At 36.7% G+C, this 72,089-nt stretch overlaps 3 protein-coding genes and 1 non-coding gene across 5 annotated transcripts; all 4 read left to right on the top strand.

The window, feature by feature from the left end:
• The first annotated feature begins 12,320 nt into the window (after positions 1-12,320).
• On the top strand, positions 12,321-12,428 carry LOC148580511 (small nucleolar RNA R71). Its single transcript, XR_015897279.1, has one exon. It is a non-coding gene; the product is annotated as a small nucleolar RNA R71 (small nucleolar RNA).
• A 16,216-nt stretch (positions 12,429-28,644) lies between these two features.
• Positions 28,645-32,820, top strand: LOC148580510 (uncharacterized). Its single transcript, XM_088492255.1, has 5 exons — positions 28,645-29,232; positions 30,781-31,029; positions 31,090-31,191; positions 32,409-32,466; positions 32,567-32,820. The coding sequence occupies exons 1-5, from the start codon at positions 28,645-28,647 to the stop codon at positions 32,818-32,820; spliced, it is 1,251 nt and encodes a 416-aa protein (XP_088348381.1).
• A 20,025-nt stretch (positions 32,821-52,845) lies between these two features.
• On the top strand, positions 52,846-56,284 carry LOC107623610 (WD repeat-containing protein GTS1-like). Of its 2 annotated transcripts, XM_016325941.3 has the most exons (7): positions 52,846-53,273; positions 53,705-53,777; positions 53,974-54,065; positions 54,316-54,400; positions 54,824-55,086; positions 55,738-55,894; positions 55,981-56,284. In XM_016325941.3, the coding sequence occupies exons 2-5, from the start codon at positions 53,736-53,738 to the stop codon at positions 55,031-55,033; spliced, it is 429 nt and encodes a 142-aa protein (XP_016181427.1). In that variant the 5' UTR covers positions 52,846-53,273; positions 53,705-53,735; the 3' UTR covers positions 55,034-55,086; positions 55,738-55,894; positions 55,981-56,284. The 2 variants fall into 2 exon arrangements, with proteins under 2 accessions (XP_016181427.1, XP_088364698.1); XM_088508572.1 differs by lacking the exon at positions 55,981-56,284 and having other exon boundaries at positions 52,847-53,273; positions 55,690-55,827.
• A 7,596-nt stretch (positions 56,285-63,880) lies between these two features.
• Positions 63,881-65,494, top strand: LOC148580509 (uncharacterized). The gene is made up of 3 exons (XM_088492254.1): positions 63,881-64,777; positions 65,019-65,088; positions 65,400-65,494. The coding sequence occupies exons 1-3, from the start codon at positions 63,881-63,883 to the stop codon at positions 65,492-65,494; spliced, it is 1,062 nt and encodes a 353-aa protein (XP_088348380.1).
• Positions 65,495-72,089: the final 6,595 nt, after the last annotated feature.

Raw genomic sequence — 72,089 nt, 5'->3', positions numbered from 1 at the left:
CTGTTCTTAGAATTTAAATAGAGATTGAAGAGCTTCACTGATTCTAAGTTTGAGAATCCTCTTTTACCTCTCTTCTCAATTGTTCTATGAATTGGATCCAAGTTTTATTTACTGTTCCATTTACTTTTCATCTGCAAATTGTTTTCTGTTGGATCAAGAAAGAAATTGAGGTCTAGACTTGTTTTCTAGTCTCATTGATTTCCTGAGATCTTGAATTTCTCCTTTAGATTTCACAATTGAGCTAAATTTAAATTCTGTTTTAGTTCTTCTGCAATTTTCTTCATCTTACATTTCTCTGGTTCACTGCAATTTATATTTTCTTGCTCAGTTTTATTTTGAATTCCAGTCCTCAAATCCTTTATTCTTCAAGCAATTTAAGATTTCCAGCAATTTAAATTCAGCAATTTAAATTTCTTGCACTTTAAGTTTCAGTCATTTACTTTTCTTGCAATTTAGGTTTCAGCTATTTTACTTTCTTGCACTTTAAGTTTCAAGCAATTTAATCTTCTGCACTTTGGTTTTCTGTCTTCTCCCTCTCTCTTTTAGTTTCATGCAATTTAGCTTATGTTGGTTACAAATCACTCAAATCATCAACTGTTTGCTTAACTAAATCAACCACCTAACTAAAATTGCTCAATCCTTCAATCCCTGTGGGATCAACCTCACTCATGTGAGTAATTACTACTTGATGCGACTCGGTACACTTACCGGTAAGTTTTTGGTGTTGGAATTCCGGTTCTAACCCATCATTCTCTTTTGAAATTGGTTTTCCAACAAGAAGGTGCTAAGCCTTTCATACCAAGCTCTTGGAGCTTACCTTAGGCCATAAAGAGCCTTTGAAAGCTTAAAAACATGATTTGGAAATTCTTTTCTTTCAAAACCAGGGGGTTGGGCCACAAATACTTCTCTATCTATAAATCCATTAAGGAAAGCACATTTGACATTCATTTGGAACATTTTAAACCCCTTGTGGGCAGCATAGGCAAGAAGCAACCTAATTGCTTCCATTCTTACTACCGGGACAAAAGACTCATCAAAATCTATACCCTCCTCTTGATCATAACCTTGGGCCACTAATCTAGCCTTGTTACGAACAACACTACCATCATCTCCCAATTAATTTTTAAAAATTTACTTAGTACCCGTTACCTTCTTACCATTCGGATTAGTTACAAGTGTCCAAACCTCATTCTCTTCAAATTGGACAAGCTCCTCTTCCATGGCTTTGACCCAAAAGGGGTCTTCAAGAGCTTGCTTCACATTGTGAGGCTCTATTTGGGACAAAAAAGGAACGTTGCTTGGCTCGGCTTGCTTCTTGGATGAGGATCTTGTGGTTACTCCATGGGAAGGATCACCTATGATAAAATCATGAGGATAACCTCTCATGGACTTCCATTCTCTTGGTTTTCGGAGTAAGGTTGAGCTTTGATGAGCTTCAGTAGATTGTTCTGTTCTAGATTCCTTACTGGCTCAGGAGACAAAACACAAATGTCTCCTCCATCCTGATGAGACAAATTTGATCGGACAGATTCTTCATTTGGGATAGCAGTTGGGATTTCTTGACTTGATTGATGGTTCATATCAGCTTCACTTCATGTATCATCATCTAAAAGAGCACTGGGAATTGAATTAGTATCACAAAAAAATGTGCATGGATTCCTCTATGGTCCTATGATCTTTGAGGTAAATTCTATACACTTTACTAGTGGTGGAGTATCCAACAAACATTCCCTCATAGGCTTTTGGATCAAATTTACCAAGATTTTCTTTATTATTAAGTACAAAACATTTGCAACCAAAAATGTGGAAATACTTAAGATTAGGAGGGGTTCCTTTCCATAGCTCATAAGGAGTTTTCTTTAACCCTTTTCTAATGATAGTTCTATTCAAAATATAACAAGCTGTATTCACAGCTTCAGCCCATAGAAATTTTGGAACCTCATTTTCACATAACATAGTCCTAGCCATTTTTTGAAGGCTTCTATTCCTTCTTTCAACTACACCATTTTGTTGAGGTGTTCTAGGGCATGAAAAATTATGAGCAATTCCAAAATCATCACAGAATTTTTCAAAATCTTGATTTTTAAATTCCTTTCCGTGATCACTTCTTAAGTGGGCAATTTTCAAATCTTTTTCATTTTGATTTCTTTTGCAAAGGGTTGAGAAAGCATGGAAAGCATCATTCTTATGAGTAAGAAAAAGTACCCAACCGAATCTAGAGTAATCATCCACCACTACCAATCCATAATGTTTACCTCCTAAACTTTGTGTTCTTGTTGGACTAAAATGATCAATATGTAACATTTCCAATGGCCTCTTGGTAGAAATTCTATCTTTTGGTTTAAAATAGGATTTTACTTGTTTGACTAATTGACAAGCATCACAAGTAATATCCTTATCAAATTTAATGTTTGGAATTCCTCTCACCAAGTTTTTCTTAACAAACTTAGAAATTTGGTACATGCTTGCATGACCCAATTTCTTATGCCAAAGCCATTTTTCAGATTCAAGAGAAGTAAAACATATTACTTTTTGATCTTTTAAATCCTCAAGAGTCAATCCATACACATTGTTACACCTTTTAGCTTCAAACAAAATATCCCCAGTCTTTTCACAAATAACTAAACAAACCAATTTCCTAAAAATGACTTCATATCCAAGATCACATAATTGGCTTACACTTAACAAATTGTGTTTCAAACCATCAACAAGAAGATCATCATTTATAAAAGAAGAAAAACTTTTACTAACTTTTCCAATGGCCACTATCTTTCCTTTGCCATTATCACCGAAAGTGACAAACCCTCCATCATATTCATCAAGCTTAATAAAGAAGGTTGCCTTTCCGGTCATAGGCCTAGAACATCCACTATCCATGTACCACATATTGTCCTTTCGCTTGGATGCTAGGCAAACCTACAAAACGAGCTCAAGTGACCTTAGGTATCCAAATCTTTTTGGATCCTTTTACATTAAACCATCTTCTTTGTCCCAATCCATTGTAATCAAAAACAATTTTACAAACTTTGTCTCCAATCATTCTTTCACCAAAGAAACAATGAATGGGAAAGTGACCATTCCGGTTGCATAATCTACAAAATCTATGAGAGGCAGTTTTCGCAAAGCTTGTTGGGTTTTGAAACCTTACATCATTTGAAGATGATGCTATGTTTGCAAAACAAGGTGTTTCAACCGATTTTGATGCTTTAAGGAATCCCAACCCAGCTTTGTCATAAAGAGGTTTTTGACTTGCCAATAGTTAATTTAAATTTTCTGAACTTTGTGCAAATTTGGCTAAGTCTTCTTTAAGCCTTTTTATCTCTTTATGCAGCCACTCATTTTCTTCAAAATAATTCAGATTAGCAGTTACGGAATGGTGGTATTCCCAGCTTTTAAGTTGAGCTTTCAACTGCTTGTTTTCTTCAACAAGTTCAACAGCAGTTTTAGCATATCTCAACTTATCTTTTAGAAAACCATTTTCAGCTTTAAGAATTTCAATTTGAGACTCAAGATTTTGGTTATCAAGCAAGAAGCGTCTAATTTTTTCAGAAAGGTGATCGATCATGAGATGAAGATCTTCAGTGTCAGGGTTATGAAATAATACCTGCTCAACATGATCATCCATAAGGCGGGTTTGAGACTTGGTTTCTGATTCTTCATCTTCATCAGAATCGTTCTCCAAGTCTTCCCAAGACGCCATGAGTCCCTTCCTCTTTCCCTTTTTCAGCTTCTCTTCTTTCTTTAGCTTATGGCAATCAGATTTGAAGTGCCCAGTTTCTTTGCAGTTGTAGCATATCACCTTGCTGGAATCTTTCCTTGTTTTTCTTGAACCGCTTTCTGATAGCACGGAAACTTGTCTCTCAACAAATTTCCCTTCGGCAAGTATACCGAATTGTCGTCAAGTAATAACTCACAAAAGAGTGAGGTCGAATCCCACAGAGATTAACGGATTAAGCAATCAATAGTTGATTGATTATCCTAGTTAGACGATTCAGATTTGGATGATGAGTAACAAGGAACTGTAAATGGCATAAAAGTAAAGAAAGCAATAAAGTGCAGAAAAGTAAAATGGCAAGAAAAGTAAATGTAAGAACTAAAAATAAAATGAACATTGGGATCAAGAGATATTGCAATCCTCCGGATCAAGTTCATTCTCATCTCTCCCTCAATCAATGCATTTATTGATCTCCTTGGCAATCTTATGTGATTGAATTGGTAATTCAATCTCTCAAATCTTGATCAATAGCCAATTCCTTGGTCAATTGCTCATGAGAAGAGATGAAGTATGGTCACTGATTATACCACATGCATTCCCAAATCAAGTGTTGGTAGAATTATAGTCACCATATCCATCCAACCCCAATTTGGTCCAACATGAGAAAGTATTTCTAGCATGATCTCTTCATTCCTCTTCCAAGGTTCAGAAGAGATCCAAGTATGAATAGCTTCTTTTCCAAGATAACTACCCAATTGGATGAAGATTGAAAGCTTTCTAGTAAAATCAAGAGAAAAGAAAGAAGAGAAATGAAAACTATTATTGATCCATCAAATTACAATAGAGCTCCCTAACCCAATGAAAGGGGTTAGTTGATCATTGCTCTAACAAAATAGAAAAGAAAAAAAGTGCAGAAAAGTAAAGATCAAGATTAAAACTAAAATTGAAACTTCAAAATTCATAAATGAAAAGTACAAAGAAAAGAAAGAAAAGGAAAAGTGTGTAAGGGGAGGGAGTCCAAAGACCCCTCTCTAATCCCCCCTTCCAGAATGTCAGTCCCCTGGTTCTTGATACTAGCTCGCACCTCCTCTTTGAATACCTTATTATCTTAAAACTCTTTGAATATGCCTTCAAGCAGAGTCTCAATTTTGGAGAGTCTTTCTTCAGATGATGGTGAGTTGAGAGTGGATGGGTAAGTTGGGTCATTTTGGTTTTGGTATGGATGTGGAGAGGTGTTGTTATGGTGGTGCTGATATGATCTTTGTGTGGAATGTTGGTGAGCTACATTGTTGTTGTGGTTGTTACGTCTCTGATCTTGGCTTTGATCTTGTTGATTTCCCCACCCAAAGTTTGGGTGATTCCTCCAACCAGGGTTGTAGGTTTTGGAGTATGGATCATGGGTCTGCCTGGGTGAGTTTCCAATGTAGTTGGCTTGTTCTTGCTCCTCCTCTGCCTCAGCATTCACCCCCCTCTTAAGTTGTTGATGAGGTGGTGATTGCTGCTACTTGGTTCATCTCCATCTTCTTGGTAAGGTCAGCTAGTTGCTTGGTAATAAGCTTGTTTTGGGCCAGCAGTACATCCACATTGTTTAGTTCCATCACTCCTCTAGTGTTGCCTCTTTCAGAAGCATAGAAATAGTCATTCTCTGCTACAGTTTCAATGACATCTATGGCCTCCTCAATGGTCTTCTTCTTGTTCAGAGATCCCCCGGATGAATGGTTTACTGCCTTCTTTGATTTATAAGAAAGGCCTTCATAGAAAATGTGTAGCTGCACCCATTCATTGAATATATCTGGTGGGCACCTTCTTGTCAGGTCCTTGAACCTCTCCCATGCTTCATATAGAGGTCTCACCATCCTGCTGCCTGAATGTTTGCACCTCAGCTCTCAGCTTGTTGATCTGTTGAGGAGGATAGAATCTTGCCAGGAATTTGTTCACCACATCTTCCCAGGTTGCTAAACTCTCCTTTGAGAAGGTGGTATGCGAAATTGTTACTCAGGTTGTGAATTATTTATTATTCGAAATTGATTCCCTGGCAATGGCACCAAAAACGGATGCACAGAACCATGGTCTAAACATATCTTCACAACTTCGCATAACTAACCAGCAAGTGCACTGGGTCGTCCAAGTAATACCTTACGTGAGTAAGGGTCGAATCCCACGGAGATTGTTGGTATGAAGCAAGCTATGGTCACTTTGTAAATCTCAGTCAGGCGGATATAAAATAGTTATGTAGTTTTCGAAATGTAGTAATAAAAGAAGGATAGAAATACTTATATAAATCATTGGTGAGAATTTCAGATAAGCGTATGGAGATGCATTCGTTCCTCTGAACCTCTGCTTTCCTGCTGTCTTCATCCAATCAGTCTTACTCCTTTCCATGGCTGGCTTTATGCAAGGGCATCACCGTTGTCAGTGGCTACATCCCCTCCTCTTGTGAAAATGGTCTAAGATGCCCTGTCACGGCACAGCTAATCATCTGAGGTTCCCGACATGCTGGAATAGGATTCACCCTCCTTTTGCGTCTGTCACTACGCCCAGCACTCGCGAGTTTGAAGCTCGTCACAGTCATTCAATCATTGAATCCTACTCAGAATACCACAGACAAGGTTTAGACTTTCCGAATTCTCTTGAATGCCGCCATCATTCTAGCTTACACCACGAAGATTCCGATTAAGAGATCTAAGAGATACTCATTCAATCTAAGGTAGAACGGAAGTGGTTGTCAGGCACGCGTTCATAGGGAATGATGATGATTGTCACATTCATCACATTCAGGTTGAAGTGCGAATGAATATCTTAGAAGCGAAATAAGATGAATTGAATGGAAAACAGTAGTACTTTGCATTAATCTTTGAGGAATAGTAGAGCTCCACACCTTAATCTATGGAGTGTAGAAACTCTACCGTTAAAATTACATAAGTGAAAGGTCCAGGCATGGCCGAGATGGCCAGCCCCCAAAACGTGATCTAAGATAGCATACAACTGATCAAAGATGTCTAATACAATAGTAAAAGGTCCTATTTATAATAAACTAGCTACTAGGGTTTACAGAAGTAAGTAATTGATGCATAAATCCACTTCCGGGGCCCACTTGGTGTGTGCTTGGGCTGAGCTTGAAGTCTACACGTGGAGAGGTCATTCTTGGAGTTGAACGCCAGCTTTTGTGCCATTTTGGGCGTTGAACTCCACTTTGCAACTTGTTTCTGGCGCTGGACGCCAGAATTGGGCAGAGAGCTGGCGTTGAACGCCAGTTTGTGTCCTCTAAACTTAGGAAAAGTATAGACTATTATATATTGCTGGAAATCCCTAGATGTATACTTTCCAACGCAATTGGAAGCGCGCTATTTTGAGTTCTGTAGCTCCAGAAAATCCACTTAGAGTGCAAGGAGGTCAGAATCCAACAGCATCAGCAGTCCTTCTTCAACCTCTAAATCTGATTTTTGCTCAAGTCCCTCAATTTCAGCCAGAAAATACCTGAAATCACAGAAAAACACACAAACTCATAGTAAAGTCCAGAAATGTAAATTTAACATAAAAACTAATGAAAACATCCCTAAAAGTAACTAGATTCTACTAAAAACATACTAAAAACAATGCCAAAAAGCGTATAAATTATCCACTCATCACAACACCAAACTTAAATTGTTGCTTGTCCCCAAGCAACTGAAAATCAAATAGGATAAAAAGAAGAGAATATACTATAAATTCCAAACTATCAATGAAACATAGCTCCAATTAAATGAGCGGGACTTATAGCTTTTTGCCTCTTGAATAGTTCTGGCATCTCACTTTATCCATTGAGGTTCAGAATGATTGGCATCTATAGGAACTCAGAGTTCAGATAGTGTTATTGATTCTCCTAGTGCAGTATGATGATTCTTGAACACAGCTATTTTATGAGTCTTGGCTGTGGCCCTAAGCACTTTGTTTTCCAGTATTACCACCGGATACATAAATGCCACAGACAAATAATTGGGTGAACCTTTTGAGATTGTGACTCAGCTTTGCTAAAGTCCCCAATTAGAGGTGTCCAGGGTTCTTAAGCACACTCTTTTTTTGCTTTGGATCTTGACTTTAACCGCTCAGTCTCAAGTTTTCACTTGACACCTTCACGCCACAAGCACATGGTTAGGGACAGCTTGGTTTAGCCGCTTAGGCCAGGATTTTATTCCTTTAGACCCTCCTATCCACTGATGCTCAAAGCCTTGGGATCCTTTTTATTTACCCTTGCCTTTTGGTTTTAAGGGTTATTGGCTTTTTGCTCTTGCCTCTTGGTTTTAAGAGCTTTTGGCTTTTTCTGCTTGCTTTTTCTTTCTATTTTTTTTCGCCTATTTTTTTCTTTTTTCTTTTTTTTTTTTTTCTGCAAGCTTTGTTCTTTGCTGCTTTTTCTTGCTTCAAGAATCATTTTTATGATTTTTTCAGATTATCAAATAACATGTCTCCTTGTCATCATTCTTTCAAGAGCCAACATATTTAACATTCTTAAACAACAACTTCAAAAGACATATGCACTGTTCAAGCATACATTCAGAAAATAAGAAGCATTGTCACCACATCAATATAATTAAACTAAGTTCAAGGATAAATTCGAAACTCATGTACTTCTTGTTCTTTTTGAATTAAAACATTTTTCATTTAAGAGAGGTGATGGATTCATAGGACATTCATAACTTTTAAGACATGGTTACTAACTACTAATGATCATGTAATGAAGACACAAACATAGATAAGCACTTAACATAGAGAAAATGAAAAATAGAGAAAGTAAGAACAAGGAATGAGTCCACCTTAGTGATGGTGGCGTTTCCTTCTTGAGGAACCAATGATGTCCTTGAGCTCTTCTATGTCTCTTCCTTGTCTTTGTTGCTCCTCCCTCATTGCTTTTTGATCTTCTCTAATTTCATGAAGGATGATGGAGTGCTCTTGATGTTCCACCCTTAGTTGTCCCATGTTGGAACTTAATTCTCCTAGGGAGGTGTTAATTTGCTCCCAATAGTTTTGTGGAGGAAAATGCATCCCTTGAGGAATCTCAGGGATTTCTTGATGATGAGCTTCTCTATGCTCTCTTGATTACTCCATCTTTTTCTTAGTGATGAGCTTGTCCTCTTCAATGAGGATATCTCCCTCTATGCCAATCCCAGCCGAATTGCATAGGTGGCAAATGAGGTGAGGAAAGGCTAACCTTGCCATAGTGGAGGACTTGTCAGCCACCTTGTAGAGTTCTTGAGGTATAATCTCATGAACTTCCACCTCTTCTCCAATCATGATGCTATGGATCATGATGGCCCGGTCTATAGTAACTTCAGACCGGTTGCTAGTGGGAATCATTGAGCATTGAATGAACTCCAACCATCCTCTAGCTACAGGCTTAAGGTCCAGCTTCTTAGTTGAACCGATTTGCCTTTTGAGTCAATCTTCCATTGAGCTCCTTCTACACATATGTCCAGGAGGACTTGGTCCAACCTTTGATCAAAGTTGACTCTCCTTGTGTAGGGGCGTGCGTTCTCTTCCATGTTTGGCAAGTTGAACGCCAACCTCACATTTTCCGGACTAAAATCTAAGTATTTTCGCCGAACCATGGTGAGATAATTCTTTGGGTTCGGGTTCTTACGTTGATCATGGTTCCTAGTGATCCATGCATTAGCATAGAACTCTTGAACCATTAAGATACCGACTTGTTGGATGGGGTTTGTTAGAACTTCCCAACCTCTTCTTTGGATTTCATGTCGGATCTCCGGATACTCATTTCTCTTGAGCTGAAAGGGACCTCGGGGATCACCTTCTTCTTGGCCACAACATCATAGAAATGGTCTTGATGGGCTTTGGAGATGAACCTTTCCATCTCGCATGACTCGGAGGTGGAAGCTTTTGTCTTCCCTTTCCCTTTTCTAGAGGATTCTTCAGTCTTAGGTGCCATCAATGGTAATGGAAAAACAAAAAGCTTATGCTTTTACCACACCAAACTTAGAATATTGCTCGCCCTCGAGCAAGAGAAGAAAGAATAGATGAAGAAGAAGAAGAAAATATGGAGAGGAGGGGGGAGGTGTGTTTCGGCCAAGACGAGAAAGAGAGGGTTGTGTTGTGTGAAAATGAGGAAGAATGGAAGGCTTTATACACAGAAGGGAGGGGGGTAAGTTTCGGCCATATAGGGTGGGTTTGGGTGGGAAATTGATTTTGAATTTTGAAGGTAGGTGGAGTTTATGAGGTAGGTGTATGGGGAAGAGTGGATGGATGTGAGTGGTGAAGAGGTGATGGGGAAGAGAGATTGAGGTGATTGGTGAAGGGTTTTGGGGAAGAGTGTTTATGGGATTGTGTGAAAGAGAGGTGAGAAGAAGTGAGTAGAGGTAGGTGGGGATCCTGTGGGGTCCACAGATCCTGAGGTGATCCTGTGGGGTCCACAGATCCTGAGGTGTTCAAGGATTTACAACCTTGCACCAAATTAGGCATGTAAAATGCCCTTGCACACAACTCTGGGCGTTCAGCGCCAGGTTGGTGCCCATTTTGGGCGTTCAACGCCCATTTGTTGCCCATTTCTGGCGTTGAACGCCAGAACCATGTTTGTTTTGGGCGTTCAGCGCCAGCTCTTCTCCAGGGTGCAATTCTGGTGTTCAAACGCCCAGATGCTGCCCATTTCTGGCGTTCAACGCCAAAACCATGCTCTGTTCTGGCGTTGAACGCCCAAAACATGCTTCTTACTGGCGTTTAAACGCCAGTAAGGTCTTCCTCCAGGGTGTGATTTTTCTTCTGCTGTTTTTGATTCCGTTTTCAATTTTTTTATTTATTTTGTGACTCCACATGATCATGAACCTAATAAAACATAAAAAACAAAAATAAAATTAGATAAATAAACATTGGGTTGCCTCCCAACAAGCACTTCTTTAATGTCAATAGCTTGACAGTGGGCTCTCATGGAGCCTCACAGATGTGCAGAGTTTTGTTGAGACCTCCCAACACCAAACTTAGAGTTTGGATATGGGGGTTTGACACCAAACTTAGAAGTAGGTTGTGGCCTCCCAACACCAAACTTAGAGTTTGACTGTGGGAGCTTTGGTTGACTCTGCTTTGAGAGAAGCTTTTTCTGCTTCCTCTCCATGGATGCAGAGAGAGATCCTTGAGTTGTAAACACAAGGTTGTCCTTATTTAATTGAAGGATCAATTCTCCTCTATCCACATCAATCACAGCTCTTGTTGTGGCTAGAAAAGGTCTTCCTAGGATGATGGATTCATCCTCTTCCTTTCCAGTATCCAGGACTATGAAATCAGTAGGGATGTAAAGGCCTTCAACCTTTACTAACACGTCCTCTACTTGTCCATAAGCCTGTTTTCTTGAATTGTCTGCCATCTCTAATGAGATTTTAGCAGCTTGCACCCTATAGATTCCCAGTTTCTCTATTACAGAGAGGGGCATGAGGTTTATTCCTGAACCAAGGTCACACAAAGCCTTAAAGATCATGGTGCCTATGGTACAAGGTATTATGAACTTTCCAGGATCCTGTCTCTTCTGAGGCAATGTCAGTTGATCCAGATCACTTAGTTCATTGGTGAACAAGGGAGGTTCATCTTCCCAAGTTTCAATACCAAATAATTTGGCATTTAGCTTCATGATTGCACCAAGGAACTTGGCAGCTTGCTCTTCAGTAACATCCTCATTTTCTTCAGAAGAGGAATACTCATCAGAGCTCATGAATGGCATAAGGAGGCTCAATGGAATCTCTATGGTCTCTAGATGAGCCTTAGAGTCCTTTGGTTCCTCAGAGGGAAGCTCCTTATTGATCACTGGACGTCCCAGGAGGTCTTCCTCCTTGGGATTCACGTCCTCTCCTTCCCTTACAGGTTCGGCCATGGTGCTTATGTCAATGGCCTTGCACTCTCCTTTTGGATTCTCTTCTGTATTGCTTGGGAGAGTACTAGGAGGGATTTCAGTGATCCTTTTACTCAGCTGGCCCACTTGTGCTTCCAAATTTTTAATGGAAGACCTTGTTTCATTCATGAAACTTACAGTGGCCTTGGATAGATCAGAGACTAAGTTTGCTAAATTATAGGTACTTTGTTCAGAGTTCTCTGTCTGTTGCTAAGTGGATGATGGAAAAGGTTTATTATTGTTAAACCTGTTTCTTCCACCATTATTAAAGCCTTGTTGAGGCCTTTGATCCTTCCATGAGAGATTTGGATGATTTCTCCATGATGGATTATAGGTGTTTCTATATGGTTCACCCATGTAATTTACCTCTGCTATTGCAGGGTTCTCAGGATCATAAGCTTCTTCTTCATAAGAAGCCTCTTGAGTACTGTTGGATGCAGCTTGCATTCCAGTCAGACTCTGAGAAATCATATTGACTTGCTGAGTCAATATTTTATTCTGAGCCAATATGGCATTCAGAGTATCAATTTCAAGAACTCCCTTCTTCATAGGCGTCCCATTACTCACAGGATTCCTCTCAGAAGTGTACATAAACTGGTTATTAGCAACCATGTCAATGAGTTCTTGAGCTTCTGCAGGCATTTTCTTTAGGTGAATGGATCCATCTGCAGAAGTATCCAATGACATCTTTGATAGCTCAGATAAACCATCATAGAATATATCCAGGATGGTCCATTTTGAAAGCATGTCAGAAGGACACTTTTTGGTCAGCTGCTTGTATCTTTCCCAAGCTTCATAGAGGGATTCACCTTCTTTCTGTCTGAAGGTTTGAACATCCACTCTAAGCTTGCTCAGCTTTTGAGGAGGAAAGAACTTGGCTAAGAAAGTCGTGACCAGCTTATCCCAAGAGTTCAGGCTATCTCTGGGTTGAGAGTCGAACCACACTCTAGCTCTGTCTCTTACAGCAAAAGGGAAAAGCATGAGCCTGTAGACTTCAGGATATACTCCATTAGTCTTAACAGTATCACAGATCTGCAAGAATTCAGTTAAGAACTGAAAAGGATCTTCAGATGGAAGTCCATGAAACTTGCAGTTTTGCTGCATCAGAGAAACTAGCTGAGGTTTCAGCTCAAAATTGTTTGCTCCAATGGTAGGAATGGAGATGCTTCTTCCATGTAAATTGGAATTAGGTGCAGTAAAGTCACCAAGCATTCTCCTTGCATTATTGTTGTTGGGTTCGGCTGCCATCTCCTTTACTTGTTTGAAATTTTCAATAAGGTTGTCTCTGGATTGTTGTAATTTAGCTTCTCTTAGTTTTCTCTTCAGAGTCCTTTCAGGTTCTGGATCAGCTTCAACAAGAATGCCTTTTTCTTTGTCCCTGCTCATAAGAAATAGAAGAGAAAAAGAAAAGAAGAGGAATCCTCTATGTCACAGTAAAGAGGTTCCTTATTGTTAGTAGAAGAAGAGAAGAAGAAAAAAATTCGAACACAGATAGAAGAGGGGGTTCAAATTTGGTGAGTAATGTGAGGAAGAGATGTTAATAGATGAATAAATAAATAAAAGGAGATGAGAAAGAAAGAATTTTGAAAATGATTTTTGAAAAAGAGTTAGTGATTTTCGAAAATGGTTTTTGAAAAATGTTAGTAATTTTCGAAAATTAAGATTTAAAATTTGAAATAATTAGTTAATTAAAAAGAAATTTTGAAAAAGAGGGAGATATTTTCGAAAATTAGAGAGAGAGAGAGAGTTAGTTAGGTAGTTATGAAAAAGATAAGAAACAAACAAAAAGTTAGTTAGTTAGTTGAAACAAATTTGAAAATCAATTTTGAAAAGATAAGAAGATAAGAAGTTAGAAAAGATATTTTGAAATCAAATTTTTGAAAAAGGTAAGATAAGAAGATATTTTTGAAAAGATATGATTGAAATTAGTTTTTGAAAAAGATTTGATTTTTTAAAAATCTCAATTAATGACTTGATTCACAAGAAATCACAAGATATGATTCTAGAACTTAAAGTTTGAATCTTTCTTAACAAGTAAGTAACAAACTTGAAATTTTTGAATCAAAACATTAATTGATGATGTTATTTTCGAAAATATGATGTAAAATTAAGAAAAAGATTTTTGAAAAATATTTTTGAAATTTTCGAAAATAACTAAAAAAAATTGAAAAAAGATTTGATTTTTAAAAAAGATTTTGAAAAAGATAAGATTTTTTTAAATTGAAAATTTGATTTGACTCATAAAAACAACTAGATTTTAAAAATTTTTTGAAAAAGTCAAATCTAATTTTCGAAATTTTGAGAGAGAAAAAGGGGAAGATATTTTTTTATTTTTGAATTTTTATGATGAGAGAGAAAAACAAGAAAAATGATGCAATGCATGAAAGTTATGGATCAAAACAATGGATGCATGCAAGAATGCTATGAATGTCAAGATGAACACCAAAAACACTTTGAATGTCAAGATGAACATCAAGAACTTATTTTTGAAAATTTTTTTTATGCAAAGAAAACATGCAAGACACCAAACTTAGAAATCTTTCATGTTTAGACTCTATGGATGCAAAACTGCACATGAAAAACAAGAAAAGATGCAAAACAAGAAAATATCAAGATCAAACAAAAAGACTTACCAAGAACAACTTGAAGATCATGAAGAACACCATGAATGCATGAATTTTTTCGAAAAATGCAAGATGAACATGCAATTGACACCAAACTTATAACATGACTCAAGACTCAAACAAGAAACACAAAAAATATTTTTGATTTTTATGATTTTCTAATTTTTTTTGTATTTTTTTCGAAAATTATTTGAAAAACAAAAATAAGGATTCCAAAATTTTTAATATGAATTCCAGGAATCTTATGCTCTTTAGTCTAAAGCTCCAATCAAAGGGTCAGGCATGGCTTAATAGCCAGCCAAGCTTTAGTATGTAACTCAGACATGACACGCCTGACATGCCCTACAGAGGAATTAGACATGGCTTTACAGCCAGCCATGCTTCATGAAACACTAGAATTCATTCTTAAAAATTCTGAAGAAAAATATATTTTTTGAAAACATTTTTATTTTTTTTTTAATTTTTTTTTCGAAAACAATGGAGAAATTTTTGAAAGATTTTTGAAAACTTTTTGAAAAGAAAACAAAAAGAAAGTTACCTAATCTGAGCAACAAGATGAACCGTCAGTTGTCCAAACTCGGACAATCCCCGGCAACGGCGCCAAAAACTTGGTATGCGAAATTGTTACTCAAGTTGTGAATTATTATTCGAAATTGATTCCCTGGCAATGGCACCAAAAACGGATGCACAGAACCATGGTCTAAACATATCTTCACAACTTCGCATAACTAACCAGCAAGTGCACTGGGTCGTCCAAGTAATACCTTATGTGAGTAAGGGTCGAATCCCACGAAGATTGTTGGTATGAAGCAAGCTATGGTCACCTTGTAAATCTCAGTCAGGCGGATATAAAATAGTTATGTAGTTTTCGAAATGTAGTAATAAAAGAAGGATAGAAATACTTATATAAATCATTGGTGAGAATTTCAGATAAGCGTATGGAGATGCATTCGTTCCTCTGAACCTCTGCTTTCCTGCTGTCTTCATCCAATCAGTCTTACTCATTTCCATGGCTGGCTTTATGCAAGGGCATCACCGTTGTCAGTGGCTACATCCCCTCCTCTTGTGAAAATGGTCCAAGATGCCCTGTCACGGCACGGCTAATCATCTGAGGTTCCCGATCATGCTGGAATAGGATTCACCATCCTTTTGCGTCTGTCACTACGCCCAGCACTCGCGAGTTTGAAGCTCGTCACAGTCATTCAATCATTGAATCCTACTCGGAATACCACAGACAAGGTTTAGACTTTCCGGATTCTCTTGAATGCCGCCATCATTCTAGCTTACACCACGAAGATTCTGATTAAGAGATCTAAGAGATACTCATTCAATCTAAGGTAGAACGGAAGTGGTTGTGAGGCACGCGTTCATAGGGAATGATGATGATTGTCACGTTCATCACATTCAAGTTGAAGTGCGAATGAATATCTTAAAAGCAAAATAAGATGAATTGAATAGAAAACAGTAGTACTTTGCATTAATCTTTGAGGAACAGCAGAGCTCCATACCTTAATCTATGGAGTGTAGAAACTCTACCGTTAAAATTACATAAGTGAAAGGTCCAGGCATGGCCGAGATGGCCAGCCCCCAAAACGTGATCAAAGATAGCATACAACTGATCAAAGATGTCTAATACAATAGTAAAAGGTCCTATTTATAATAAACTAGCTACTAGGGTTTACATAAGTAAGTAATTGATGCATAAATCCACTTCCAGGGCCCACTTGGTGTGTGCTTGGGCTGAGCTTGAAGTCTACACATGGAGAGGTCATTCTTAGAGTTGAACGCCAGCTTTTGTGCCATTTTGGGCGTTGAACTCCACTTTACAACTTGTTTCTGGCGCTGGACGCCAGAATTAGGCAGAGAGCTGGCGTTGAACGCCAGTTTGCGTCATCTAAACTTGGGCAAAGTGTGAACTATTATATATTGCTGAAAAGCTCTGGATGTCTACTTTCCAACGCAATTGAAAGCGCGCCATTTTGAGTTCTGTAGCTCCAGAAAATCTACTTTGAGTGCAGGGAGGTCAGAATCCAACAGCATCAGCAGTCCTTCTTCAACCTCTGAATCTGATTTTTGCTCAAGTCCCTCAATTTCAGCCAGAAAATACCTGAAATCCCAGAAAAACACACAAACTCATAGTAAAGTCCAGAAATGTGAATTTAACATAAAAACTAATGAAAACATCCCTAAAAGTAACCAGATTCTACTAAAAACATACTAAAAACAATGCCAAAAAGCGTATAAATTATCCGCTCATCAGAAGGATTATAGCCATTTAGATACCTTGTCCTTAAGTGAGAAAGGGAACAAAAGTAGTCTATAGGTGTCAGGATGAACACCATTAGACTTCACAGTATCACATATCCTCAGGAAGGTGGTTAGATGTTGATTGGGGTCTTCTTGGACACCTCCTCCGAATGAACAGTTGTTCTGAACAATGGTGATGAGCTGTGGCTTTAGTTCAAAGTTGTTGGCATGTATGGTTGGCCTTTGGATGCTACTTCCACAGTTTCCTGGGTTTGGGTTGATGTAAGAGCCTAGAACTCTTCTCTCTTGCCCAGCATGATTTGCTAGACCTTCTCTGCCATGGTTGTGAGCCTCTTCTTTATGATGGTTCTCCATGTTTTCATCCATATCTGGTTCAAAGTACTCCTCCTCTTCCTCAGCACCAACTATTCTCTTTCCTCTTGCTTCTCTCCTTAATCTAAGGAAGGTCCTCTCAGATTCAGAATCAAAGAAAGTTGAAGCCCCGCTTCTTCTCCCTGTCATACAACCAACAAGGCACAAGCAAGGAAATAATTGCAGAAAGTACTCTTGTTAAAATTGCTGTTAGTGTGAGTGATGCAATATATCAAACAGTTAGTGGGTTAGTGAACTGAATAGTAAATAACTAAGAAAAAGGAGTAGGGGGAGGGAGAAAAATAACTAAAACTGAAAGTAATTAACTCAAACAGAAATTTAAATCAAACAAAAGAAAAATGCTCAATCTAGTTATCCTCCAATTTAATCATTATTGATACAAAATCAATCCCCGGCAACGGCGCCATAAACTTGATAGCATGGAAACTTGTCTCTCAACAATTTTCCTTCGGCAAGTATACCAAATTGTCGTCAAGTAAAAACTCACAATAGAGTGAGGTCAAATCCCACAGGGATTGATTGGTCAAGAAACTTTAATTAGAGGAATGTTCTAGTTGAGCGAAGGAGAATTTGGTTTGAGAGTTGCAGGAAATTAAATGGCAGGAAAGTAAATAGCAGAAAATGTAAATTGCTGGAAATAAAGAGCTGAATGTAAATGGCAGAAAGTAAATTGCAGAATCTTAAATGGGAATGGGGAAGATGCTCATAAAAGTAAATTGCAGAAATTAAAGAGAATGGGTAAGATCAGAAATGGGGATTCATTGGGCTTAGGAGATGTTGCATTCTACGGATCAAGTTCATTTTCATCTCTTCCTCAATCAATGCATTCATTGATCTCCTTGGCAATCTTAAGTGATCGAATTCCAATTTCTTGGTAATTCAATCTCTCAAATCTTGATTAATAGCCAATTCCTTGGTCAATTGCTCATGAGAAGAGATGAAGTATGGTCACTGATTATACCACATGCATTCCCAAATCAAGTGTTGGTAGGATTATAGTCACCATACCTAACCAAACCCAATTTGGTCCAACATGAGAAAGCATTTCTAGCATGATCTCTTCATTCCTCTTCCAAGGTTTAGAAGAGATCCAAGTATGAATAGCTTCTTTTCCAAGATAACTACCCAATTGGATGAAGATTGAAAGCTTTCTAGTAAAATCAAGAGAAAAGATAGAAGAAGAGTAATGAAAATTAGTATTGATCCATCAAATTACAACAGAGTTCCCTAACCCAATGAAAGGGGTTTATTTGTTCATAGCTCTGAAAATTGAAAACAAAGATGGAGAATACATCATGAAAACTAGAACTAGAAGTGCAGAGAAAGTAAATTATACAGAGAGTAGTTCCCAATTTCCAATCCCCCAAAAAAGCTTCTTTCTAATTCAAAACTACCCCTATATATACTACTCTTCTGATCTTCTAGTTGGTTCTTCATGTCTTGGATATGGGCCTTTGGATCTTGAGTTTGAAGCAGTTATCTTTCGCAGTGGGCTTAGCTTTACTTGCAGAGAGAAAGTGTGGAGTAGGCAGGGTGTTTAGCTCAGGACGTTAGTGGCGTTAACGTTAAGTGAGAGTGTGGGTTTGAGAACGTTAGTGGCAATCACCTTTTTCACTAACGTTCCTTACCCAGGGATAATCCACGTTAACTTCAACGTTAGTGGCACCAACGTGACCACTAACATTGCCTCTTGATCCTTCGCACACGTTATTGGGACTCACCTTTTCCAATAACATTGAGAGACTTCCCTTCCCCCTACATTAGAGTCCACGTTAACTTAGTTAACGTGGCTCTTAACGTAAGCTTGCCAATCCCTCGAGAACGTTAGTGACACTTACCTTTGTCACTAACGTTCCAATGTGCCCCTACTTCCCACGTTAGAGTCCACGTTAACTAGGTTAATGTGGCTTTTAACGTAGTAATGCTAGCCATCTCCAACGTTAGTGACAAAGGTGAGTGTCACTAACGTTGGCTCGTCATCTCTCTTATCTACGTTAGCTTCCACGTTAACTGAGTTAACGTGGGAGTTAACGTTGCTCATAGTGGCTTGTGTGGGTTCACCCCAACGTTAGTGACAAAGGTAAGTGTCACCAACGTTGGCGATCACATGCTTTCTCCACGTTAGCCTCCACGTTAACTAAGTTAACGTGGGAGTTAACGTGGCTCATTGTGGCTTGGCCAACGTTAGTGACAAAGGTGAGTGTCACTAACGTTGGCTTCTCTTTTGCTTCCCAACGTTAGAGTCCACGTTAACTGAGTTAACGTGGCTCTTAACGTGGCCACTTATGAGATTGGTCCAACGTTAGTGACAAAGGTGAGTGTCACTAACGTTGGCTCCACTTTCTTTCTTCCACGTTAGAGTTCACGTTAACTTAGTTAACGTGACTCTTAACGTGGGCTATGATGGCTTCGAGGACGTTATTGGCGATTACTTTTCTCATTAACGTTGCAAGCTAGCTCCCATTCCACGTTGGTGGTCACGTTAGTTAGACTAACGTGGTTGCCAACGTGGCTTTTTCTTGCTTCTTTTGTCCTGAAATCAAGCAATACAGTGCATCAAAGTTCTAATTCACATCATGAGACATGCATCATCCAATTTTTCATCTAATTCATGCAAAATTCTCATGAAATCATGTAAAGTGCTCAATGTATGCTTAAATCAAGATGTAAGTGAAATTTTACCCAAAACTTGCTTATTTCCTAAGAAAATGCATGAAACTACCCTAAAACAGTAAAGAAAAGGTCAGTGAAACTGGCCAAAATACCCTGGCATTACTTCCTTTGTTCCTTTCCTTGAGCTTCACCATTTTCCTGAATTTTTTTGCAAACAAAACAAATTCATTTTCAGAAGAATAATCACTGGATTTATCATCCAGGGGTTAGCAATAAATGTGAGAGCTATTCCTTTTCTTTTAGTATCTTTTTTCAAGTATGTATTTTCAAATGTAAGTAAGTTTCCTCTCAAATCATCATATGTCATGGAATCAAGACTACTACTCTCAGATATCACAATAGCCTTAGTTTCCCACTCTTTTGTGAGACTTCTCAAAATTCTCCTCACAAGCACAGATTCAGGATACGTGATCTCCATAGCATCCAAGTCAGTAATGATGATATTGAATCTTTCGAACAACTCATCTATAGATTCTCCTTCCTTCATGGAGAACGTTTCATACTCTCTATTTAGCATGTCGATCCTGGTCTTCTTCACTAATGTTGTGCCTTCATGAGTAACTTGTAATTTGTCCCAGATTTCCTTTGTTGTTGTGCATCTTGATACCCGTCGGTATTCTTCGAAGCTGATTGCACAGTTAAGCAAGTTGATAGCCTTGGCGTTGAGCTCTACCTTCTTTCTGTCTTCTTCGGTCTAGCTAGCTTCACCTTTGAGAGAGACCACACCATCAACCCCTATGGTGGTTGGGAATTGAGGACCTTCTAGGATTATCTTCCAGAGTCTGCAATCTACTGATTGGACAAGGATCTTTATTCTTTCCTTCCAATACGTGTAGCTCTTTCCATCAAAGAGAGGGGGGCTGTTGCTTGACTGCCCTTCTGTCAAAGTGTAGGCCACCAAGTTTGAGCCACTATTTTCTGTCATTAGGATCTTTTCTCCAAGCTGCAAAGCTTGATCTCTTTGAGACTAAGCTCTGATACCAATTGATGGCTATCAGTGACTAAGAGAAGGGAGGTTGAATCTTAGCCCCTTTTTTTGCTGAGTAATTCTTGCTACCCTTTTTAAATGATTTAAGAGATATTTCTACTTTTTGTCTCGTCACTAGTCAAGAGACATTTTCTTTTTGTCTCGTAACCAATGAGGAGATATTTTTCATTTTTGTCTCCTACGAACAGAACCAGAAATTGAGTAGAAGAGAGAGAGAGAATCACACCCAGAAGTATCATTGTTCAGCTGCTAAGTGCAGTGCAGCCTACATCCAGTCTCCATCACAACAATGATGGAATTTCACTATTATCAAACAGATTACAGATACCAATTCTCCCTAGGAACTACCCTTCCTATCTGGGACAAGTCCAGAATCTATCCCCAATCCTGAACTTAACTTGGTCACCTACCAAGCTTTCAACTACTAAGTGCTAACCCAACTTGCAAGGGGATTCCCACAGAATCATGAAACACAACATAGATGTACAAAGGACCTCTAGGACATCTATGGCTTTTTCTTTTGATTTTGTATACTCTGTATTTTTTCGCTCTATGACTTTTTCATACAAACCTCACTGTTTGCCTTTTTCCATGAGACTCAAGACAGACAAAACTAAACAGAAAAATATAACATGAAACACATTGAAGGAGAAGAACTTCTATTAGCTTAGATAGCTATGAGAACTCTGTACTTTCCACTCTTTTTTCCTTGCTTCAAGCCTTGGCTGTCCACCCTTATTATAGAAGGGGAAGCCTCCAAGGCTGAAACCGGTCCAACCGAGCTAATCTTCTTCTTCTTCAAACGAAACCAGTTCGGCCAAAGAGAGAGGAGAGAAAATTGAAAGCTAAAACCAACATGCAATTACCTCTGTGTCATCCCTTCTCACCAATCTTCATCAATCCGGGCCTTCCATCTTGACTTGCTCCCCAAGAAAGATTTCTGACCCTTGATGAGTCCTTGATGCTTGATAGCTCCTCCTGCTCTTAAGTTCTGTCTCTTCCTTCACGTAGCTATAGTAGCTACCTCTTGTGGTGGTTGAGCAAAAGTAGAGATGAGCCATGCTTCTAAGGGATCTTCTTCCTCTGACCGAGTTAGATTTTCTCCATTTTCGGGTATGGAGAGCTTGAGACTTCTTCTCCACTTCTTACCATAAGTGGCAAAGATCTCAGCCACACCCTACTGTGGATCTTCTTTTTCCTAACGCCATCATCACAATGGCCTCTTCCTTGCAACTAGCTTCTCTGTGTTTTTTACTGATAGCTTGCTTCATCCCTCCTTTCCTGCTAGACAAGACCGAAAGAGAGAGGAGAGAGAACCGAGAAAAGCTTGTAATGTAATTAAAGAAGAAAATGAAAATAAGTTAAGTTTACTTACTCATGCCTAGTTTCTACTTTCTTCTTCTGATTACTTGCTTCTACCATTTTCTTCTCTGACAGTGAGGTGACCAAAAGTGATAAGAGAAGAGAGAGAATGCTTTCAAAGAAAATAAAGAAGGAAATTAAAATCAATTGCACTCAATTAAAACCCACTATGCTTTGTAACGTGTGAAAAATTTAATTGCCATCAAATCAATTACACTTTCTCTCTCATGTTACCAATGTCTGCATTAACTCCATTTAATCAAATTTTGAATTCCAACCATGGAGTGAATAAGGTAACCAAACTAAGCATGCAAAGTTCCCTCCTTCTCTTTTTTCAATTCGGACCAAATCTTTTGGTCTTGTAACAAAGATTTCAATTGGGTTTGTTTAACAATTTCCTGACCCAATTAACATATTAATGATTCAGCCACCCATCATATAATAAATTAGGACAAGACTGAATGTTATCAACAAATTAATTTTTTTGTTGCATAAACCCAATGGCCAAAATTCTACATACAAAAATATAAATTATTAATCAATTAATTTGAAATTGAAATTAAATAATTTCTTAAATATTAATTTAATAATATTTGATCATCATATTAAATTAGAGTTTTTCAAATTCATCACTTTTATTGTACGAAACCTATTTTTAATGGATACAATGTTAATTTCCTTCTTTGATGAGTATTTTTGTCAATATTAATAAAATTCATACAAATAAATAGTTATTTTTCCTTATATATATATCGCACTATATACATATTGATAAATTAGACAGTGAATGTTTAAGATTCTGTGTCTTCCCATTTTGAATTTTTTTTATTCAGTTTTATATATATATATATATATATATATATATATATTATTTTTACAAAAAAATACCCATGTTGCATGGATTTATTTTTATTAAATTTTGAATTAAAATATTTGTGAGTTATTGGAAGCTAACTTATTTCATTCTTATGTCGACAACTTTATTAATTATAGGTTCTAGTTTCTGTTTTCTACTTTATAAAGATTCAAAATATTTTTTTTTTCAATGAGGTAAAATAAATTTTAGTTGAAGAAAAAATTAATTGACAAATACAACTCTTTTAATTATTTCATATAATTTAATAAATAAGTATATTTATTATTTAAATATGATATTATATTAATAAAAGATAAAAATATCTATTATAAAATTTTAATTCATTTTGATAAATATTTTAAGCATTATAATTCAATTTAATTATATAATTTTATTAATTTATTATAAATACTGAAATTTAATTCAATAATTCTAACAGAAATGCAATTTCTAATAGAATTTAATTTTATTTTATATTATTAAAATTTTTTAAACCGACGGTAAATATTGACTAATATTGAAAAAATATTAATCTCTTAATATTTCTTTGAAAAAAAATTGTTATGTGCGTTTTAGTAATTATAATTTTGGCGAATTAGTTGACAAATTGTTAATTAATCAAACAAGGCTTTTTCTTGGTTCTGATGGCTATATTAATTGTTGTGAACAGTAGTGATAGTCCTTGTATCGAGATAATTCATGGGGTTAATTTTTTTGAATATTGAATAAGAATAGGTGTAATTTTTTAATATTGGAAATTATGGTGTTTTATAAAATTTTGGGCTATAAAATTCGCAGAGGGTGAATTGTTAGATCAAAATTTTTTTTAATTTATAAAGATAATACATAAATTACGTATTATATTATTTTAATATTAAATTATAATACACAGTACAAAAACTACGTATTGTCAATGCAATACATACTCTGCGTATTATACTTATATAAAATAGCGTCTCCAAAACATTATAAAATTTTATTTTTTGTAACATTAATGTAAAATTTTATTATTTTATATTAAAATAAAAAATCCAATTCATGGCATGTATCTTGCCCTACGTAATTATTATTTTTTCAGTATAAAATCGGTGGTAACGGTGGTTGGAATTGTTGTACAGTGTGTATACTAGCTAGGCACTGCTCGTAAAACAGTGTTATTAACGATGCATAATGCATTCATAATAATTAATTGAAGTGATAGCAATGGTGAAACTGATATATCCACCACAGTGAATACTTATTCCTCAACCAACTTCATATATATATAGAGAGAATTAATTATCATGCTATTGTTAATTAAAAGGTGTCCATATATGCGTCGACATTGTGTGCAGAGATAATTTGTAATTTTAGTTTAAAAAGTTAATAATTTTTAAAAATTTTGGGTCATTTTAGATAAATAACTTAATTAAATTTTTAAAAAAAATTAAAAATATAAAAATTTATATTAAAAATAATTTATAAATAAATTATTTTATAGTTAAAAAGTTATCATAAAAATATTTATTTTAAGATTAGGTAATAAATAAAAATGATAAAATAATTTTTAAGAAAGAAAAAAGTTAAATTTTTTTATTTTTTTAAAAATTTTTAAATAATTTTTTAAAAAATTTAAAAATATATCTAAAAATTTGTACTAAATATTATTAATATAATTCTTTATAAGTAAAAAATTTTAAAAAATAACTTTCCAAGCTTCTCAAACTAAACTTTTGTAACCCGTGAAAAATATAGGAAAAAATTTGAAAAGGTGTGACTCATGAGTCATGACATCTTAACTACTCCAAATTGGCAGGAAACTTTAGAATTAACGTTGTGGTAATTCATAATTTCATATATGATATGTTCTCACCCATGATAGAGGTGATCAAGCTTCAAACCCAGGAGTACTCTTCCTATTAATTTGGTATTATATATATCTATATATATATATATATATATATATATATATATATATATATAATTTTACTCATATAAATTATAATATTATTATATTAAATAAAATATCTAATATTATAAGATAATATATTATACAAATCCTAGATTTTATAATATTATAAAATTAAAACACCAATTAAAATAATTTAACAGAATATCACTACGGCAGAGGCGAAGAATAGCTGCGATTAAATAGTGGCATTGGCCATAACCACTGCTCATTCGAAGGATAGCAGCACAGGTGAGTGGCGGTCTGGCAGAAGTCGCAAAACACCCCTGGATAGCGGCCCGGCAGTGAAAACCGCTGCTCATTCGGGGTATATATCTTCAGGCCCCCTCGATTTGGCAAGTCTTCTTGGCGCGAAGAGAAGCAGGAGTAAAGGCGCGAAACACGCCCACCCTTCGTTTCGCAACAATACCTGGCGACTACCTCAAGAAACGCAGCTAAGTAGGTTTCAATTCATTGTTTCAATTCCCCCCGTTTCGTACTTCCAGCATTTGATTCCCCCCAATTGTTCAGAAATCCGGGTCTTGTGTTTTTGGTAGTGCGCCAAACGAGCAGGCGCAGATCCCCGATTCATCAGCGGAAGAACCCACCCAGGTGAGGATTTGATCACAATTCAATTTGTCCATTCCCCTTGTCCTGTTACAACCATTAATCGAATTCTCCAATTTTGCAGAAACCCCCATTTTTTCGAGCTTTTCCCTGTCATCCACAATTCCTGAAACTCATACTCTCCCCTGTCGAGTTGCGCAGTTGCCATCGCGACCTCTCCCCTGTCACTGGTTAGTCCTGACACTCTGATCTTTTCTTACTGTTTTCATTCTTGGTTAGAATTTTGCAAAAAAAAAAAGTCTATATCTGTCTTTAATTGGGGTTAATTGCTTCTCTTCAGTGATTGGAATTTGAATGTACCCCTCTTTTTTATTTAATGGGTGCTTTGCATTGAAAGTGATAGTTAGAGTAGATAAATCAAAAAAGGGTCATTATCATTATTAGAGGGATGACTTTCTTTGGTTTGATCTCTCTTGCATCTTGTTCCTGTTTTTTAAATTACCCAAGAATGTGTTTCTTTGGTTTGTATCTCTCCTGCACAGGAGAAAGTGAGGAACTTTGCACGCACTAATCTGAATCTTTTGTTTACTGATAACTTTATCCTGTAAAGTACAAGACATTGGTTATTTATAAATTATATGGAGATGTAAGAACAAATATGATGACATAGTACCTGATCATGGCCTTCTTGTGATTGATTTGAAAGAGTGGCTAAGATGTATTGTTATGAACTTGGATAAGATGAAACTTTCTAGGTCTTGCATTTTTTGTTTTCTTTTTGGATTGGAAAAAAGAGATAATTTCATTAAGATGAGAAGATAATACAAATTGGGGATAAGGATTTCCTATACAAAGAATTGGGAATAAGATTTTCCACACACACACCAGCTTTTCACTTTTTCTTTCTTCTGTATCTCTTGATCTTCTTAGCTATATCTATATCTTATCACCAAGAATCTGCTCAATCTACTATGAGAAACTATAGTCTCATAAAAACTCTAAAAACTGTTAACAAAAAAACTTCAATTTTATGTTCTGAATTCGAAACTAATTGTAGTTGATTCCATTGGTTTTCTTTCTTTCCATGATGCTTTGATCCTTGTTCCAAAAAGATTATAGAATTCAGTTTTTTTTTTTTTTGAAAAATTGATTAAAAGAAAAACACGCACACACGCTAGTTATTTTCATTAAAATATTGATACCATTATGTGATGAGTGTGAATTTGAGAAACAAGGTTGAGTGGTTTGAGTGATCAGAAGAGCATGTTGATACCATTATATTGTTTTAATTATATTCATTGACTTATTTATTTTTAAAATTTAACATTTAATCTTGTTTTCTTTTTCAATTTTTAAGGAAGCTTTTCTTTTTCTTTTCATTTTTTTGACTTGGAACCAGCAATTCTTTCTACCAGTAATCTTTTAAGAAAGCACAGAATTTTACAATGAGTAAGCCTCCTTCCCAATACCTTTCGTGTGCTTCATGTTATCCGGGATGCAAGTAACTTTGTTTCTGTTTTCCTTTTGATTTATTCCGTCGCTCCCTACATGGTTTTGCTTGTAATATATTGTCAATTTTATTACGTATGGTACTCTCTCATATCATAATTGTGATAGACTGTTATTGGTTCTCCTAACACACATCCCTTTTTTTTAGTTCCATGTCTTTTTTTACTAATTATCTATTTGTATGTGCTAATTCATTTATTTAGACATTGATAAGAGCTGGATTACAAAGCCACAGGATAGTGTAGAATATAGGGATGGACTGAATAGATTCCTTGACTTCGCATTTGACAATGCATCATCTGATGGGATGATACATTGTCCATACCCACTGTGTGGGTTCCGATTTTTCCAAACTAGAGAAGCTGCATACGATCATCTTCTGATGAAACCATTTCCCTCTAACTATACCTTTTGGTTACATCATAGTGAGAGGATCGTAGACGAGAGACCCAGCGGTAGGGAAGAACTAGATCCCACTATAAATTTAGGAGAACAAATGCGTGACATAATCCACGACGCATTCAAATTTCCGGGACAGTAGAGTGAGGATGAAGATTCCATGGATGGGCATGCTGGAGACGTTGCGGATGGGTTGCCATACTTATCTGATGAACCTAGTCACGAGGCTCGTGCCTTTCAAGACTTGCTTAAGGACGGCGAGCAGGAATTATATCCAGGATGTTCTTGATTCTCGAAGCTGTCTTTCCTGGTGAGGCTGTACCATATAAAGTGCATGTGCGGAGTGAGCAACAAGGCTTTCGGACTGATTCTAGAGCTATTAGGGGATGCCTTTGAGCATGCACAGATTCCGAAGACCTTGCACGATGCCAAGAGGATCATAAGGAAGCTGGGTATTGAGTACAAGAAGATAGATGCATGTCCGAATGACTGCATGCTATACCAAGGTTCCGACCACGACCTTTCTTGATGCAAACAGTATGGAGTATCCAGGTGGAAGCAAAAGACCAGGAAGAATTCTTTAGTAAGGATCAACGCCGTTGTCAAGAAGAATGGTAAACCTCAGGTGGCAAAAGTTCTTCGTTATTTTCCTCTGATTCCACGGTTGCAGCGATTATTCATGTCCAGCAAGACAGCTGTGGACATGTTGTGGCATAAGAGAGGTACCAACTCTGACAGTTTCTTGAGGCATCCCAGAGACGACGATGGTTGGAAAGCATTTGACATGAGATATACTGACTTTTCTAGCGATCCGCGCAGTGTTCGCTTAGCCTTGGCCATGATGGCTTCAATCCTTATGGAAACCTCAGTTCAAAGTACTCAATATGGCCAGTGATTCTTATTTCACACAACTTACCCCCATGGATTTGCATGAAACAAACCAACTTTATACTCTCTATGATTATTCCCGGTCCTAAAATGCCTGGCAATGACATAGATGTATACTTACAGCCCTTGATCGATGAGTTGAAGCAGTTGTGGGCTGGTGTTGATACCTACGACGCCAGTGAGAAGAAAACATTCAAGATGCGTGCTACGTTGATGTGGACTATCAGTGATTTTCCTGTCTTGGGCAATTTATCTTGTTGGAATACATACGGTGGGAGAGCTTGCCCCACGTGTAATTTGGACACCGAGACTAGGCGACTCACCTTCAGTCAAAATGGTGTTATATGGGTCATCGTCGCTTCTTGAATCGCAATCACAGATATAGACAAGACCGGATTAGATTTGATGGTAAAGTAGAGGATAGATCCCCACCTACCAAATTGACTGGCAGGGATGTCCTGAGACAATTGGAGGGTGTGCCCGTCTCACAGGGCAAGGTGCAAGCGGTGGGCGGTAAAAGAAGACGCGGATAGCAGACTGTGTTGTAAGACGAGTCACCCTGGAAGAAGAGGAGTGTATTCTTTGATCTACTATACTGGGAGAACAACGAATTACGTCATAACCTAGACGTCATGCACATAGAGAAGAATGTGTGCGACAACATTGTATTCACCATGTTGAACGAGAGCGGTAAATCCAAAGACCACCTGAAAGCTCGTAAAGATCTCCAGTTGATGGGAATCAGGCACGATATGTGGCCACTTGAAGGTGGAAAGTATCCCACTGCAGTCTTTACCATGTCGAACCCACAGAAGGATGTCTTTCTTAGGACCATCAAGAATGTGGTCTTTCCAGACGGGTACTCTAGCAACATCTCTCGCTGTCTTGACTTAAAACAGTGCAAGTTATTTAGTTTGAAGAGTCATGACTGCCATGTTTTGATGGAACATCTATTGCCAATTACGTCAAAACACATATTGCCTACCCCAGTGTCTGCCGTCTTGGCTGATTTATCAGCCTTTTTTCGACTAATATGCAGTAAATCCATAGATCCTCAACAACTTCCTCTCCTTCAGGATCGTGTGGTCCATACTCTGTGCCACATGGAGATGATATTTTCACCTTCCTTCTTTACAGTTATGGTTCATCTAACGATGCATTTGGTCGAGGAGGTACGTCTCGGTGGCCCAGTGCACTACCAGTGGATGTACCCAATCGAGAGTTAAAGATCTACTTAAGCTTTCTCGGCCTATTTTATTAGGATAGCTGTCACCTAGTAATTTATATGTTATGTTCTCGAAGGTACCTATGTCATATCAAGCAGTACGTGCGTAACAGGGCACAACCGGAAGGATTGATTGCAGAGGGCTACCTATCCGAGGAGATTCTCACATTCTGTTCAAGATACCTAGATAACGTCGACTCTAGGATCAACCGACCGACGCGCGTTGACGACTGGCCGAGTGATGCTCCGCCGAGAGAGATTGCCAACATGTTCCCAGAGGTTGGAAAGGCGGTCGGGGCAGCTCCATTTTTCACACTAACACCAACCGAAAAGCTTCAAGCACATCGTCATGTACTGGTCAACTGCATTGCTGTAGAGAAATTCTTGGAGTACGTACAGAGCCTGAGTTCTAAAATTATACAATGTGCCAATTTGGTTTTGATAGTACTGAACTTGAAGTATCTTTTTGTGTGCACAGTGAGTACAGAGCCATCACAAAGAGAAAACTGCGAAGTAAAACAAGGTCACAGTCTCACATAGATAGTGTTGTGCACAGAAAATTTTTGAACTGGCTCAAGCATGAGGTAATCTTTAATATCCGAGGATCCTACTACCCTTTGATGCTTTCTTGCCTCTAATGGTTCAATGTCAGGTCCCATTAGGAAACACCAATTATTCGAACGAGTTGCAGTGGCTCGCCTGCGGTCCGATTGCTCAGGCTGAACGCTATCAGGCGTACAACGTCAATGGATTTAAATTTAGGACCATATTGAGGGAGGAAGGGATGAAAACACAGAATAGTGGGGTTTATGTCACTTTGGATACTAGAAGTTATGCAAGTAAACGGGATGCCAATGTTGCTGTTGGCGGTGTCTCGTATTACGGGAGATTAGTAGACATCATCGAGCTAAATTACAGTGGTCAATTCACTGTAGTCTTGTTCAAGTGTCTTTGGGCAGATACCACATCAGGGAGAGGCATCCGATAAGACGTTTTGGGCCACACCTGTGTCAATTTTGCCACATCGATTCACACCGGTGAACATGAAGACGACGAGCCGTACATCTTGGCATCTGAGGTGTGTCTTGTGTTCTACGTGGAGGATGAGGTGGAGAGCGGATAGAGTGTAGTAGTCCATGTGAAGCCAAGAGATTTGTTTGACATGGGCGAAGATTATGAACATTGTGAGGTCGACCTTCATCCACAGTCATGTATGACTAGCTTGCCTGAATTTGCTGTCGAAGGCCTGCAGTTGACAAGAGACGGCAATTTAGAGGAGTCCATTACCGACGGGGTTGAAGATTGTGATGAGGCAGCCGATTCCTAAAATACTGGGTTGTATTTAGTGGATTGTATTTTAGTCATATCATTAAACAATAGGTTGAATTTCTTGAGTTTTCTTAGATTTTTTAAAACTTATCCTCTCATATAAAGCTCTTTTATTTAACTGGGTCTTCACAATGCTGTAACCTCTCCTTCAAGTCTTCCTACAATCACATTTTTATAATGTCCTTAGACATTCTTTCTATCTCCGTTGACTTTCAGGAAAATTGGAGAGCAGAGACTTCTTTCTCATTTCCAGAAGCCGTTGGTTCACAGAGAAGATGTTAGATGCGTCTCCTTTCTCTTCGTTGGAGGATGCAACCTCATTTGCAAGCCAGTTGTGGTTCAAAGAGTCCCGTATACAATCATAGTTGGATGCCTTCTCTGGACACAGACACCTCTATCGAGCCATTCGTTATGCCTCGGCTTCAATGATGAGGGTTTGTTTGCTGCTGCCCAATTTAATTTTGTAAATCCTTTTCTTATTTGTGAATGAAACCATATTCACATGGTTATATTTAAATTTTAGGAATTACTTCATTGGGACCGAAAGTACCGGGCTAAATTTGGGTTTGAGTTTATAACAAGTACCGAAACATGGTGCTCACAGGAAATACTTGACGAAGTGAAGGTAAAATAGTGGTGTTTTTCCTTGCTATTTATCTAAAGTATATAAAACTAAACTGTGATATTTGCTTTCTAAAATTAATAAATTTGGTTCATTAAGCCGAATCACTTTTGAGGCTGGGTAGTTTAATTGTATTTTGTATAGCAAGATAAACTTGATGAGATATGTTTGCTAGAAGAAACTTAATAGCATATAATAGAGACCCTATTGTCGTACTCAATCATATAATATAGACCCTCTTGTGGTTTCAAAATGCCATGTTACAGGAGAAGCTATGTTTAGCTAGATGGTTATGATATTACATTCTTTTAAGTCTTTTTTCTTAAGAAATTGTCAAACTGCACCCAAAAACCTTTTCTAATCTATGCGGGTGTAATAAATTAAAGGAAATTCTGAAACTACATGAAGATAAAGTCATGATGATAACTGTTATATATATATAATGCGAAAGTCTCAACCCTGTTATGAATCTGACCTCTGGGATTACTTAGGCTTATTATCCTTATCCTATTTTAATAGTAATTTCTCTTATAAAGTACAAATGGTTGATTCTTCTAGAAGGGTAATGCATGGGATTAACGCATGCTTCTTTATATGGGAATATATATATATATATATATATATATATATATATATATATATATATATATATATATATAATGCGAAATTCTCAACCCTGTTATGAATCTGACCTCTAGGATTACTTAGGCTTATTATCCTTATCCTATTTTAATAGTAATTTCCCTTATAAAGTACAAATGGTTGATTCTTCTAGAAGGGTAATGCATGGGATTAACGCATGCTTCTTTATATGGGAAAATATATATATATATATATATATATATATATATATATATATATATATATCATTAACGGATATTGCTGAAGGTGGATTCTCTTTTAATTTTACGTCATAAACTCAACTGTGTGCATGAGGCTAATTTTTTTATTCTGACTTGAGTAGAAGGAGCAACCCTAAAGATTTGGTATTTTGCTGCTGTTACTTGTGTTCTCTTTCTTTGATGCCATAGTCTTCTTGCGATCTAATCTGTTTGCTATTTAAAAAAATGTATAGTAATGAACTAGCGAGTCACCAGTATTCTAATTTTTAGGTTCGGAATGATTTGAATAATATTATATATCATATATTGTAAGGGATTACATTGTCTCAGGTTTTTACAAAAAGTTTTTCTACATTATTTTGGTGGTATGTTGTGCAGGTACGCTATGAAAATACTCTTGTTGTTGAACTGGATATTGCAGCACGACTATGGGAACGTAAGATTATCAACTTTTTGGTTGTTGAATTAATATAATTATGTTCATGAAGTAATTCTTGATATTCTACGCCTACATTTGGCTATGATGTACCTCTCAGGGTTATCTCGATCCCAGACTCAAGAGGCATCCATAGAAATGGGGGAGGTGGTTCCGGATTCAGTGGAGAAAGAGGCCGTTGCCTCCTCCGATAGCTCTGAAGAGGCTGATTCTACTGGACAAAAGGCCTCGATGCTATCATATGACCTCAATAAAACGCCGGATGAGAATGAATATCCATATAGTGGAATGTCTCCTGATAAGAAGAATGCTTGGCACCTAGCTATGTGGACGACACGATACCTGAACCCTTGAGGATATTGCAATAGTATAATTGAAGAATTTGGTTTCAGATTTATAGGATGCCCAAGACTTGTGTTTTAAAGTTTTCGTGACTTTATAACTCTTCATATTGTTTTTAGGGATTGTTAGTATGCTGCATTAAAGGCCATTGGTCTACTGTTTTACCTATTTCTGCATTTTTTTATTTTGACTACTTCAAGATACTGATTAATATAAATTTTTTGGGACAATAAGTGACCTGTTTTGCTATGATTCCTGCTCTGTTCCGCATAGAATATACAACCCCGAAATTATGTCAAATTTAGGTACATTGTTATTGGCAATGAAATTATGCCAAATGATCAACAAGCCCAATTTGATTTTCCAGGCACTGCATAATATCTTTGCTGCACTTGTATCATTCAAGATACACACAAAAATCAAGGTTTCAAGTGCCATGAAATTGTCACTATTTCAAGTTCACAGTGTTGAATGCTTATGTTTAAGTGCAAAGTCCTTGCAAACAATTAAATGAGAAGAATAACTAGTGAAAAATTTAAGTGCAAATCTTGTTGAATGCTACAAATGCTACAGTCTGAGCAAATAGACAGAATGGCAAATCCTTTGCAAAACAGAAAAATAAGAACCAGTTGCACCATGAACTTGGGCAAAAATGAGAAAAGCTTCTCCACCATTGAAATATCATAACCATAGTGAAGATAGATGTGATAGAAATAGATGGAGAAGTTGTGCTTTGGGTCTGTTCTAGTATGGTGGTATAGTAGTGGCCTCATGTAAGAATTCCCATCCATATAAATAATAAGACAAACCAGTAAATAAGGAGAAAATCGCTGCCAAAACCAGTCCAAACAATAGCCTCTTCCTGGTAAATATACATTTTAAGAGATTATGTAAGGAACACAAGCAATTTCCATCATTGATTCTTTCTACTTGAGCAGCAGTCCAATTCTTTAGGATAGGTTTCCAATCGGATGGGAAGAAATTTGGATCAAGAACCAAGACAATAGGGATGGCATAAATTATGGGATAGATCCTGAAATGGACAATAAGTCCATACCAAAATGCTGAAATAAGATATATATGAACTTTAATATGATAAGATGTTTCAGTTTTGAATGAAAAGTGTTCGATGTGCTTACTGTTTTTTTTTTTTTGTTAACAATTATTTTTATTTTTTCTATTAATTTTTTGATATCAATATATATTATTTTAATATTAAATAAAAAAATTTTATCACTGCTAACGGAAATTTTGGTAAAATTATAATTTACAAAAATTAAAAAATTATTGAAGGGTATTTAAAAAAATAATATAATTATTAAATTATTTTAAAAATACAATTTAATCAATAAAAGAATAATTTATTAAAAGGTATTTTGGTAAGAAAAATTTAATGATAAAAAATTATTATTATTATTATTATTATTATTATTATTATTATTATTATTATTATTATTATTATTTCAAAATTAAAGAATCAGTAATAAATTTATATTCTACAATATTTTTAGTGTTTCAGTTTCCTCTTGCTATAATCATTCTCGTGTCTCACTTAATTTTTTCGTTTTTTTGGGCAATATTTACTCGTTATAACAAATAGTGGATCTGTTTCTACCCAATTTCAAAAACCCCAGCTGCTGTGCCCTACCTCTTCTCCTCACTCCTTATACACTTTATAACCCACGAAGCCTTACCTCACTAATCTGGCCTGTCTTTGTTGTCGACGAAGAGAACTGCTCATCTGTATCCTTGATTTTCAGGTTCCAGAACCTGCCGGTCACGTCGCTCTCTCTATTATTTTGGTAGTCGTCGGTTCGGGACTGCTGTTAGGCCCGCCCTCTCTGTTCCGGTAACCACCCCAATTTCTTTCAATAACATTTGTGATGTTCTAATGTGATTGCTTCTTGCTATCTGTCAATAGTTATTGGGAAACAGGTGGTGTATTTACTTTCACAATTTAGGATGAGAGGTTGACTATAGGTTCATTACTACTACTGTGATTATCTTGCTTCTCATGATCCCATGAAGATTCATATTTTAATATGTTTTGATGAACTTTGGATCATCATAAGCTTGCATTTATGCCGTCTATAACTCGATTTATCATATATGCCATTTTGATCAACTTGGTGGGTGTCTGGAGGGCATTGAATGAATTTGATTCTCATAAGTGGCTTTAAAATCTTAAAGCATTTTATATTACTGAGGTTTTCATGAGTAGTGCTAGAGTTTAGGAGTTCTTCATATCATTATTCCATCTATGTGTTGATATTGAGATGGCTTTTCCTTACTGTGTCAATATTCTCTTAGGGTATGTGGTGCACGAAATTGCAATCACACTTTTGCAACTCCGCACAACTAACCAGCAAGTACACTGGGTCGTTCAAGTAATACCTTACGTGAGTAAGGGTCGATCCCACGGAGATTGCCGACTTGGAGCAAGCTAAGGTTATCTTGTAAATCTTAGTCAGGAGATTAATGATAAAAATGATTTTGTTATGAAAAGTAAATAACATGAATTAAAAGGTACTTGTGATTCAGTAATGAGTAATAGGTTGAGGTTCTGGAGATGCTCTATCGTCTGAATCTCTACTTTCCTACTGTCTTCTTCTCCAAACACGCATGGCTTCCTTCAATGGCAAGCTGTATGATCCTCTCGGATGAAATAATCAACTGTCGGATTTCTCGTCTTGAATGACAAATACCAAGTACAGCTACCGCACGGCTAATCATCTGTCGGTTCCCGCTAGCGTCGGAATAGGACCCTTGTCCTTTTGCACACTGTTACTGCGCCCAACATTCGCAAGTTTGAGGCTCGTCACAGTCATCCCCTCCCGGATCCTACTCAGAATACCACAGACAAGGTTTAGACTTTCCGGATCCCAAGAATGCTGCCAATGATTCTAGCCTATACCACGAAGGTTCTAACCCCTGGACTCGGTTCGTAGATTAGAAACCCAAGAGATACGCACTTAAGCTGTCACCCAATGACTACGTTGAGCTCAGATAGAACGGGAGTGGTTGTCAGGCATGCGTTCATAGGTTGAGAATAATGATGAGTGTCATGGATCATCATATTCTCTATAGTGAAGTACGATGAGTATCTTAGAATAGAATCAAGCGTGATTGAATAGAAAACAGTAGTAATTGCATTAATCCATTGAAACACAGCAGAGCTCCTCACCCCCACCTATGAGGTTTAGAGACTCATGCTGTAGAAGATACAATATAAAGTGTAAAATGTCATAGGGTGCAAAATGAATCTAAAAGTAGTTTTTATACTAGACTAGTAACTTAGGTTTACAGAAAATGAGTAACTAAGTGCAGATAGTGCAAAAATCTACTTCCGGGACCCACTTGGTGAGTGTTTGGGCTGAGCTTTCAAGCTTTCACGTGCATATGCCTCAAGTTGGAGTTAAACGCCACCCTGAGTGCCAAAATGGGCGTTTAACGCCAAGAATTATGCTAGTTCTGGCGTTTTACGCCAGAAAGTTTTAGGCTGGCTTTGAACGTCAGTTTGGATCATCAAATCCCGAGTAAAGTATGCACTATTATATATTGCTGGAAAGCACAAGATGTCTACTTTCCAACGCACTTAAGAGCGTAGCAATTGGGCTTCTATAGCTCCAGAAAATCCACTTCGAGTTCAGGAGGGTTAGAATCCAACAGCATCTGCAGTCCTTTTTCAGCCTCTGAATCAGATTTTTGCTCAGGTCCCTCAATTTCAGCCAGAAAATACCTGAAATCACAGAAAAATACACAAACTCATAGTAAAGTCTAGAAATGTGATTTTTGATTAAAAACTAATAAAAATATAATAAAAAGTAATTAAATCATACTAAAAACTATGTAAAAATAATGCTAAAAAAGGTATAAATTATCCGCTCATCACAACACTAAACTTAAATTGTTGCTTGTCCCCAAGCAACTAAAAACAAAATAGGATAAAAAGAGGAGAATATACAATAAATTCCAAAATTATCAATGAAGATTAGTCTTAATTTGATGAGCGGAGCTAGTAGCTTTTTGCTTCTAAACAGTTTTTGCATCTCACTTTATCCTTTGAAGTTCAGAATGATTGACTTCCATAGGAACTTAGAATTCAGATAGTGTTATTGATTCTCCTAGTTCAGTGTGTTGATTCTTGAACACAGCTACTTTATGAGTCTTGGCCGTGACCCTAAGCATTTTGTTTTCCAATATTACCACTGGATACATAAATGCCACAGACACATAACTGGGTGAACCTTTTTAGATTGTGACTCAGCTTTGCTAGAGTCCCCAGTTAGAGGTGCCCAGAGCTCTTAAGCACACTCTTTTTGCTTTGAACCATGACTTTAACCGCTCAGTATCAAGCTTTTCACTTGACACATTCACGCCACAAGCACATGGTTAGGGACAGCTTGGTTTAGCCGCTTAGGCCAGGATTTTATTCCTTTGGGCCCTCCTATCCATTAATGCTCAAAGCCTTGGATCCTTTTTTTTACCCTTGCCTTTTCGTTTAAGGGGTTATTGGATTTTTCTGCTTGCTCTTTCTTTTTCTCTCTTTTTCTTTTCTTTTTTCTTCGCCACTTTTTTTCTTTTCTGTCTTTTTTTTTTCCTACAAGCTTTTTGCTGCTTTCTCTTGCTTCAAGAATCAATTTTATGATTTTTCAGATTATCAATAACATTCACTACAAGAATTTGACAAATTAGCGACGAATTTTTGCGAGAAATATTTTTTGTCATTAATCTGTCACTAACTTGCAAGGAATTAGTGACACACTAACGACAAAATTAATGAGTGGTCACAAAATATCCAAACTTGAGAAAAGTGACTGATTAGCAAGAGATTCACGAGTAAGTTTGTTTCTCACAAATTAACTTTTGTAGCTAAAAAAAGAGCGGGAAAATTTTCCTCACTAATTTGTCACAAATTAATTAGCGAGTGACAATGTTCTAGCAAATCAGTCACTTAGGGATTCAATTGAATAAAAGTAAAGTAGCGAAAGATATTACTATCACTATTCCGTCGCAAGTGTTTGATATACAATTATCGAGAAAGAATTTATACACTAGTTCGTCGCTAAAAAAACTTTGTGCGAAAAGGCTAATTTGCGAGGAATAATGTTACTAGCTAATCCGTCAGAAAGACTTGAAATGCATTTTACGATGGACAATTTCCTAGCTAATTTGTCACATAATATTGTAAAATTTAAAATTAGGGTAGCGACAGAAAATAGTCGTCGCTAACTCGTCGCAACGGATAAATCATTCAACTAGGAAAGTGTTCCTTGCTAATTAGTTTCTAAAGTGGAAATACGAATATTGAGCGCCTAGGACCTAAGTAGCGAGAAATTTGTGACTGTTTAACAACTGACACACTTCGTTCGCTGATTTCAAGTCGCTGATTAGCGGGTAAAATACAATTATCGCTAAGTTGTCACAAGTTTAATTTAGCAAGCGACTTGGCAACTGCAATCTTGTCACAAAGGAAAAGCTATATCCTACTTATTTTGTAGCAAATTACTCGATAATTTCATTAGAATCCGTTGCAGAGTTATAACAAATCCAAAGCTAACCGAGAAAATGTTGGAAGTAACTGGTTGCAATTGAGTCACTAATCAAAAGCTTATTTAGTGAGGAATTAGTGACCGCTTAACAACTGATAGACTTTCCTCACTTATTTCATGTTACTACTAATTTGTGAGGAAACACGTTAGTCGTCCTTCTTCTGTCCTCATTTCATATTGCTACTAATCCCTAACCTCTATATAAATCCCTGAAAAATTCATGAAAAGTTTGAAGCAAATTTACCAAACACTCTAATGTAATTTGTCACAATTTTGTCACTAATCTAAAGTTATTTTAAACGAGGAAATAATTAAAGTCCCAAAGTTATGAATAACAATCAGATAGCTAGTTTTTAATAACTAATAACTTACAAACTGATGAGCAAGAATTTTGTGTGGTTTAGAATTTCTCAAATGAAACCTCGTTGCAAGTATAGTTTCTAAACCAACAATAGTCCCTTCATACAAAAATTTTTGGTTGTCACAAGCACAAACCCCAATGAATTTATAACCGAAGTATTTAGACTCCGGGTCGTCTCACAAGGAATTGCAATGAAATGCTCAATTATTGGCTATGAAGAACAAGGGGGGTTTGATTGATAAGAGGGTAAGAAATTAAATGACAAGGAAAGTAAATCAAGTAAATAACTAAAGAAAGCAAGTAATAAAGAGAGACATTCATGGAAAGAATTGAGATCATAGGCTTTCTATCCTAGTCATACAATGATCCATTCATCTTATTTAGTCAACTCCAACAAATGGAAGAAGGTATCATGTTATCTTCACATAGGGAGAATGCCAAATAAGACTAATTAATCATATCACTATGATAAACAAGAATTTATCTTATTTCGTCATCTCCAACATTGGAAGAAGATATAGGTTATCTTCCATGAGAGAAAGTCAAACAAGACTAGTTAATCTCAATCAAAAATCCTAATCAACTCACTAATTAAATTAGCAAAAGATTAGCGTCATTGAAAATGATATTAACTAACAACTCTATATCACCAACATAATTTGGGTTTTCATGACTCAATATTACCTAATTACTATCTCCAAGCCAAGAATGTTCAAAATCTACTCTAACATCCAACCAAGCATTTTATCAAACACTTGGAAGGCATAAAAGGGAAGCATAATAAATGACAAGAAATAGTAAAATCTATCAACTATTAATTGCAAAATAAGTAAATCAACAATTCAAATCAACAATTAAAAGAACATCAAACCTTAAATTGCATTAAAGAAAAGATCCAAATCCAACAAGAATATTTATGAACATAAAAGAGAGCATATAAGGAAAATTAACACTACAAACCATGAGAATAAAAGAGTAGAAGCAAAAATTCATAAAGGAAACAAGATGAAAACATGAGATTGGACCTAGATCTAAGAGATATTAACCTAACCTAATTCTAGAGAGAAGAGGGAGCTTCTCTCTCTAGAAACTAACCTACATGATGCTATACTACCAAATAGTTGCTCCCCCTTGCCCAAGCTTGAATTCTGCATGAAATAGCATTAGAAATGAGTTGGGTCGGGCCCAAAGTGCTTCAGAAATCACTGGGGGTGATTTCACTTTAGTGGGCCACGAGCAGCATCGGTGCGCACGCGTACATGGCGCATGCATGCCCCAGAACGTGAAGCAATATATAGCAAATTTTATATCATTTCGAAGCCCCGAATGTTAGCTTTCCAACGCAACTAGAACCGCCTCATTTGGACCTCTGTAGCTCAAGTTATGGTCGTTTGAGTGCAAAGAGGTCAGGCTTGATAGCTTTACGGTTTCTTCATTTCCTCATGAGTTCTCCACTTTGCATGCTTTTCTCCTCACTTCTTCCATCCAATACTTGCCTTATAAACCTGAAGTCACTCAACAAATACATCAAGTCATCGAATGGAATTAAAGTGAATTGAATTTAGCTATTTTAAGGCCTAAAAAGCATGTTTTCACATTTAAGCACAAATCAAGGGAGAATTGCAAAACCATGCTATTTCATTGAATAAATGTGGGAAAAGGTGATAAAATCTCTCAAATTAAGCACAAGATAAATCACAAAATTTGGGTTTATCAAATCTCCCCACACTTAAACTAAGCATGTCCTCATGCTAAAATCAAGAAAGAAGCAAAGGGACATCAACATTTATTCAATGCAAACTAACTACATGCAACCTATCTATATGCAATCTATCTACATGACTGCATCCACTTAGTCAAAATAAATCAATTTTCAAGAATAATATACAAACACAAGGGCTAAGGCAATAGCAATCACTCAACCCACAATTGAATTGAATTATTAAAAAGATTTTACAAACTTGCAAGAAAAGAGATGATCATGGGTGGAAACATGTAATTGAGCAATCGAACCCTCACCGGATGTGTATCCGCTCTAGTCGCTCAAGTGTATGGGATTGATTCACTCAATTCTCCCCTAATCATGTTTTCCAAGATTTATTTTTCATCTAACAATCAACAATTATTTCATCCATGCATACAAATATCATGAGGACTTCCCATAGGTTGTAATGGGGTTAGGGTCAAGGTAGGATGCATATGGTCAAGTGGGCTTGAGATTTGAATCTTTGATTAACTTAAACTTCCCACCTAACCTATGACAACCTATACAATTCTAAACAAACCTAACTACCCATTCTTCACTTTTTCACACACTCATGCATTCTCTTTTTGATCACCACAGATATGCATTGACTTTTATTGAACCTTGCTTTGGGGCATTTTGTCCCCTTTTTATTGCAATTCTTTATCTTTTTTTTTTTCTATTTCTATTATTTATTTTCATTTTTTTCTTTTTTTAATCATTATTATTATTTTTTCATTAAATGTTTCTTTCTTTTCAAACTAAAATATATATACAAGAACATCAGTGCATATGGTTTACACATGATTAATACATGAGTATGTACCCAATTCCCAAGATTCTCAACACAAATACAAAAACACACTTTTATCTCTACCCAATGTTCCCAACTCTCCCAAAATCAAATGATAAACACTCTCGCTAGCCTAAGCTAATCAAAGATCCAAATTAAGGGATATTTATTGTTTTTTACTTAGGCTTGTAATGTGCTACAATTAAGAACAAATGGGTTAAGCATAGGCTCAAATTGGTTATCAATGGAAGATAAAAGGTAGGCTTATTTGGGTAAGTGATCTATTTGAACAATGGTCTCAATCGTATAAATACATGTATACACAAAATAATAGACATATAGAATTAAACAAATCAAAGATTACAATCATAGGAAGAGAATAATGCACACAAGAATGAAAATAAGTGGTTATATATGATGTAACCACGCAATTAGGCTCAAATCTCACATGCTTGTGTTCTTAGCTCAAAAATCATGTTCCACAAAGTATATAATTCAAGCAAGTTCTAAAAAATTTTTTTTTTCAATTGGGGTGCCCTATAGATAAAGTCCTTGAAAAATATCATGATTTTGACTAAGCTTAATATATACATATGCAATGCAACCAAAAATCCTAAAAGACCTAAAAATGAAATGCAAAAGTGTTGGGATTAGAAACTTGTTACCCAAAAATGCCGAGCGGTCGGACGACCTCCCCACACTTAAAAGTTTGCACCGTCCTCGATGCATTCAAAGATGAACAAGGGGGTACGGCGACTTTCCTAGTTGCTACCTTCAGTTGGTATGTCAACCGATGCTGCGTGTTCTTCTCCCACTTCTGTTTTTGCGTATGATGATTCATCCTGAACATAGAGAATAGGAGATAATAAGACAAGTAAATGCACAAGCAAGGAAGCATGGATTGTTGGAATGAGGTAAATCACTAGAATTGAGTGAGTGAATTAGTGTGACATTAATGAAAAATAAGTGTGTGGGTCCTAACTTGCATGCGGTTTAGAACTCACACCCTAGTATTTAAAAATCATGTCACAATTATACAAAAAAAAATATGCATTTCACTCATTCTAGTGTGCTTGAGATACTTTAAAAGACTTGTAGGTTAAGTCAACCACACAAGTAGTGAAGAGGCATGAAAGCATTCAAGCAATTAATCAAGCAATTGTGAAATTGGATAATGCATGGACATTGATTGATGTGTAAGTGAATTTGGTGAACAAAATGGTTTAAAGAGTTCACACATCAAACAATGACACTTATTGAAGTTGTTGCAACACCTAAGTGACATAGAGGTGGAACACATGGATGCTAAGGAACTTAAAGAAAAGAAGTATGAGAGTTAAGATCAATCACATAGCAAGCATAGTCCACAAAGCTTGAAAAGATAAAAAATATGTCACTAGGTAAGCTTTCGATCCAAATTCACAATTCCTAAATCTCAATGCATGAAATAGGTGATGATCAGTTAGAACAAGCATCCTAGAAAAAATGCATTGATAATGTACAATTGCCTAACAATAGATGATGAATGCATGGTGGCCAAAACATACAATTCAAAGAGTTAAGATGCATGAAGGCAATGTAACATGTACATGGTATTCAGAAGTGTTCAACATGAAAACTCAAAACCAAGTAATAAAATGTAACCTCAACAAAGGAATCCAACAATGAAAATAACGACAATGATGTTTAACTAACATCCCATTAGTAATAAGCAGCAGTAAATGGTAAACAAGATTAGTAATCCAACACTTATAATGAAAAAGTTAAACTAACTAAAAGAAATGGTGTTACATGATGCTTGGTAGTATTGGATGATGATTGAAGGGTGGAAAGAGAAGAGAAGAAGGAAAGAAATGCAAAAAGGAGAAGAAAAGAAGGTGAGTGAAACAAGGCAATCCACGCGTGCGCATCATGTGCGCGTAAGCGTGTGATGAAAATGGAAGCGACGTGTACGCGTGCATGGCAAAGCAGAGAGTCGACGCGGATGCGCAAGGTACGCGTTCGCGTGCCCTGGGGCACAAAGTTGGCACACTTCAGGTACAACTCTCGGGTGAATGTATGGGAAGTGGAAAAATTCAATCCACGCGTACGCGTACATGGCGTGTTCGCGTGGATGGCCGAAATTGCTTGATTCACGCGTACGCGTGGAGTGCACGTGCGCATGGATGGTACTCTGTTTTTCAAAATTTTTCTATGTTTTTGCACCAAACCAAGCATTCCAAACTTCCAAACAGCTACTAAAACATCATAAAACCTTATTTAACCTACTAGACTCCTAAATAAACTCAACTAAGTAATCAAAACATGAAATTAAACCTAAAGTACCAACATTTACAAAGAGGAAAAGTGAGAAATATTACCATGGTGGGGTGTCTCCCACCTAACACTTTTGTTTATTGTCCTTAAGTTGGACTTATGGGGAGCTCCTCTCAAGGTGGCTTATGCTTGAAGCCATCTTGGAACATCCACCAATGCTTGGTTCTCCATTGTGCCTCAAGATTCCTTATCAATTGCACTAAGTGTTGATGGAGTTATTCACAAGTTTGGGTCCCACACTTTGTTTTCACACCCGTCTTGAAGTTGACTCTTATTATTAGCCCATCCGGGTGGTGAACAAGGTGAATTCTCTATAAAGTGACCAACAATCCTTCTAAATCCATCTAGGTGAGCACTACTCCAACCTTTATATCTCATGTTTGATGTATCAACCATAATGAGCCTTGATTTACAACGCCAACCACGAAACATCTTTCTTTTACGCTTCATCCCACAAAGCATCCTAAGTTGGCTATCCGTTTCAAGCAAACCATATTCAAGTGGGATAATAAAGCTAATAGAAATGAGTTTCACCCACTCAAATGAAGGTGTAGATGGCAACCGAGGCAAAGGTGATTCCAAGGGTCTTGACAAGGCGTATTCAATTCCCATCCTCCTTTTTCTAAGGACTTCCACCTCTTCACAAGATCTCTTAATTTCAATCATTTGTTCAACAATTTTATCTAAACCCTTTTCCTTACTCAAATCATAAATGGGAGGACGAGAGAGATTTACCTCCACATTGCTTTCAAATCCAATAGGGGAAGGTTCTTCATGTTCAAAGGATTCTTCACCACTAAGACTTAGTGCTTGCTCTTCCTCACCAAGGAAACTCAATTCTTGCTCTATCCCATCCAAGGCTTCATATGGAATATGCCTTGGAAGGTGTGTACTTTCCTCCCTAGCATCAATTTCAATCATCTTGGAAGGGTTTTCTTCAACTCTATGTTTCCAAGGAGGTTCCGCATCTCCTAAGTCTTCAACCATCTCTTCCTCTACTTCAACAATTATGGCTTCCTCCAATTGTTCCAATACAAAGCAACTTTCCTCATTCTCCACCAATCTCTCCTTCATGTTGTGCTCTTCATTTGATTCTCCACATGTAGCCATGGGAGTTCCTTGAGTGTTCAAGCATTGGGATGCTAACCGGTTTACCACCTCATCCAAGGCAGCCTTGAATTGTTCTACATCCCTTTTCATCTCCTCTTATCCTTGAACAAGAACATTAAGGATATCATCCATTGGAGGTTGGGGTGAATGGAAGGGTTCATCAATTTGGGGGAAGGATTCAGAGTCGGAAGGTGGTTCTTCTTGGTAGAGTTGTGGTGGTCTAATGTTTTTCCTTCTTTCCATTTGTTGCACAACACACTCCATGGTTGCTTGGAATTGTTCCAATGCCTCCTTGAAACGATCCCTTGACTCTTGCTCCTCTTGGATATCATGAGTGGGATCATATGGCTCTTGGATTGAAGGGCATGAATATTCTTCCATGGGAGGTTGTGGTGGAAAGTAGTATTCATCTTGTGGATGGAAATTTTCATACATTGGAGGTGGTTCATCTTAGTAATAATATAGAGAGGATGGCTCTTGAAAATGTTGATGTTGGAATGGTGGTGGCTCTACATGTGGTTCATATGGCTCATATGGTTGTTGGTAGGATGGATATGGATTAGGGTCATATAAAGATGGTTGGTGAAAGGTGGCTTGTGAGTTTGGTTGATGGCTAAGTTGAGGATATGACTCATAGGTGTATGGTGGTGGTTCTTGGAAGTCACAAGAGAATTCACCATAACCATTGGATTCGTATACATCATAGAATGGCTCTTCTTCATAGTGCATTGGTGGAGGTTGTTGCCAAGAGGATTGATCATATGCATATGGCTCCTCCCACCTTTGGTTATCCCGTCCTTGATGCACATCTTCATTGAAGTTCCCATTTCCTGCAACATAGTTGTAATCACACTCATAGCCAAAGTGAGAATTCATAGTGTAAAGTGAAAATAAGAAACAAAAGCTAACAAGAAATAATGAAACAAAGTCCTAAAACTAGCAAAAACTAACAAGCAATCTGAAAATCAAGCTATTCACAATATTCACATATATACAATAACCAATAACATAACACCATTGCAACTTCCCGGCAACGGTGCCATTTTGATGAGCGAGAATTTTGTATGGTTTAGAATTTCTCAAATGAAACCTCGTTGCAAGTATAGTTTCTAAACCAACAATAGTCCCTTCATACAAAAAATTTTGGTTGTCACAAGTACAAACTCCAATGAATTTATAACCGAAGTATTTAGACTCCGGGTTGTCTTACAAGGAATTGCAATGAGATGCTCAATTATTGGCTATGAAGAACAAGGGGGGGTTTGATTGATAAGAGGGTAAGAAATTAAATGACAAGAAAAGTAAATCAAGCAAATAACTAAAGAAACCAAGTAATAAAGAGAGACATTCATGGCAAGAATTGAGATCATAGGCTTTCTGATGAGCGGATAATTTATACGCTTTTTGACATTGTTTTTAGTATGTTTTTAGTAGGATCTAGTTACTTTTAGGGATGTTTTTAATAGATTTTGTGTTAAATTCACATTTCTGGACTTTACTATGAGTTTGTGTGTTTTTCTGTGATTTCAGGTATTTTCTGGCTGAAATTGAGGGACTTGAGCAGAAATCAGATTCAGAGGTTGAAAAAGGACTGCTGATGCTGTTGGATTCTGACCTCCTTGCACTCAAAGTGGATTTTCTGGAGCTACAGAACTTGAAATGGTGCGCTTCCAATTGCGTTGGAAAGTAGACATCCAGGGCTTTCCAGAAATATATAATAGTCTATACTTTGGCCAAGAATTGACGACGTAAACTGGTGTTCAACGTCAGCCTTCTGCCCAAATCTGGCGTCCAGCGCCAGAAAAGGATCCAAAACCAGAGTTGAACGCCCAAACTGGCACAGAACTTGGCGTTCAACTCCACAATTGGCCTCTGCACGTGCAACACTTAAGCTCAGCCCAAACACACACCAAGTGGGCCCCGGAAGTGGATTTATACATCAAATACTTACTCATGTAAACCCTAGTAGCTAGTTTATTATAAATAGGACCTCTTACTATTGTATTAGGCATCTTTGGATTACCTTATGATCCTTTGATCACGTTTTAGGGGGCTGGCCATCTCGGCCATGCCTGGACCTTCACTTATGTATTTTCATACGGTAGAGTTTCTACACTCCATAGATTAAGGTGTGGAGCTCTGCTGTTCCTCAAGGATTAATGCAAAGTACTACTGTTTTCTATTCAATTCTTCTTATTTCTCTTCTAAGATATCCATTCGCACCCAAGAACGTGATGAAGGTGATGATTATGTGTGACGCTCATCATCCTTCTCCCTTATGAACGCGTGCCTGACAAACACTTCTGTTCTACATGAATTAAGCTAGAATGAGTATCTCTTAGATCTCTTAATCAGAATCTTTGTGGCGTACGCTAGAATGATGGCGGCATTCAAGAGAATTCGGAAAGTCTAAACCTTGTCTGTGGTATTCCGAGTAGGATTCAATGATTGAATGACTGTGACGAGCTTCAAACTCGCGAGTGCTGGGCGTTAGTGACAGACGCAAAAGGAGGGTGAATCCTATTCCAGCATGATCGGGAACCGACAGATGAATAGCCGTGCCGTGACAGGGTGCGTGAGCATATTATTCACTGAGAGGAGGGGATGTAGCCACTGACAACGGTGATGCCCTTGCATAAAGCCAGCCATGGAAAGGAGTAAGACTGATTGGAAGAAGATAGCAGGAAAGCAGAGATTCAGAGGAACGAATGCATCTCCATACGCTTATCTGAAATTCTCACCAATGAATTACATAAGTATTTCTATCCCTATTTTATTAATTAATATTCGAAAACCACATAACTGTTTTATATCCGCCTGACTGAGATTTACAAGGTGACCATAGCTTGCTTCATACCAACAATCTCCGTGGGATTCGACCCTTACTCACGTAAGGTATTACTTGGACGACCCAGTGCACTTGCTGGTTAGTTGTATCGAAGTTGTGACAGACTGTAAAACTAGATCAGAGTATCTGGCCTAAGAAGCCATTACCAGAGATCACAATTTCGTGCACCACTTTCTATCCTAGTCATACAATGATCCATTCATCTTATTTAGTCAACTCCAACAAATGGAAGAAGGTATCATGTTATCTTCACATAGGGAGAATGTCAAATAAGACTAATTAATCATATCACAATGATAAACAATAATTTATCTTATTTCGTCATCTCCAATATTGGAAGAAGATGTAGGTTATCTTCCATGAGAGAAAGTCAAACAAGACTAGTTAATCTCAAATCAAAAGTCCTAATCAACTCACTAATTAAATTAGCAAAAGATTAGCGTCATTGAAAATGATATTAACTAACAACTCTATATCACCAACATAAGTTGGGTTTTCATGACTCAAGATTACCTAATTACTCTTTCCAAGCCAAGAATGTTCAAAATCTACTCTAACATCCAACCAAGCATTTTATCAAACACTTGGAAGGCATAAAAGGGAAGCATAATAAATGACAAGAAATAGTAAAATCTATCAACTACCAATTGCAAGAAAAGTAAATCAACAATTCAAATTAACAATTAAAAGAACATCAAACCTTAAATTGCATTAAAGAAAAGATCCAAATCCAACAAGAGTATTTATGAACATAAAAGAGAGCATATAAGGAAAATTAACACTACAAATCATGAGAATGAAAGAGTAGAAGCAAGAATTCATAAAGGAAACAAGATGAAAACATGAGATTGGACCTAGATCTAAGAGAGATTAACCTAACCTAATTCTAGAGAGAAGAGGGAGCTTCTCTCTCTAGAAACTAACCTACATGATGCTATACTACCAAACAATTACTCCCCCCTGCCCAAGCTTGAATTCTACATGAAATAGCATTAGAAATGAGTTGGGTCGGGCCCAAAGTGCTTCAGAAATCGCTGAGAGCGATTTCACTTTAGTGGGCCACGAGCAGCATCGGTGTGCACGCGTACATGGCACGTGCGCGCCCCTGAACGCGAAGCAACATATAGCAAATTTTATATCATTTCGAAGCCCCGAATGTTAGCTTTCCAACGCAACTAGAACCGCCTCATTTGGACCCTTGTAGCTCAAGTTATGGTCGTTTGAGTGCAAAGAGGTCAGGCTTGATAGCTTTACGGTTTCTTCATTTCTTCATGAGTTCTCCACTTTGCATGCTTTTCTCCTCACTTCTTCCATCCAATACTTGCCTTATAAACCTGAAGTCACTCAACAAATACATCAAGGCATCGAATGGAATTAAAGTGAATTGAATTTAGCTATTTTAAGGCCTAAAAAGCATGTTTTCACATTTAAGCACAAATCAAGGGAGAATTGCAAAACCATGCTATTTCATTGAATAAATGTGGGAAAAGGTGATAAAATTCCCCAAATTGAGTACAAGATAAACCATAAAATTGGGGTTTATCATAAACTGAGGAACCGAACCAACAAAATTCCAAAAAATACCCTTTTCCTAACTAAACCTAACCCTAACACATCACTAACACACACACAACGCCGCACTCACAAATGACACATATCACCCTCTTCGCTCTCACAATCGTTCCCTCACTTACTCACTCACAATCGTTTTCTCACTCAGAGTGTTGCATGCACACAACGCCACTGCTGCCACAAGCAGCGCTGCTGCCACTGCTGTCACGCACAGAGAGCGACTAAGCGAGCCCTTCTTCTTGCACCTTCCGTCTCCGACAACCGAATTGCCATCATACTCCAGCCATCTGGGCCTTCGTCTCTGGTTTTTGGTTTGCCATCGTTGAAGCCATGCTGTTCGTGTGACCCTTCATCTACGTCGTTGAAGTCGTGACGTCCCTCCAGTGTTTCGTCTTCGTAGCCACTGACGCGCTATCGTATCTCCGTTACCAGCCCCATCATCTCCATCGTCTCACCATCTAGTGTGTTCTGTCATCTTCCTCATAAAAATGCAAGCCTAATACTTACTTACTATTTAACAGTTTGTTTAACAATTTGTCACTAGTCAATGAATTGTTGCATACATGAAATGAGATTCAAATGTCGAATACTTGCTTACTATTTGTTTATATGATATATATTGTTCTATAAATTATATTTTAAAAAAAAATTATTTTATACAAAATATCTAATAATATATATTTAAATTAAACTAATTTGTAAGATTTTAGTCATGAAAACATAAATTATAAAATATAAAAATATTCTTAAATTAAAAGAGCAATACAAATTATTTTAATTTGTTTATTTTAATAGTCCATTGTACACATTGTATAATCTTATATTAAAATTTAGGGCAAGGGCAAGGGCGTAAGTTTAGAGATTGAAATTTAGGGCACGATTCAAGCTTTTAGCCCTCTTTCAACTCACGCCCTTGCCCTCTCTCAAGAGTCTCAGTCGTCTCTCATCTTATCTCAGCATTCTCTCACTCACTCCATTGTGCTTCCAGCCTCAGAGTCTTCATCGCATCAAAGCTCCTCAAAATCTTCTTGTTTGCGTCAAATGATGGGTAGAATCTTCTTCTCTGCGTCAAAGATGCTTCTAGGCGCTGCATTGCTTTTACGCGCTGCACTGCTCCCTAGTGACCCTCAATGACGATGCCACCAACAGTGGCTGCAAGGTGCAATGGTCAATGCGCCGGCACTGCCCCCTTCTTCCTCGCTGCCACCACCAATCAAGCGAAGGTTAGCCCAGCCACCACTAGAAGCCCCTGTGAAGCTCAGTCAGCCATCACCTACCAAGCTTTCAACTGCTAAGTGCTAACCCAACTTGCAAGGAGATTCCCACAGAATCATGAAACACAACATAGATGTACAAAGGACCTCTAGGACATCTATGGCTTTTTCTTTTAATTTTGTATACTCTACATTTTTCTGCTCTATGACTTTTTCATACAAACCTCACTGTTTGCCTTTTTCCATGAGACTCAAGACAGGCAAAACTAAACAGAAAAATACAACATGAAACACATTGAAGGAGAAGAACTTCTATTAGCTAAGATAGCTATGAGAACTTTGTACTTTTTACTTTTTTCTCATTGCTTCAAGCCTTGGCTGTCCACCCTTATTATAGAAGGAGAATCCTCCAAGGTTGAAACCGGTCCAACCGAGCTAATCTTCTTCTTCTTCAAACGAAACCGGTTCGGCCAAAGAGAGAGGAGAGGAAACTGAAAGCTAAAACCAACATGCAATTACCTCTGTGTCATCCCTTCTCACCAATCTTCATCAATCCGGGCCTTCCATCTTGACTTGCTCCCCAAGAAGGATTTTTGACCCTTGATAAGTCCTTAATGCTTGACAGCTCCTCCTGCTCTTATCTTCTGCCTCTTCCTCCACGTAGCTACAATAGCTACCTCCTGTGGTGGTTGAGCAAAAGTAGCGACGAGCCATGCTTCCAAGGGATCTTCTTCCTTTGACCGAGTTAGATTTTCTCCATTTTCGGGTATGGAGAGCTTGAGACTTCTTCTCCACTTCTTACCATAAGTGGCAAAGATCTTAGCCACACCCTACTGTGGATCTTCTTTTTCCTAACGCCATCATCACAATGGCCTCTTCCTTTCAACTAGCTTCTCTATGCTTTTTACTGATAACTTGCTTCATTCCTCCTTTCCTACTAGAGAAGATCGAAAGAGAGAGGAGAGAGAACAGAGGAAAGCTTGCAATGTAATTAAAGAAGAAAATGAAAATGAGTTAAGTTTACTTATTCATGCCTAGTTTTTGCTTTCTTCTTCTGATTACTTGCTTCTACCATTTTCTTCTCTGACAGTGAGGTGACCGAAAGTGATGAGAGAAGAGAGAGAAGAGAGAGAATGCTTTCAAAGAAAATAAAGAAGGAAATTAAAATCAATTGCACTCAATTAAAACCCACTATGCTTTGTAACGTGTGAAAAAAATAATTGCCATCAAATCAATTGCACTTTCTCTCTCATGTTACTAATGTCTGCATTAACTCCATTTAATCAAATTTTGAATTCCAACCATGGAGTGAATAAGGTAACCAAACTAAGCATGCAAAGTTCCCTCCTCTTTTTTCAATTCGGACCAAATCTTTTGGTCTTATAGCAAAGATTTCAATTGGGTTTGTTTAACAATTTTCTGGCCTAATTAACATATCAATGATTCAGCCACACATCATATAACAAATTAGGATGAGACTGAATGTTATCAACAAATTGGGTTTTTTGTTGCTTAAACCCAATGACCAAAATTCTACATACAAACACATAAATTATTAATCAATTAATTTGAAACTGAAATTAAATAATTTCTTAAATATTAATTTAATAATGTTTAATCATCATATTAAATTAGAGTTTTCTAAATTCATCACTTTTATTGTACGGAACCCATTTTTAATGAATATAATGTTAATTTCCTTCTTTGATGAATACTTTTGTCAATATTAATAAAATTCATACAAACAAATAGTTATTTTTCCTTATATATATATCGCACTATATACATATTGATAAATTAGACAGTGAATGTTTAAGATTCTGTGTCTCTCCATTTTGATTTTTTTTTATTCAATTTTATATATATATATATATATTATTTTTACAAAAAATAACCATGTTGCATGGATTTATTTTTATTAAATTTTGAATTAAAATATTTGTGAGTTATTAGAAGCTAACTTATTTCATTTTTATGTCGACAACTTTATTAATTATAGGTTCTAGTTTATGTTTTCTACTTTATAAAGATTCAAAATATTTCTTTTTTATTTTTTCAATGAGGTAAAATAAATTTTAGTTGAAGAAAAAATTAATTGACAAATACAACTCTTTTAATTATTTCATATAATTTAATAGATAAGTATATTTATTATTTGAATATGATATTATATTAATAAAAGATCACTACTAGAAAATTAGTTATTACAGACGGAAATTTTCGACGAATTTTATCCCACGGAAATATAGAAAGAATTTTAGAGGAATTTTTTGTCAGAAAACAAAAAAAATGAATTAGCATAAATTACAGACGAAAAAGAGAATCCGTCTATAATTCTGTTGAAAAAATTAATTTTGTTCGTGGAAAATGATTACAGACGAATTTTCCGTCTGTAATTAAATAGATAAAACGCTGCATTTTATTAAATTATTACAGACAGATTTTCCATCCGTAATTTAAATTTTTCGTCAGAAATATTAGATTAACCCTAGCTCATATCTTACCCTCTCTCGATCCATTCACACTCCACACAAGTTTAGTAGGAGCTTCTTCCTCTCTCCATCCACGCTCTCTCCATCGCTCCGTCTCCCCATCGCAAGAGCTTCTTTCACCGCCGCCGCTTTCCCCATCGCTCCGTCCACGAAGAAGCTCCGTCCACGAAGAAGCTCCATCTTTTACGAGCTCCATTTTCCTGCTTCTGTTTGAGCTGTGTTTCGGTGCCCTCTATTTAGATCTGCGCTTCTGAATTTCAGATCGCGTTCCGATAATCTCTATTTCTCTTTTTTTTTTCTGTATTCTTTCTTTGAGTTCTTCATTCACTTGCCCTCACTACATTCTTCTCGTCTCACGATCTGATCTCATGGCTCCTAACACTGTTATGGACTTTGTTTTCTTGTCAGATTCAATTTGAGACAATAATCACTTCCGTCATTTCAAAGATCGAACGCAGACATGGTAATCCTTTTGTTTCCTCACAATCCCGCACTTCGATATTTATTTTAGGCTTCTCTATCAGCTACAATTTTGATATGTGCATGTAATTTGAATCTGTGATACATTTACATGGGCTTCATGTTGTGTAATTGTACACACTTGCCTTATAATTAAGATCTATTCATGGTGAGGTTTGTATTTGAATGTTCTTCAATATTACTGTTGGATCTTCTATTGTGTAATTGTACACACTTGCTTATGATCTTCTTGTTATAAATTTCAGTTCCAATGATATTCTTAATCGCCGGTGCTCTAGCCTGAAACTTAGTTACTTAAACTACTTCACCTCTCATAATTGCATGCTGATTTTTTTTAAGTTTGGGAACAACCTTACAGAGATTTAACAGTATTCCTATAATATTTATATCATGTCTTCTAATATTGCATTGTAGGATGAATTGATGAGCAAAGAACAACTATTTTATGGTCTCTGTCAGGTTTTGCGTAAATTTCCAAAAGAGACTGGTAATTTATCCTCTCATTACCTCTCTCCTGTTAAAGTTCTACTACTTATCTACGCTTTGCAATGATACATAAAGTTGTTTAATGTTCCTTTTTCCTTTTCTAGTTTAACTTATATAGTTTCCTTTGAGTCCTCTCTATTGATTGTTGCAAGTTTCTCAACTAATACAAAAATAGTTTTTTGCTAACAAAAATGTAGGTGATTAATATGGGGACTTCAATTGCAAAGGTCGGGATATTTGGAGGGAGCAGTCCAAAACTTTGGTGTTTGACGCATATTGAAACCATAGGGTACAAATTATAATGGTTTTTTATTTGATAGTTAGACTATTTCTATCTTCCTTTAAATAATGCATATAATGGTGGTGTACTTTGTCTTGAATGCACTTTGGTTATGATTATTAAAGAAAGGTAAATTCATACAGAGAAGAAGTGGTACCGATGCACCTAATCTGGGATATGTGGACTTGCAATTGTATGCTAACTAACTCTTTTGCTTCTACAATGTTTGATTCCAATAATTAACTCTTTTGCTTTGTAGTATATGGGACTGGAAAGATGGTAGAAATGAAGTTATCTTCTCAGATGCTCAAACTCTAGCTTCTGAAAGTTGGAATTTGGATCAGGTGAGTTCTCTTTGTTGGGATGCGCATATTTCACTCAACTAGAAGAGCATTATACTTGATAGTTGATCTGAACATGAAGTCTATATAATAGCTAGTATAAGTACTTGGGCATCCCTCTCTCTTAATCTAGATTCTGGGTCAAGAGTGAGACTTCTAATGTTAAGATGGATCCCCTCTCGTGCGAAACTTTTCAAATGATTTCATCTCATGTAATCTCTCGTTTTATGTGAAATTTTCACCTGATTTTCGTCATGTGTAATATCACACCATTATTTTTTGTCTGCCAAATGTTATGTCTAGTTCTTACAAATTACAATCTTTGACTAATGGTGAGAGATCATACATGACCAAGTCATTGAAAGGAACTATTCCCAATGATGGTTATATAACTTTTTCTTTCCCCCCTTCTTCATGTATTGGCAGATAGACTATTTTGTTGATTGTCACTACTCAAGAGAAGCTGACAAATTATGGCTGATTGGTGGCACCAATGCTGGGAGTTTGGGTTATTTTCCTGTAAATTACAGGGGAGTGGCAGCAATTGGAGCTGCAGAAGCGATTCTTGAAGGTGGCCATACTGATAAGTATCATTGTGTTTCATTCGTTGTGGTTAAATTTGCAGTTGAATCCTAGGAATAAATCTGCAGCAGCAGAATGCTATACCAGAACAGAGATTTGCCTTGAAGGTAGTACTTTCTACTTACTGAGGGAACAGAGATTTTATGATGGATCTGGAATGTTAATATGTTATCTCTACATGGTTGTGTTTGATTTGGTAGTTGCTAATAATGTGTGTATTGAATGCAGCTAAGCTTTGTTTTTTTATTCGTTGCTATTAATGAGTAGTGGTAGTAGTAATGATTACACTTTCTTTTAATGCTTACGTTGTGTTTTTTTTTTCCATTGCGCTAGATCTGGGAGTTTTGTTTGATTACATATATGCTTTCTATTAAGTACTTGCTTGTCATTTAAGGTGATTAGTTATTACTATTTTGGATTTAAATCCGTGGAAGCTTCCTTGATCTGGTTTTTCTTTTTTTGCTTGTGAATTTGGATCATTGGTTTTAATCTTTGGATCCATCACTTTCACTGATTTGCTGTGACTTTGCTGTATGGCTACTTGGCTAGCATAATTGCCATTGTTGCTTTCTTTCATTATCTTATTGTTTCCTCAATTATGGAAAAGAATTGGGTTGAAAACTATGTGTGATTATGTGAATTTTGTTTTTTGAGTTATACCTTTTTTAAAAGAAAAGAATACACATTTATTTTTATATTGTTTCCTACAGGGGCTTATGCTTTAAATTAACTTCTTTATTCACAATCATCGAGTACAGGAGTATACTTTCTAGTTATTAAGAAGCACCACCAGTTATTAAGGAGATTCTTGTTCTAGTTCAAGATTCTGCAAAGATTAAAGAAGCACCACCAGGTTCTTTCTCTTTTTCTCCTATTAAATTTGCAGCCCCAAATCGAACTAGACCAGATGTTGAGGTGAGCTTCAGTTGTGAATTTGTTACTTGAGATGAAGAATACACTATATATAGATTATGTTGTCACTATTTTTTTATTTTTGTCAGAATTTGATACTTGGAAAACAGATGAAAAATGAAAAAATATAAGGAGGCAGAGAAGCCTGACGCAGAGGATCAATTCATGACCCCACTGTTTGAATCAATGGACACAATAATGATGAATGGTTTCTATACAGATGAAGTTCCAATTTTAGAACCTAATTAAGCAACCTTATTGTATATTTTGACTTAATTAGAGGACAATAGTTAATGTATCAATACACTTTGATGTATGGTTGTTACTTGTTATTATAATTGATGTATCAACACTTTGTTTATATTTTGAAATATATTGACTTGTTTATTTGTAGTACTTTTCTTTTAGTTTGATAATACGATGAATTTGTTTATTTTTTGAAATATTATAAATATTTGAATACAAATTAGATAAAAATTTGTATTAAATTTATATTTATTTTGTATGAAAACAAGTTTATTTTGTAACTGAAAAAATAAAAAAAAAATTATTTTACCTTACTGACGGATTTACAGACGGATTTTCTGTCTGTAATTAGAGTATAAAATTATTTTCCAAGGTTTAAATTACAGACAGAAAATCCGTCGGAAAATCCGTCTGTAATTACAGACGAAAAATTCGTCTGAAAATCCGTCTGTAATTACAGACGGAAAATCCGTCGGAAAGTTCGTCGCCTTTGGGAAATAGATAGAAAATTTACAGAGGGAAAATCCGTCGGTAACTAGTAAAAATCTGTCTGTAATTTTCTGACGGAAAAAAATTCGTCAGTAAATAATTTTCGACGGGGGCTTTTACAGAGGGACAAAATCTGTCGATAATTTCGTCGGTAACCAAAAATCCGTCTGTAATAAAGACTAAATCCGTCTGTAAATCTGTCTGTATTAATCTATTTTCTAGTTGTGGATAAAAATATCTATTATAAAATTTTAATTCATTTGATAAATATTTTAAACATTACAATTCAATTTAATTATATAATTTTATTAATTTATTATAAATACTGAAATTTAATTCAATAATTCTAACTGAAATGCAATTTCTAATAGAATTCAATTTCATTTTATATTATTAAAAATTTTTAAACCGACGGTAAATATTGACTAATATTGAAAAAATATTAATCTCTTAATATTTCTTTGAAAAAAAATTGTTATGTGCGTTTTAGTAATTATAATTTTGGCGAATTAGTTGACAAATTGTTAATTAATCAAACAAGGCTTTTTCTTGGTTCTGATGGCTATATTAATTGTTGTGAACAGTAGTGATAGTCCTTGTATCGAGATAATTCATGGGGTTAATTTTTTTGGAAATTGAAAAGAATAGGTGTAATTTTTTAATATTGGAAATTATGGTGTTTTATAAAATTTTGGGGGCTATAAAATTCGTAGGGTACGAATTGCTAGATCAAAAATTTTTTAATTTATAAAAGACAATACACAAATTGTGTATTATATTATTTTAATATTAAATTATAATACACAAACTGCATATTGTATTATTTTAATATTAAATTATAATACACAGTACAAAAACTATATATTATCAGTGCAATACATACTTTGCGTATTATGTTTGTATAAAATAGGGTCCTCAAAAACACTATAAAATTCTATTTTTTGTAACATTAATAAAAAACTCTATTGATTATTTCATATTAAAATAAAAAATCCAATTCAGGGCATGTATCTTGCCCTACGTAATTAGGTCAGTTATAATGTACAGATCCTGAGTGTGTAAAGATGTACAGATTTTTTATTAGAAGAACACAGTAGCAACACGTGTTTGTGAGCCATGAGTGTGGTGCAGCGTAGAATTGAGTGGAGCAAGGGGTGTGCCCACCAAGGAGCCGAGCCTCTTATGCTGGGTCATGGGATGGCTCCGTTTAGTTTTAATTTGATGAAGGGATGGTCTTGCAATGACTGGAACGGACAACAAAAAAGTGATGAGATGATGTTGTATGAAGGATATATAGTTGAAGACCTTATGAATCAAATGAAAAAAAAAATCTATTATGATTTATGATATTATCTATTATAGATTTTTAATTTTACAACCCAAATTTGCTACATGTCATTTCCTCATTATAATTGGAATTAAATATTTTCTTCTAAAATTAAAGAATTCTTCCTTCTTCCATGCTAATTTTATAACCAAAATGTGTTACATGTCACTCCATCGTTGTAATTGAAATTAAATCGTTCCCTCTAAAATTAAAGAGTTCACCCCTCCTCCATACTAATTTTACAATAAAAATGTGCCACATGTCACTCCCTCATTGCAATTGAAATAAATTCTTTCCCTCCAAAATTAAAGAGTTCTCTTAAATATTTTCAAATATTTATTACATATAATTTGGAGAGAATAATACTAATGTTATAATTAAAAGTTAGAATCAAAATTCAATTGTTTTTAAAAAAAATATTTGAATTAATTTTATAACTATCAATATAATTTTTTTATGCTAATATGTAATTATATTTTTATATACATAGAGAGAAAAAATATTATCTCTAAATAACAAGTATAAAAATTAGATATTTGTATTTGTGCAACAGACTTAACACATAATTAAATATAAAGGTGTACGTTAAGTTGTTTCAAATTTTAGATAACGAATATTAAAATTAATTGTTAATAATAAATTAGATATTTTGATATAAAAATAATAACTAAAAATCTGATTATTTGATTTTTTATCTATAGATACGTTGGTCTTCTTAGTCAGAGACTTTTGTTAACCTAGGCCTTTTTTTTGTGAAAGTACTTTGATTTTATAAATCTTTTGTGTCATACATTAAGAGTGTTCATGAGCTGGGTGAAACCGGATTTGATGTGACCCGACCTGACCCGAAATATGTACGGGGCCTACTTGTGAGACCCGAATCCGACCCGAGACCCGATGTAACCTAGACACTTTCGGGCCACGATTATACTGGGTGAAAACTGGGTCATTAACATTACATTACCTTGATACCTTCTTGTTTATTGTATATATCTAATTTTGCAACTAAAATGTGCCATCTGTCATTTTTTCATTATAATTGAATTTAAATTAACAACCAAATGTGTCACATGACGTTCTACTATTCAAATTGACAAAAAATATGTACTTCGAAAATTAATAAACTCCCTTTTTAAATTCTCTCATGTATCTCTCTCTCTTTCTCTATTTCTCTCTACTCTTCCCACTCTATATATAATTTGTAATTTATATTTTATATTAGTATTTTGAAAGATCAAAATGTGTCATCAGATTTTTTTATAATAATTAAAATTAAATTTTTTCTTTCAAAATTAAGAAACAGGAACCGTATCCCTAATCCACGAATATGAATTCGTATATCCGTGAGAGACGAAACACTATATACAAATTCGTAGGAGAGAAATCCTGAACCATAAATATTCAGTTGATTTGCTTATTCTGATGTTAAGAGTTGTTATATGTACTTAATTCTTTTTATTTAAAAAGCCGCAAATCTAAACCGATCCAAACCGCTTGTAATCGGATCAGATCGGATCGGATTTTCAAAGAAATTTTATCTAATCCAAACTACACCGTACATAAATTAAGCATTCAGATCGGATGACTTTTTTCCTTAAAAGCGAACCAAACTGCACCGCGAACACCCCTACTGACACATGGCAAAATAAATCTATGAGCAACAAAATTCTCTTTCTGTTATAATTTTTTATGTTTAATTTTATTAAAATAATTTCTCATAATTATTTCTAAAATTATAAAAAAAATTTAAAAAACTTAAATAACACCAACATAAATTTGTTGATTGTATTTATAATAATTATTTTATTATTGTTTTTATTTTTGTAGAATAATTTATCATAATTATTTTGTTTTTATATTTATTTTTATTTTTAATTAATTTTTATCATTATTATTTTGAATAATTTCTAAAATAACACTAAACTTATTTTATAATAATTTTTATTATTATTTTTACGAAAATAATTTTTTTATAATTAATTTTTTTGTAGTTTTGAGAACCTAACATCAAAATGATATTTTGTCTGTTGGTGTCAGTTTAAAAAAAATTTTAAACATTATAAGAGACAAGTGTTACTTTTTTAAAACTGCCAGAAAAAAATTATGAAAAAAGTTTTTTTGGTAAGAGTAATAATAAAAATTATTATAAGAAATTATTTTTTAAAAATATAAATAATTTTGATGTTATTTCAGAAATTATTAAGAATAGTAAAAATAAAAATAATTACAAGAAAATCATGTTAGTAAAATAATTGGAAGAAATTATTTTTGAAAAATAATTTTAAGAAAAAATTTTTTAAAAATAAAAATAATAATTATAAATATAATTAAAAACATTATTTCTGTTTGTTTTTTTAAAATTATTTTATATAATTATAAAATCATTATAAAAAATTATTTTGACAAAAGTAATCATAAAAAATTATAAGAGAGAGAAAGAAAATAATTTTGGTCTTAAATTTGATTTTTTTTTTGTACAAATACTATTTTCCGTTAATAATTTTCGTTAATATTTTACTTGAAAGAGGATGTAGGCTCTGACCCTTCTAACGATCGTAACTCTACTAACCGAAAGAAAGTAAAATATTTCAACTTTAAAATATAGTAATTAGAAAAATTTTATTGTACCATTAGTTTTGGCGATTAAAAATAGTAAAAATTTGATCTATAAATAAAATATTAACACATAATAAAAAAATTAAATTTAAAGTAAAAATAATTTTCTCTCTTATAATTTTTTTATATATGATTATTTTATTTTTTATAGTTATCTTTATAATTTTAAAAAATAACTTTTAAAAAAATATAGAAAAATAATGTTTTAACTGTATTTATAATTACTGTTTTATTATTATTTTTATTTATAGAAAATAATTTTTTGCAATTATTTTTAGTAAAATGATTTTTTATAATTATTTTATTATTATTATTTTTAATAATGTCTAAAAACAACAGCAAAATTATGTAATCCATTTTTAATAATGGCTCGAATTTTCTTTTCTTGGGCCCGAGTTGTGTTACTAATCCATTTTGCTTTTGGGGCTTACGTTGGTTTAACTATTCATAGTCTTTCACATGGGGATTAAAGTTTGCGTTCATTTCTCATGTTTGACCCACATCAACAACTACCTTGCCTAGTCCCACTCTTTTTTGGGACAAATCTCAAGGCCCAACAACGGCACTAAGGAGACCCTTTGCAATGAAAACCTCATTTTGAGCTGACCTATCTAACCGGCTCAGCCAGTCCTTCCATGAGCCTCCCCAACTTTCTAAGAGCTACCTGCTTTCAGCCACATAGAAACAACACGTGTCCAAGATAAATTTAAAAAAGATAAAAATCTGTAAATCTATACAAAGATACATCTTTACACTAGATGGACCCACGTAATTATTATTTTTTCAGTGTAAAATCGGTGGTAAGTGGTTGGAATTATTGTACATTATGTATACTAGCTATGCACTGCTCATAAAACAGTGTTATTAACGATGCATAATGCATTCATAATAATTAATTGAAGTGACAGCAATGGTGAAACTCATATCCACTACAGTGAATACTTATTCCTCAACCAACTTCATATATATATATATAGAGAGAGAAAGAGAGAGAATTAATTATCATGCTATTGTTAATTAAAAGGTGTCCATATATGCGTCGACATTGTGTGCAGAGATAATTTATAATTTTAGTTTAAAAAGTTAATAACTTTTAAAAATTTTGGGTCATTTTGGATAAATAATTTAATTAAATTTTTAAAAAAAATTAAAAATATAAAGATTTATATTAAAAATAATTTATAAATAAATTATTTTATATTTAAAAAATTATCATAAAAATATTTATTTTAAGATTAGGTAATAAATAAAAATGATAAAATAATTTTTAAGAAGAAAAAAAATTAAATTTTTTTATTTTTTTTTTAAATTTTTAAATAACTTTTTAAAAAATTAAAAATATATCTAAAAAATTGAACAAAATATTTATTCATACCCTGGCCCAACGCTAAGGTCCAGGATCCAAGTAAAAAGGCCCAACCCAAAAGAGTTGAGCCTCACACTACGCAAACCAGATGCCACGAAGTCGGCTATCTTCACAACTTACTCTAAAGAAGTCGGTACGAGGATCAGCTGGCGGATAAACCCTCCCTCAAGAGGATAACTGCCCTTAGAATCTCTCTAACCACTTCCAAGAGCCATATCTCAACCACCCTAAGATAAAGGGACGGTTATTCCCTTTAAAAGGTGGAACTACTCCAACGGTGGTTATTGGTCCATCCCTATAAATACACTGACACTTCTCAGGTATCTCTAAGTTCCAATACTCTCTAGATCTGCTCACACCCTATAACTACTCCAACGGTGGTTATTGGTCCATCCCTATAAATGCTTTGATCGGCAGAGCTACCCTTAATCAACTCGGAGCGGTGGTGTCAACTCCGCACCTTTGCATGAAATTTTCGACCCCAGCAGGAATAGCAACGGTGAGGGGAGATCAGAAGTTGGCAAGAAAGTGCTACAATGAAAGCCTGAACCTGAGGGGAAAAGGCAAAGAAGCCCACACCATAGAGCTCGGCGGTGCAAGGTCCCGAGAAGAGCTGCGACCACAGCCGGGAGGAAAAACTGAGGAAATACAGGTCGGCAAAGAGGAAGGAAAAAACACCAACATAGGAGCCAACCTAGGGGAAACCCTAAAGCAAGGGTTGATTAAGCTCCTAAGAGACAATTCCGACCTCTTTGCCTGGAAAGCCTCCGACATGCCCGGGATAGACTCCGAGCTTATGTCCCACAAGCTCTCGGTATACCCAGGGTCCCGACCTGTACAGCAGAAAAGACGCAAGCTCGGCCCAGAACGAGCCCTAGTAGTAGAAGAGCAAGTGCAGGCACTCCTAGAAGCAGGCTTCATCAGAGAAGTTAAATATCCAACATGGCTAGCAAATGTGGTTCTAGTCAAGAAGCAAAACGGCAAATGGAGAATGTGTGTTGACTACACCGACTTAAATAAGGCATGTCCCAAGGACCCTTATCCACTCCCAAGTATTGATACCCTTGTAGACTCTAGCTCAGGGTATCAATACTTGTCGTTCATGGATGCCTACTCGGGATATAACCAAATCCCGATGCATGAGCCAGACTAGGAGAAAACATCATTCATCACGCCCAGAGCAAATTTTTGCTATGTGGTCATGCCATTTGGATTAAAAAATGCAGGAGCCACATACCAAAGACTGATGAACAAAGTGTTTGCTCCCCACCTTGGGAGCTTAATGGAAGTCTATGTAGACGACATGCTGGTGAAAACCAAGAAAGAGGCCGACCTCTTAGCAGACCTCTCGCAAGTATTTGACACCATAAGGTCACACGAGATGAGGTTAAATCCTGCAAAGTGTACCTTTGCGGTGGAAGCTGGAAAATTTCTAGGGTTTATGCTAACACAAAGGGGGATCGAAGCAAATCCCGATAAGTGTAGAGCTATCCTGGAAATGAAAAGCCCGACTTGCTTAAGAGAAGTCCAGCAGCTAAACGGCCGACTTGCAGCCCTCTCCAGATTCTTGGCAGGATCAGCACTAAAATCCCTTCCACTGTTCTCCTTATTGAGAAAGGGATGTCAGTTCGAGTGGACTCCTGAATGCGAAGAGACGTTCCAGGAGTTCAAAAGATTCTTGAGTCAACCTCCGATTCTGACCCGACCTGTAGTTGGAGAAGACCTCGTCCTATACTTATCTGTAGCAGACAGGGCTATCGCGTCAGCCCTGATAAGAGAAGACGAGGTCGGTCAGCATCCGGTGTATTTCATCAGCAAAGTTCTACAAGGCCCCGAGCTAAGGTACCACAAACCAGAGAAGTTTGCCTACTCCTTAGTGGTAGCCTCACGAAGGCTATGGCCTTACTTTCAAGCTCATACAATAAGAGTCCGGACGAACCAACCCATGAAGCAGATCCTCCAAAAGACGGACGTTGCAGGGAGAATGGTTCAATGGGCAATAGAGCTCTCTGAGTTCGACTTGAGGTATGAAACTTGGACGGCAATTAAATCCCAATGCCTTACCGACTTCATAGCAGAATACGCAGGAGATCAAGAGGAAAAGCCAACTACGTGGGAACTCTATGTAGATGGATCCTCAAATAAGACAGGAAGCGGTGCAGGCATAATATTAGTGGACGAAAGGGGAACCCAAATAGAGGTTTCCCTCAAATTTGAATTCTCAGCTTCAAATAATCAGGCAGAATATGAAGCCCTGATTGCCAGGTTGAAACTGGCAGAAGAAGTCGGTGCTACAAAAGTGATGGTATATAGCGACTCCCAAGTGGTGACCTCCCAGATAAGTGGAGAGTATCAGGCAAAAGACCCAAATATGAAGAGGTACTTGGAAAAAACTCTGGAGCATCTTGGGCGCTTTGAGGAAACCGAGATCAAACATATAACTCGGGATCTAAATAGCAGAGCAGACGCCCTATCCAAGTTAGCAAGTACCAAGCCAGGAGGGAATAACAGAAGCCTGATCCAGGAAACTCTCCAGGAACCCTCTGTGGTAAAAACGGAGGAAAAGCAAGTGGTCCTTGAGGTAACTGGATTAAACCTCGGATGGATGAACCCCTTGGTCGAATACCTAAAATTCGACATCCTCCCTAAGGAGGAAAAAGAGGCTAAGAAAATCCGGAGGAAAGCACAACACTACACTCTGGTGAAAAATATTCTCTATAGAAGAGGGATATCAACGCCATTGTTAAAGTGCGTACCGACCTCGAGAACCACCGAGGTATTAGAGGAGGTTCACAGTGGGATCTGCGGAAATCATCTCGGAGCCAGGTCGCTTGCCAGGAAAGTAATCCGAGCTGGATTCTATTGGCCGACCTTGCAGAGAGATGCCAGGGAATTTGTGAAAAAATGTCAACCATGCCAAATGCATGCAAACTTCCACGTGGCTCCCCTTGAGAAACTAATCAGTATAACTTCCCCATGGCCCTTTGCAAAATGGGGGATGGACCTGTTAGGCCCTTTCCCCCAGGCCCCGGGACAAGTCAAATACTTGATTGTGGGAATAGACTACTTCACAAAATGGATAGGAGCAGAACCACTGGCATCCATCACAGCCCAGAGAAGCCGAAGGTTCTTCTACAGAAATATTATCACAAGGTATGAGATACCATGTTCCATCACTACAGATAATGGAACCCAGTTCACCGACTCTACCTTCAGAAGCCTGGTGGCCAGTATAAATATTAAACACCAGTTCACCTCGGTGGAGCATCCGCAAGCAAATGGACAAGCCGAGGCAGCCAACAAAGTCATACTGGCAGGGCTGAAGAAAAGGCTACAAGATGCAAAAGGAGCCTGGGCTGAGGAGCTCCCACAAGTGTTATGGGCTTACAGGACAACACTCCAATCCGCCATTGGAGAAACGCCCTTCTGATTAGTCTATGGCGTAGAAGCCATGATACCAATAGAAATCAGCGAACAAAGTCCAAGGGTGATTCTCCATGACGAGATCGGAAACATACAAGGGCACAAAGAGGAGCTCGATTTGCTCCCCGAAGTCTGAGAAGAAGCCCAGATAAGAGAAGCAGCGCTGAAGCAAAGGATGACTACAAGATACAACAAAAAGGTCATTCGAAGAACCTTCACCCCAAATGACTTGGTCTTGATCAGAAACGACATTGGAGTTAACAAATCAGGGGAAGGAAAACTCGCTGCTAATTGGAAGGGACCATACAAAGTCAATGAGGTCTTAGAAAAAGGTTATTATAAAGTGACCGACCTGAATGGCACCGAGTTACCAAGGTCGTGGCATGCTTGTAATATGAAAAGGTACTACAGTTAAAAGCGAACTCTACTCCCTGATGTACTCTTTTCCCAACTTCACGATTTTTTCCCGAAAGTAAAAGGGTTTTTTCTAGAGAAGGGTTTTTAACGAGGCATCATAGTAGAGGCTAAGGGAAGATAGGCTGTCAAAAACCCTTAGTAGCAATAAGGTACCTCCCCAATAAATAAAGATCTTTTTTTCACTTTACAAATATCTCTTATAAATTCCTTCTAGTTTTCTCTTTCTGCGAAACGTGCCGACTTAAGCTCGACAAAACGTGAAAATCCCATGAACCGACCTAGATGGTCGTCAGGATAAAACGACGAGGTACAAGTCGGCGTAAAGAGGTTATAAAAGTTGATCGTGAGAAACTCGGAGACATCCCGACTCATAAGTCAAAATGAAAAACCGAGTAGAAACAAAAACGAATCGCAAAAATAGCCTAAGTCATAAGAGCTCAATAAAACAAAGTTGAGTATAAGGAATAATCAAAAAGAGATCGAAAAACCTAGGAAAAAGCTTAAAAGCTGTCCTTAAAGCGAAAAGGAACTCAAAAGGCTAGACAGCAAAGGAAAAAGGTTTTTCAAAGTAGATCAAAAGGGGACTTCGAAAAACCAAAATCAGAAAAGCATGCACACGAAAAGGTAACTGAAAACCCTTATACCAAAAAGGGTATTTTCTTTTTTAACTAAAACCCTTATCCAAAAAAGGGTACTTATGAATATTTTGTTTACGGCCTTAAAGGGCCAGAGAAATGTTAAGTTATCATCACCACCAACAAACAATAAAGAGTTTAAAAAAGGGGGGACCCACAGGCCAGGCCCCCATATAGCCAATAAAGTTATTTTTTCAGAGGAGTAGACGGATCACCACCAGAACTAGGAAGAATAGTCAGAGCAGCGTCAGGACCAGGGAGAGAAGTATCCATAGGAGTCGGAGAGGAGGACCCTTGAGGCTTCGAGGAACTCGGAGCATCCTTCGAACGAGGAGGGGACTCAATGATTCTTTGCCCCCGAGTCTTCAAATCTGACTCGGTGACAACCTGGGGAACTGGGGGATCAACTATGGCCCCATCAATTACAACCTTGTCGGGATCTAAAGGAGAAAGATCCAAGTCAGGGGTAATGACCCCGACTTGCTCCTTAAAAACCCTCCAGGCCTCCTCAGATCCCTCAGTAATAGAGTCCTCCAACTCGGTGTAGGCCGTCCGAGCACTCATCAAATCTTTTTTAACGACCACAAGGTCTTCGAACAAGCTCTGGTAACTCTCCTGTACTGTCTTCCTCAGGCCCACCTCCATGTTACACTGGGCCTGCAGCTTGCTCTCCTTCTCCCGAAGGCTGTCTCTCTCCTCCCTCAATTTGGTAATTTCCTTCTTCAACTTCCTCTCATGCTCCTGATACATGAGAAGCCTTCCCTCTAGCTCTTCAACTTTTGAGGTTGAACCCAAAGAGCTAAGAGGGGTCTTCTCGAAAATATCTAAGAGCTTGGCACAGACCCCCGCCGCCCTGATACTCTCCTCAACCAGAGAGGTAAGGTGGTTCCGGACAGAAACATCATCCATACCTATACGGGTATGGGGGTAGATGTATTTCCGGATGAATGCAGGGGCATCCATTTTAACCTCACCCTCCAAAGAAGAGCCAGGCTCCAAAGCCTTGCGCTTCTTCCTCTCTGCCTCAGGAGAAAGTCGGGGAGAAGGGGGCGGCTGAGAAGAAGCTGAAGAAGAAATCACAATGGGTTCAGAAGGAGTCCCCAAATTTCGAGGAGGAGGAGGAGGAGAGATAACTGCCCTGGTAACACCAGTCCTGGCCCGGGACCTTGCCTTAGCCTCCTGGACCTTCTGGTAAGACTCAATCGAGTTCCTCTTCGCCATCTCTGTAAAAACAAGTAGTAGCCAAAAGGTTAGACAAGTCGAAAAAAGCAAGTAAGACAAGTCGAAAATCCAATAAAACAAATAAAAGCTACCTAGTTGTGTCTGAACAAAGGTCGGAGACCCCTGGAGAAATTTTTTAGTATCCAGATATGGGGCCCTCCCCCATACTTCTCGGAGGAACCCACAATGGCTGTCTCCACCTCATCTAGGTCATCCAGACCATACTTCTCACAGGGGGAGGCCTCCAACCAATGCAGAGGAAAGAGAGGGGAAGAATTCTCATCCAGGAAAAAGGGGTGGTGACCCTCTACAGCCTGCACTTTGAAAAAATAATTTTTGAAGTCATGAAAAGATTCATCAAAAAGGGTGAAAACCCTCCGACCTTGTATAGCCCGGAAGGACACCCATTGTTGTTTATTATTTTGCCCACTGAAGGGCTTGGTCATATGGAAAAGATAGAAGAAAATCCTCAAGGAAGTTGGAAACTCCAGGGCTTGGCTGATAAACTGGTAAATTTTTAGAAAACCCCAAGAGTTGGGGGTGAAGCTGAGTAGGAGCAACTTGGCAGTGACGTAACACAGACATTTCGAAGTCAAAAAAATGGAAGAAAAACACCCAAACGGGTAATCATGCTCTCGTACATAAAAAAGAAAGGAGGGGCCGCCTCAGTGACCCTCCCAAAGCACACCCGGTCCTCCGGACCCAGGATCACTAACTCGTACTTCGGCTCATCCTCCTCAGAAGTACAAAACCTGTGATGAGTGCGAAGGTGGGTGATAAATTCGGCGTCAACCAAAGGTTCCTCTCCTAAAACCGTGACATCGACCCATTGAGCAAGAATTCCTACGGAGGCCATTGTTTTTCCTAAAAAGGTGAGAAAAACCTACAAAGGAAAAAAGAAAAGGAAAATAAAAAATATGGTCTCTAAGGGGAATATGGAGTCAGAACCTACGAACCAACTTTTCTCTGAGAAATAAAAACATGCAAAAAAGAAGCATTTTTCGTGGAGAAGAGAAGAAAAGACTAACCTTTGTCTGGGAGTGAGAGAAAGGAAGATGAAAGCCTTCGAACGGAGGTTACACCACGAACAAATGAAGAAGAAGAGAAAATTTGAAAAATTGCAGAAACAAAACAACGAAAGAGAGGGAAAGTATTTATAAATGTACTAGGGGCACAATGGTAAAAACGGAGCAGTCATTAATAAGAATGCACCGTTACCAAGGCCATCAATCCCTACGCAAATCCCTAACAGACGTGACGTCTGATTAGACGTAACTGTAAGAACCAAAAGGTCACGAAAAGTCACGTCGGTTCCAGACCATCACGTCGGTCCCCCAACAAGTCGGCTACGACCCCGAGTAGAATACTCGAACCCAAATCTTGAAGAGAAATTGGGCTCGAGTAGGGGCACTGTTCATACCCTGGCCCAACGCTAAGGCCCAGGATCCAAGTAAAAAGGCCCAACCCAAAAGAGTTGAGCCTCACACTACGCAAACCAGATGCCACGAAGTCGGCTATCTTCACGAGTTGCTCTAAAGAAGTCGGTACGAGGATCAGCTGGCAGATAAACCCTCCCTCAAGAGGATAACTGTCCCTAGAATCTCTCTAACCACTTCCAAGAGCCATATCTCAACCACCCTAAGATAAAGGGACGGTTATTCTCCTTAAAAGGTGGAACTACTCCAACGGTGGTTATTGGTCCATCCCTATAAATATACTGACACTTCTCAAGTATCTCTAAGTTCCAATACTCTCTAGATCTGCTCACACCTTTGCTGACTTAGGCATCTGAGTGTCTTTGCAGGTACCACCCCCCATTCGTTCATACTCACAAGTCAGACGGAGGCCCCCAAGGCGCAGACCCGCTCGAAGGCTTCTTTCCTCAGACGATTGAGCCAACCCAGCGAGTCCAACCCAACAATCTCCGGTTACCCATCGTAACAATATTATTAATATAATTTTTTATAAGTAAAAAATTTAAAAAAATAACTTTCCAAGCTTCTCAAACTAAACTTTTGTAACGCATGAAAAATATAGGAAAAAATTTGAAAAGGTGTGACTCATGAGTCATGACATCTTAACTACTCCAAATTGGCAGGAAACTTTAGAATTAACGTTGTGGTAATTCATAATTTCATATATGATATGTTCTCACCCATGATAGAGGTGATCAAGGTTCAAACCAGCCAGGAGTACTCTTCCTATTAATTTGTTATTATTAGTATATATATATATATATATAATTTTACTCATATAAATTATAATATTATTATATTAAATAAAATATCTAATATTATAAGATAATATATTATACAAATCCTTGATTTTATAATATTATAAAATTAAAACACCAATTAAAACAATTTAACAGAATATCACTACGGCAGAGGCGGAGGATAGCTGCGACTAAATAGTGGCATTGGCCATAACCGCCAATCATTCGAAGGATAGCGGCACAGGTGAGTGGCGGTCTGGCAGAAGCCGCAAAACACCCCTGGATAGCGGCCCGGCAGTGAAAATCGCTGCTCATTCGGGGTATATATCTTCAAGCCCCTCGATTTGGCAAGTCTTTTTGGCGCGAAGAGAAGCAGGAGCAAAGGCGCGAAACACGCCCACCCTTCGTTTCGCAACAATACCTGGCGACTACCTCAAGAAACGCAGCTAAGTAGGTTTCAATTCATTGTTTTAATTCCCCCGGTTTCGTATTTCCAGCATTTGATTCCCTCCAATTGTTCAGAAACACGCGTCTTATCTTTTTGGTAGTGCGCCAAACGAGCAAGCGCAGATCCCCGATTCATCAGCAGAAGAACCCACCCCGGTGAGGATTTGATCACAATTCAATTTGTCCATTCCCCTTGTCCTGTTACAACCATTAATCAAATTCTCCAATTTTGCAGAAACCCCCAATTTTTTGAGCTTTTCCTGTCATCTACAATTCCTGAAACTCATACTCTCCCCTGTCGAGTAGGGCAGTTGCCATCGCGACCTCTCCCCTGTCACTGGTTAGTCCTGACACTCTGATCTTTTCTTACTGTTTTCATTCCTGGTTAGAATTTTGCAAAAAAAATTGTCTATATTGTCTTTAATTGGGGTTAATTGCTTCTCTTCAATGATTGGAATTTGAATATACCCCTTTTTTTATTTAATGGGTGCTTTGCATTGAAAGTGATAGTAGAGTAGATAAATAAAAAAAGGGTCGTTATCATTATTAGAGGGATGACTTTCTTTGGTTTGATCTCTCTTGCATCTTGTTCCTATTTTTTAAAGTATCCAAGAATGTGTTTCTTTGGTTTGCATCTCTCCTGCACAGGAGAAAGTGAGGAACTTTGCACGCACTAATTTAAATCTTTTGTTTACTGATAACTTTATCCTGTAAAGTACAAGACATTGGTTATTTATAAATTATATGGAGATGTAAGAACAAATATGATGACATAGTACCTGATCATGGCCTTCTTGTGATTCAAAAGAGTGGCTAAGATGTATTGTTATGAACTTGGATAAGATGAAGCTTTCTAGGTCTTGCATTTTTTGTTTTCTTTTTGGATTGGAAAAAAGAGATAATTTCATTAAGATGAAAAGATAATACAAATTGGGGATAAGGATTCCCTATACAAAGAATTGGAAATAAGGTTTTACACGCACACCAGCTTTTCACTTTTTCTTTCTTCTGTATCTTTTGATCTTCTTAGCTATATCTATATCTTATCACCAAGAATCTGCTCAATCTACTATGAGAAACTATAGTCTCATAAAAACACTAAAAATTGCTAACAAAAAAACTTCAATTTTATGTTTTGAATTCGAAACTAATTGTAGTTGATTCCATTGGTTTTCTTTCTTTCCATGATGCTTTGATCCTTGTTCCAAAAAGATTATAGAATTCAGTTTTTTTTTTTTCAAAAAATTGATTAAAAGAAAAACACGCACGCACGCTAGTTATTTTCATTAAAATATTGATACCATTGTGTGATGAGTGTGGAGTTGAGAAACAACGTTGAGTGGTTTGAGTGATCAGAAGAGCATGTTGATACCATTCTATTGTTTTAATTTTACAGCTTCTGTTCTTCTCAATTGATTGTTCATTGTTGCTTTTTTTCTCCTGGTGCACGAAATTGTGATCTCAACTGCGCCAACAACTTGGTACGCACGATCGTAATCTCAACTCTTTTTCATAACTCCGCACAACTAACCAGCAAGTGCACTGGGTCGTCCAAGTAATAAACCTTACGTGAGTAAGGGTCGATCCCACGGAGATTGTCGGCTTGAAGCAAGCTATGGTCATCCTTGTAAATCTCAGTCAGGCGGATTCAAATGGTTATAAGGTTTTGATAATTAAAAGATAAATAAAATATAAAATAGGATAGAAATACTTATGTAATTCATAGGTAGGAATTTCAGATAAGCGTCTAGAGATGCTTTGTTGCTTCAGAACCTCTGCTTTCTTATTGCCTTCTT

The sequence above is a fragment of the Arachis ipaensis genome, chromosome B10 (genome assembly GCF_059453495.1).
Source record: "Arachis ipaensis isolate K30076 ecotype BB chromosome B10, ASM5945349v1, whole genome shotgun sequence".
NCBI classification, from domain to species: domain Eukaryota; kingdom Viridiplantae; phylum Streptophyta; class Magnoliopsida; order Fabales; family Fabaceae; genus Arachis; species Arachis ipaensis.
The sequence above is the reverse complement of the archived record's forward strand: the minus strand, read 5'-3'. Positions and strand labels throughout refer to the sequence as shown.

Excerpts from the sequence above, each read along its gene's own strand:
- LOC148580510 (XM_088492255.1), top strand. The coding sequence starts at position 28,645 with ATGCACATAGAGAAGAATGTGTGCGACAACATTGTATTCACCATGTTG. Across the intron at positions 31,192-32,408 it reads AAATACTTGACGAAGTGAAG|GTACGCTATGAAAATACTCT; the intron begins GTAAAATAGTGG and ends TATGTTGTGCAG. Across the intron at positions 32,467-32,566 it reads TGCAGCACGACTATGGGAAC|GGTTATCTCGATCCCAGACT; the intron begins GTAAGATTATCA and ends TGTACCTCTCAG.
- LOC107623610 (XM_016325941.3), top strand. The coding sequence starts at position 53,736 with ATGGTCTCTGTCAGGTTTTGCGTAAATTTCCAAAAGAGACTG. Across the intron at positions 53,778-53,973 it reads TAAATTTCCAAAAGAGACTG|GTGATTAATATGGGGACTTC; the intron begins GTAATTTATCCT and ends ACAAAAATGTAG. Across the intron at positions 54,401-54,823 it reads AAAGTTGGAATTTGGATCAG|ATAGACTATTTTGTTGATTG; the intron begins GTGAGTTCTCTT and ends ATGTATTGGCAG.
- LOC148580509 (XM_088492254.1), top strand. The coding sequence starts at position 63,881 with ATGAAGCAGATCCTCCAAAAGACGGACGTTGCAGGGAGAATGGTTCAA. Across the intron at positions 64,778-65,018 it reads CCAGGTCGCTTGCCAGGAAA|GAGCAGAACCACTGGCATCC; the intron begins GTAATCCGAGCT and ends CAAAATGGATAG. Across the intron at positions 65,089-65,399 it reads TACAGAAATATTATCACAAG|AAATCAGCGAACAAAGTCCA; the intron begins GTATGAGATACC and ends TGATACCAATAG.